This window comes from Phoxinus phoxinus (genome assembly GCF_949152265.1).
Source record: "Phoxinus phoxinus genome assembly, chromosome: 4".
Taxonomy (NCBI): Eukaryota; Metazoa; Chordata; class Actinopteri; order Cypriniformes; family Leuciscidae; genus Phoxinus; species Phoxinus phoxinus.
This window is the reverse complement of record NC_136879.1, coordinates 9,377,989-9,450,077: the sequence shown is the minus strand read 5'-3', so window position 1 is coordinate 9,450,077 and position 72,089 is coordinate 9,377,989. Positions and strand designations below refer to the sequence as shown.

Genomic DNA, 72,089 nt, shown 5'->3' with positions numbered 1-72,089 from the left:
ATGTTGGTGTGTGTGTGAGAATCACGGATTCACCAATCTGACCAGATGTCAATGTTGCTACACACTCATAAAAGTAAAGTTAGGAGGGGATGTTTCATTGAGGACAGTTGCTCTGCAGTTGTCTTCTAGCCAAGTTTCATTTAGAAACATAAAATCCAGGTTGTATGTGGTTATTAAGTCATTGACTAGAAGTGATTTATTTTTAAGTGAGCAGATGTTTAAGAGTGCTAACTTAACAGTCTTACTTTTTGTCCCCACAGCAGTCTTAGTTTGGCGTGTAATAGGCACCAGATTAGATGGGTTTGCTGTACGGCATTTGAAGGCCTTAGACTTTCTATCATGTAATCGAATAGCAATAGAGAAAGATACAGGCACACTGGGTTCCCGCTTGTTCTGTAAACATTTGAGAAAGTTACTGTTATCATAGCGGGGACCCGACACATATCACTGAGAGCTGGTATCAGTTGTTTTTAGTTCACCTCGAGCCGGAGGAGGAGGGTGTGAGCCCTGTCGTTGTGGCAGAGCCCGAAGAACTCTTGCAGGAGGAGGGGGAGGGCGAGCGGGGCCAGCAGGCTTTGGTCGATGTGGGGCCTGCCGTTTTTTGGTTGATATCTGGGGGCTTGCAAAAGAGTGGGATAGTTTGGTTCCAGCGTACACCAGTTTTTCCATTCTCTCTGAGAAGCACAGAAGTGGAGATGCTGGAGATAGAGATAGCGTGTCTGGTGAGAGGGTCTCTGGTGTTATCGGAGGCTGTAATATGCTGTCCTGGTTTCCCTGGCTGTTTTCCAGGAAGTCGTCCTTGGGTGCTGAATCTTGGAGCAGTTCTAGTATGTCACAGTCTGTCTGTGGTGAGCTCTGTGGGCAGGGCTCAGCTGAGATTGTGTCCGTGAGCAGAAGTTGTTGTGGCTGAGTGGTGTTATCATTGTCCTTGTGTGACGTGTCAACCGCATGTCCATTCAGGTGCTGGAGTGAAGTCCTGTGGTCATTCATACTGTGTCCAGGTGTGTGTGTGTCATTCAGGTTGAATGGATTGGCACACATTGCAGAAGGATGATTGAGGGAGAAGTAGATATTGTCCTTTAGCCCTCTTGAACCAAGTTTGTTTGGGTGGTGTCTGTCCTGTTGGAACAGTTGCCTCTGACTCCAGAGAAGATTGAAGTTGTCAATGAAGTTCACTCCTTTTATATTGCAGGTTTTTTGGAGCCATGTATTAAGCCCAAGCAACCGTGAAAACCTATTTGTTCCTCTTGCTGGTAGTGGTCCACTGATGAATGTTTGTACTTTCAGTCTTTTAAGTGTTTCAAAAAGTTCATTGAAATCCTTCTTAAGGAGTTCTGACTGCTCTTTATGAATATCATTTTCCCCCACATGAATGATGAGTCGATTTGCAGTCTTATGTTTCATCAGAATGTTCTCAAGTTCCCTGTTTACATCAGAAGTTGTTGCTTGTGGAAGGCAGCATGTAGCTGTATCCCTGCTACTAATGTTTCTGATAATGGAGTCACCCACTATCAGAGTCGTGTGCTCGGCTGCGCTCTGAGCTCTGTGCCGCTGTCTGCTCGACCTTGAGAGCATCAGTGTTAGTTACTGGCTTATCCAGTCTGTGTTCGATCACATTCATCACGTTTGGAGATTCCTCATTTACATTCATTAATACTTCAAATCTGTTCTCAAGATGTATAGGCGGTGGTAGGAGACCAGTGTTTGCAATCCTTGTCAGAGCCGTATCTGGGGTAGAGGATGCTATTGCGGCGATATGTGATACTCGTGACAATCTGATGTCTCGAGTGCCTTTTGGGTCTCGCTCCCTGTGTGTGCCATCGATTTTTAAGTCGATCGGCTTGTTTCTCTACACTAAGTATGGCCTGTGGAGGAGCAGTAGATTCATGGGGCTCACCTGCTGTATGCTGAGGGCGTCCATGACGGAGCTCTGTTGTGTGTTCCGTCTGGTTTGGTAGTCCCGCAAATAACTTTGTTTCAAGAACTGCAATCCTTTGTAAAAGTCTGTGGCAGTTACTGCAGCTAGTAGATTCCAGAAGAGGCATTTTCTCTTATCCTTATGCAGTTGTGTTTTCTCTTCCCCGGAATGTAAGCTTTCAGTGGGAGGCTGGTCGAATAAAATAATTCAGCTTTTTTGTAGTAATCCAAGCGTTTGAGCACTGTGCTGATTTGCTGAGGTTAAAAGTAGTTGATAAAAGAAGATAAAATATAAAAATATAAGAGCGATAGAGCAAAGCGCGGAGCAGTAAGCAAGAGCGTCCGAACAGTAGCTGAGCAGGAAGTGGAACCTGGGTGTGCTCTTTGATACCAATCTTTCATTTGAAAGTCATGTGTCTAGTATCTGTAAAACCGCTTTCTTACATCTTAAAAATATATCTAAATTACGTCATATGCTCTCAATGAATAATGCAGAACAATTAGTTCATGCGTTTATGACCTCAAGGCTAGATTATTGTAATGCTCTACTGGGTGGTTGCCCTGCACGCTTAATAAACAAACAACAGCTGGTCCAAAACGCAGCAGCTCGAGTTCTTACTAGAACCAGGAAGTATGACCATATTAGCCCTGTTCTGTCAACACTGCATTGGCTGCCTATTAAACATCGTATAAATTTTAAAATATTGCTGATCACTTACAAAGCACTAAATGGTTTAGCTCCGCAGTACTTGAGCGAGCTCTTAAAATTCCTGCGATCTCAAAATTCCGGCCAGTTAATAATACCTAGAATATCAAAATCGACTGCTGGCGGTAGATCCTTTTCCTACTTAGCACCAAAACTTTGGAACAGTCTTCCTACCATTGTCCGGGAAGCAGACACACTCTGTCAGTTCAAATCTAGACTAAAAACACATCTCTTCGGCCTAGCATACACATAACACATTATAGACTTTAGACCAGCCGGGACCGGGAACACTTCCCGTAATCCTGATGTACTTGGTACATCATAAGAAGGATGGCGTCTACGCTAATATTAGTCTCTCTGTCTATCCCGAGGTTCCGTATCCAGATCTGATGAAGGACCGACGACGCCGCTGACCTGAAGTGTCAATCAGTCTCTCCTCCTCTCCACTCCGACTTCAACCAACCGGAACTGGACCAATACTCTGATTCATTCTGACTTCTGACCTGTAATGCTCCTGAATCATAATCATACACTGTTCACTCATTGGCCAGAGGAGAACTGGCCCCCGACTGAGCCTGGGTTCTCCCAAGGTTTTTTTCTCCATTCTGTCACCTGATGGAGTTTTGGTTCCTTGCCGCTGTTGCCTTACCTTCTGGCTTGCTTAGTTGGGGACATTTAATATTCAACAAAATTGTATAGATCTGCCTTAAAGGTGGACGATGATGAAATAATTTTTTGTATTATTTTCATGTTATCACTGTGAAGCTGCTTTGATACAATCTGTATTGTAAAAAGCGCTATATAAATAAAGATGACTTGACTTAACTTGACTTCTTCTTCTTCTACTTCTCCGCTTTAATCTTCACCCACTCCACAGCCCAGCCTCAGTAAAAAGAACAACCCCGGACAAACACAGCATCACACGGGAGGAGAACCACACCTCAGTCTGCTTTCTCTCTGTTTTTAAAGCCCCATCTGAATATGTGTCCCTCTCACAGCGTTCCCTGTAATTGCCCCACACCTGCTGTCACTCAGGCAATTTGCCTCGCTGCCATGGCAACAGATTCGCAGTGCATAGGAACGGATGTTCACTGGAAAATCCTAAATAAACTGCATTCACCAGGATCTTGGTCCCGTTCTGGTTTTTGTCACCCCGTGACATGTACTTAATTGGGTAGTTTATTCGCGAGTTGACTTCGACCCATTTTCTTTCAGCAGCGTGGTTCTGTCTTGACTGACTTTGAATGAAAGGGGGTCTATTGACATTCGTGCGAAAGTCCCGAAGATTGTCTTGATACAGACATAAATAAAATTCACGTCCATGATCAACTCTTAGCTGAGCAAAAAGGCCATGTCTCAAGCAGATTTCTCTGTACACATCGTCATAAATTATCTGATTATTTTTGATCGGCATTACAGAAAATCCAAACGTTTTCCCACTGAAACCATCAGAGGCAACAACTTCAGTCACTCCAAAATCCACAAGCTTTTCGTTTTGGTCCATGTGTATTTTTTGACCGGCATACTCAGCGTAATAGATATGCGGATTAATTTGGCGAGCAGTTCCCTCTCTTCGCATCTGTGTGTACTGCGGGGTCATTTGTGCCAGTGCACGCCTTACAGCCTTTTCACCCAGCCTGTAGCCCGAAGCTCTCAACATCCCAGTCATCATCTTTCTACCGTACACAGGGCCGCAAACAGTAACTGCTGGTCGAATGACTGCATCCACACCATCTCTCCCTAGCCGTGCGTAATCGAAACGATGAATGTTCCTCGTTGCGCAGAATTTAGAAATGGAGGAAATACTGGAACCTCTCCCAAGTCCATATTGCTGCTGTAAGACCTCTTGAACACACTTGTGCATGTGTATCCCTGCTCCTCTACTAACCTACGAATTTCACTTTCATAATCATCAAGCGCACTCCACTCACACATCGTCCAGAAAATATGTTGTTAACCGCAGTCACACAGTTGGGTTCTGACATGTAGGCGATAAATTATTTCATGGTCAGACTCAAACATGCCATACACATACACATAACGCTACAGCGCTCTGGGTAAATGCATCCACATCCCCACCTCCCGCTACACCCCCCGGTGGAACTGGTATGGTCCAACCACGAGCAAAACACAGACAAATGGAAAATCAGAGCAATGAGTCATTTTTTATGTTTGTTCAAAAATCAGACTCGGACGCAACAACCCAAGCTTGTAGAATTGAAAATTGAACTGAGAAACAATTATCCGTTTGTGAATTATTCCAAAGAAATGGAAAATGAAAGTTTGAAGCCAATTTTTAATTTGGTTAATTTGATGGTGCAAATTGAACAAAGAACTGCAAAGTGTTAAACGGACCCGGGTCAATTATGTGTGCATTAAATAATTATCATCAAACCAAAGGAAACACTAAATTTATTGGTGATTTATTTGAGTCCTAATGGTTCATACTGGTGTCCAGTAGATATCAACATGTAACATATAAGTTGCCAAAGGTGTTCTATTGGTAATTAATGGTATCCAATAGAAAAAAACATGCCACCAATAGAAGAAAGCAAATTACCAATAGAGACCTACTAGGACCATTACAGTTTCCATTAAAACCAATACAGTTCCCATTATAACCAATAAAACCATTAGCAATTATGTAATGGTTTCTCTTTTTTTCAGCAGGGAAATAGGCTAGATGCAGTTTTTCTTTTTCTTTTTTACAATTATTACAACACAGCAAAATGGATTTAAAAAATGATTAAAAAAAACTAACTGTTTGCTTATTTTTCAGTTGTTTTCTAATATGATGCTATTATGCTGATCCTTATGTAATATAGGAATTATACTGTTAAATATATGTATTGTTTAGTGGAATACACACAAAATTGTTTATTCATATGGGTCATGGGTCAACATAACTTTCAGTTTTGTCTTTTTTTCCCCTTTTGCCTTGTAACCGTATGAGACATTAGCGTAACTTTGTTTTTAAAAAGTGGGTGGGACAGGAGTCGTGTGTGTGTGTGGCTGGGTAAATGTCCCCACAAAGATGGCAATAACTGAAATCAGTGCCGTCGCAGGTGGGGTGCGAGGCCCTGCTCTTTGATGTGGATGCTCAATTGCGCATGAATAACAGTCACGTGTAGCTGTTCTAGTTCTATTGCACGAATAATCATTTTAAGGCCCCCAAGGGCTGATCATTTAAACAATCAGAAATGTTAATATAAAGACGCAGCAAAATCTCTGCATCTCCCTTAAGGCTGATTTATACTTCTGCGTCGGACCTACGCCGGAGCCTCTATGCATTAGGCAACGCGTTGGTTTTCGTTTATACTTCTGCATCGTTGTCCGCGTTATAAATAAAAATATAATATGTAGCCTAATATAGTAGACATATTTAACAAAACTCTATAGCTAATTTTTCCAGCCTATAAATGGTCATTAAATTGCTTTCCTGATGTAAATGTAACGTATGTGACATTGTTCTAGCCAGTGATGCGCGGGTCAATGTATAAACAACCCGCACCCGACCGACGTTTTCAACTGACTCGCCCGCAACACGGACTGCAAAAAAAAAGAACGAAAATATTGTACCCGACCCGCATTTTTTAAAAGTAGCTAGTAATTGCTGATTACTTGCTGATTACTTGAAATGTATAGCTGATTACTATACATTGGGCCATAGACGTAGGAACTAGGTGCGGGCGCAGCATTTTTCTGAATGCTGTATGATATAGCCTAGTCAGTGTTATGTAATAAAGGCTTGATTTATTCATTTATTTCGTTTAATTTTCTTAACAATCAAGATGCTGCATGTGTTTATCCAGTCTAATCGAAGTGTGCGTCTCTCCCCAGACTTTCCCAACAAAAATCCCGCCCCCTCTCAGAAAATACATAAAACTGACATTACTGAGCTATATGCGTTTAAAAGTAGCCTATTAAAATGGCACAATGGCATTGCTCAGTTCAACGTGTTGGGAAATCGGGCATTTCGTCCCGCGTCAGCTTTAATTCAAAAGTTAATAACGCGCTCAACATTCAAAAGGTAAATAAGGATTTCCCAGTTGCATCTCTGTCTGCAGACTGAGCTCGTGCGTCATCTTCGCGCCAGTTATTCAGACAATAAAGCGTAGGCCTATGTATTTCATAGAAAATTGTGTCTACTATATAAATTACAAAGGTTTAATTGGCATCTTTATTTCAAACGACCCGACCGACTGCGACCCGAATATCATTAAAAATATTTTTGGATGACTCGTAACCGCAGGCACCCGCTCATTTTGGATCAACCCACGCATCACTGGTTCTAGCCTACTTGTTTTATTGACTTCTTACCGCGGTTTAAAAACACTGATTGATCCGAGGCATATACATTTCGGTAAGTTCGGGTTTATTTACTAATAGTAAAGAAGAGCAGAGCCGAGAAGAGTTAGAGATGATCGGTTCACGTGCCGCTTGAACTGAGGCGCTATAGAGATCTGTCACGTCATATTTACAAGCGCCAAACCGGTATTTATGGTTTGAATTGCGGAATAAAATTGACAGAATCTGAGCACTGATAAATTATTTTATATCAAAAGTAACCTGCTCTGTCTTGTCTGTCGTTGTCAGTGTCCTCTTTGCTTAGCGATTTTTTTCTGCGTGAGAAAATGGATGTGTGGCGTGAGAGCGTGTGGAAAGGGCCAATTGCGTGAGTCTCACGCTCAATGCGTAAGAGTTGGCAGCCCTGAAAGGAAGAGGCAAAAAGAGCAGCAGAAAAAAACAGTCCTTACCCGCTGTCCCCAAGCACGCCTAAAGAAAAGTGGAGCTGTTCAACTGACGAGGGCATTACACCGCCGCCTGCAGTCTTCAGACCATTTAGAACACCTGGTCCACAGCTGATCCTCACAGCATCGTACACTGTGTTGCAGTTGTTCCAGCTCTTCTTATCCACTTCAGTGCTGCAGACAATTGTGAAAAACACAAATGCCTATGGAGCACATCAGCAAAAATAACTAAAACAGTGGCAAGATATTTCTTTGAATGACTTATATGCTTATCTGTCACTTGTTATATTCATGGGTCTGGTGAAAGTGCCTTCACTGACCGATTACTTGTGGAAATCCAACATTTTCCACATACCCTTTCCTGCCCTAGTCATGTCTTCAAGGAAATGTTTCACCATCTCCTCTGCACTGCATCTCAGTGATCCTAAGGTGAATGCTGAAAACAACAACAAAAAAGGAACAGCTGCCTATGAGCATCTCTGTAAGATAAAGCCGATGTATCAGGAGCTGAGAGATGCATGTAACAACTTTTTCCATCCTTTCCAGAACATTGCAATTGACGAGAGGATGGTGGCATTAAAAGCTAGAAATGGACTAAAGCAATATATGAAGGCCAAGCCAACAAAGTGGGGATATAAACTGTTCGTGCTTGCTGACTCACTGTGTGCGTACATGTGGGACCTTTTTGTCTATGAGGGTAAATCACCTGCAGCACCCATTCCACAGAATAATAATAATAAATTGAATTTGTATAGCGCTTTTCTCAAACTCAAAGTCGCTTTACAGTTTATAAAAAAAATAAAAAATACGGCTACGAATAGGCAGAGGTGAAGAGATGGGTCTTGAGGCGGGACTGGAAGATGGTGAGGGACCCAGAGGTGCGGATCTCATGGGGGAGGGAGTTCCAGAGCCTGGGAGCTGCCCTGGAAAAGGCTCTGTCCCCAAAACTGTGGAGCTTAGATTTGTGGATGCGGAGGAGACCGGCTGAGGTGGATCTGAGGGACCGTGACGGTTGGTAGGGGGAGAGGAGGTCAGTGAGGTATGAGGGGGCCAGGTGGTGTATGGCTTTGTAGGTAAGGACCAGGGTTTTGTATGTGATCCGGTGGGAGATGGGAAGCCAGTGTAGTTGTTTTAGTACTGGAGTGATGTGGTGCCAAGATTTGGAGCGAGTGATGAGTCGGGCGGCTGCGTTCTGGACCAGTTGGAGTCTTTTTATGTAGGTCGAGCTGATACCAAGGAGTAGTGAGTTGCAGTAGTCCAGTAATGAGGAGATGAAGGCGTGAATGAGTCTTTCAGAAGCAGGGGGTGTGAGTGAGGGTCTGATTTTGGCGACGTTGCGGAGGTGAAAGAAGGAGGTTTTAATGACATTAAAGGGAGAGGGTTGAATCAAAAATCACGCCGAGGTTGCGGGCCTGGGGAGATGGGGAAACAATGGTGCCGTCGATGGTGAGAGTGGGGTTATTGGTATTTCTGAGTGTGGATTTGGAGCCTAAGAGGAGGAATTCTGTTTTATTGCAGTTAAGTTTGAGGAAGTTGTGTTGCATCCAGGTTTTAATAGCTGACAGACAGGACTTGATGTGGGAGAGGGGAGGATTGGAGGGGGATTTGGTGCTGAGATAGATCTGGATGTCATCGGCATAACAATGGAAGTTCAGGTTGTAGTGGCGGAGAATCTGACCAAGGGGGAGGATGTAGATGATGAAGAGGAGGGGGCCGAGTACGGAGCCTTGGGGAACGCCTTGGGTGACTGTGGCTGTGGCAGAGGTGTGGTTATGAAGAGAGATGAAGTGGGATCTGTTGGAGAGGTAGGAACGGAGCCAGCTGAGTGCAGTACCTTCGATTCCAAGGTCTTTGAGTCTGGTGAGCAGGATGTTATGGCTCACGGTATCGAAGGCTATAGGTTATGAGTCGGTCATGGCACTGGTTGATGAGAAGATTTTGGGAACAGGCTACAGACTGTTTGTTGACAACTTCTACACTAGTCCAGCACTGTTTAGTTGTTTAGCAGTTTTTTTTTCCTATAAAAAAAAAACATCTGGGCTTGTGGAACTATTTGGTCCATGTGTGACGGCCCGAGTGGTGGCCGCACACGAGCGGTAATATGGATGTATCCAAAACACGCACACACGACACACGCACACACACATGCATACATTTACATGAAGGACATTCATTTCAGAATAAGCTTTATTAAACTTATTTTATTCATTTTCATTTGTTTGGTATGATAGCATAGTAACCACATGAAACACAGCATCATATTTATTCATTGATTCATCATTTATTGTTAGGTTTGCATAAGTTTACATTTACAATACATTGTTACTGATTTGAAGTGCACACAAATTAGTTACGTTGTATCTGTTATTTATATTTGTTTCTATTTTGAGTTTAAGTGTACCGGTGATCAACTTCAGATCTGGTCCGCTACAGCCGCATCCTGGTGTGACAAAAAACTAAAGTCTGGCAGGAACACTGTATTTAAGCTTATTGGTTCCGCCCGGACGTACCATTCACTGGAGTTGCCCGGGGGGACGAAGGAACGTTGATATATTTATTAATTGATTTATTTAGTTGTACATTTATGATGTATTTGATTATATTTTGGCTTTCTTTATCTTTATTTACAATGTATCTCTGTTTGATTTGATTTTGATTTATGTAGGTTTATATGTTGTATGTAAAGTTAAATTGTTTCCCCTCTTAATTTGTAATGGGCCCATCCTTTCCTTTATAAACTGTTGCTTTGTTCATTTGAGCATGTCAGTTTTACTTTTTGTTTGGTTGGTTTTTGTCTAACTGTTTGAGCTCATTTTCTGTTTGTTTATTTTTGTTGTAAGTGTGTAAAGTTATTTTTTTCTTGGGTTCAAATAAAGACCCATTTTTTGTGTAAAGCTTGTGTTCCTTGTTCTTGGCTTCTCAGTCCCTCAATGTCCCACAGGATAGGCTACCCTAAAACCGGCATGAACAAGCCCAAAAAAGCTCCTCGTGGCACACAACGTTGGCTTAAAGGAGAACTCCGGTCAATTTTAACATTGAGCTCAATTTTTAGTAAATTTGGAGTGCTGTCAATACAGAGAACAACGACAAAAATCTGTGTTGCCTACACTGTGTTATCCTATTTAAAAAATGTGCACCCTGTTGACTTGAATGGGGCAAGTTTTAAAACTGCTTTTATTTCTCTTATCATCCTTGATGTGTCATACAAGTGCCCAGCCATGTTGAGTGATCCTTCAGAGTGAACACGAGTGAATCTGACTGCAGTAGATGTGAAAGATATGAATAAAAATTATGTTATATCAGCCAGCACACATACCTGTATTTAGTTCCTGTTTTCGGTCGAAGTCCAAAGTAGTCGATTGTCGAGTTCACGCGCATAGGTTTAGTTACATATGATCACGCATGTGAACTCGACAATCGACTACTTTGGACTTCGACCGAAAACAGGAACTAAATACAGGTGTGTGTGCTGGCTGATATAACATCATTTTTATTCATATCTTTCACATCTACTGCAGTCAGATTCACTCGTGTTCACTCTGAAGGAATCACTCAACATGGCTGGGCACTTGTATGACACATCAGGGATGATAAGAGAAATAAAAGCAGGTTTAAAACTTGCCCCATTCAAGTCAACAGGGTGCAAATTTTTTAAATAGGATAACACAGTGTAGGCAACACCGATTTTTGTCGTTGTTCTCTGTATTGACAGCACTCCAAATTTACTAAAAATTGAGCTCAATATTAAAATTGACCGGAGTTCTCCTTTAAGGCCATTGCACACTGAGTCCGAAATTCACATCCCAAATTTTTGCACGTTAAAAAATAAATACGACCTCACGTTATGTCAATCACGCTTGCACACTGCCTCCGAAACTTTTGTCCGTCAGAAAAAAAATCGAAACGGGTTCGATTTTATGCGTTTTTAGCATCTGTAACAACCAGTTTGAATGGTGCTTTGACAATTCAGAGCCACCGAATCACGAATACGAAAAAACGCATAAGAAAATTTCGGACTCAGTGTGCAATGGCCTTTAGAGAAGGGAACTTGCTGTTTGTGGAATGGAAGGACACAAAAGAGGTACAGATGTGCTCCACCATTCCCAGAGGCACCGGGAGTGTTGTGAAGAAGAAAGTGAAAGCTAGAAATGGACAGTGGGAAACCTTGGATGTACCTGTTCCAGATTGTTGCAGAATATGACAGGTTTGTAAAATGTATTCCGTAGTGTCAAATGTTGTTTATATTTCATCTACCGGTATATTGGATATCAAGTACATTTCTGAAAATGTATTCTAAAATATGACCTATTCTATTTCAATTCAGGTGCATGGGTGGAGTAGATGTCTCAGATGCACTCATTGGCCCTCATTTATCAATCTTGCGTAGAAACGGGCGTATATGTTGGCGTAACATTATGCTTACACTCCTCTCACCGCCTGATTTATGAAGCTGTGCGTACCTTTGAAATCCAGGTGTACGCAATACCTGCCCTTGATAAATGCCGCGGCTGAAAACGATCGTCATTAGAATAACACGCCCCTATATATTCAAGTCTCAGCTTCCCCCACGCCCTCATTTTACGCCATGGACACACGGAAGACGGCAAAGAAGAGAAACTTCTCCGACGTGGAGATCGAGACCATCACCAGGGAAGTGGAAATAAACAAAATTGTTTTATTTGGGAGTTTAAAGAGTGGGATTAAAGGCGCCCACAAAAACAAAATATGGACCCAAATTAAGAGTTCTGTTAATAGTGTGGGGGTTGAGAAGCGCACTCCAGCAGAGGTAAGAATGTTTTATTGCTTAATATAGACCAATAGTGATCAAGTTAAGCATGAGTTTTCTTTATTGCTTAATATAGACCAATAGTGATCAAGTTAAGTATGAGTTTTCTTTATTGCTTAATATAGACCAATAGTGATCAAGTTAAGCATGAGTTTTCTTGTTTATTGTAGGTGAAAAAAAAGTGGTCTGATATAAAGATCGCCACAAAGAGGCGCGTCTCGGCACTGAAGAGGAGCCAGAGTCAGACTGGGGGAGGCCCACCGGATCCAAGCCTCCAGCTGACACCGAACGAGGAGCGGGTGGCAGCCCTCATCGGAACGGCGTCTTTAGAAGGTATCACCGGTGGGGGAGATACCGACGACATTCATGGTAAGTAAACTTAAATTTGATAGACCAATAAAAAAACACAAGTCCATAGTTAACTAACTTTATTTAAATTTTGCTCTATTGTTTTGTAGATGATGGCACTGCAGGCCCCAGCGCCCTCGAGGCATCTCCCCCTCAGCCCATCCAGGAGCCTGAGCCTATGCTTGCGCCCCACCCAGAGCCTGAGCAGGTGGAAGCGGGGGAAGCCGAGGCTCGTCCACCAGCCTGCCGTGCACCACGGCCAAGGGTCCTGACGGATGAGGTCCTGGAAAGACAGACAGAAATACTGTAGACTACTGGTCGAAATTAACCATTCATTAGTGGCAATAAATACGACATTAAAGCAAATAAATGAAAACTAAAAAAAAAAAAAAAACTATGAAAACAAAGTCTGTGTTATTTTAACTTACCCTTAACACCGCCGAACAAGGTCCCGTCTGAGCTGAACAGCTCCCAAAGCCGGTGGTGCTGCCCACTGCTCCACTGGCACTTCTGGGTCTGGGGCCAGTGCGTCAAATGGCACACGGTTTATCTCAGCCATGTTGTGCAAGACGGCACATGCCAAAATGATGTTGCACACCTTCTCTGGCGAATAGAGCAACGTGCCCCCCGCGTGTGCCAGGCAGAGCCATCTACCTTTTAGGAGCCCCACGCAGCGCTCCACAGTGGTTCGTGTGTGCGCGTGGTTGAAGTTGCGCTCCTGATGTGTCACAGGGTTTGGCACAGGGGTGATCAAAAAGTCCAAAAGAGGATAACCCCTGTCACCTAAAGGGGAAAAGAGAGGTTAGGAAACTAATATATTTAGCAAAATAAATTTGCTCTTAGTACTCACCTAAAAGATAACCATGACCCCTCAATGCGCCTTCCTGCAGCCATCTGCGCACGCTGCGGCGCTCAAAAATTAAGGCATCGTGGGTGCCTCCAGGCCATCGTGCCACAACATTTAATAGGCAGAGTCTGGCATCACAAATAATTTGCACATTGACTGAATGATAATTTTTGCGGTTGATGTATGCGTAATCATTAACCGATGGTGGTTTCAGACGCACGTGGGTACAGTCAATTGCACCTATGACATTTGGAATCCCAGCAATCTCATAAAAACCCCTCTTAAACTCTTTTTTTGCTGGGCATTGTCGTATGGGAATTCGATTTAGTGTGGGATGAGAGTCCTGATGGCAGCCAGCACGGATGACAGCATGCGGCTCATGGTGGGTTGGGATATGCCAGACCTGTCAGCAATCTCCCGTTGAAAGGTTCCAGTGGCCAAGAACCCCAGTGTGGAGAGAACCTGGACTGGAACAGGTAAGGCCCTTGACCGCCGGGTCTCACGTTGGAGGTAGGGCTCCAGGTTATTGCACAGCTCCAGGAGAAGATGCCTTGGAAGACGGAATCTGCTCATCAGCCATTCATCTGATTCATTCCTTCGGATGAGACGTTAAACTGAGGTCCTGACTCTCTGTGGTCATTAAAAATCCCAGGATGTCCTTCGAAAGAGTAGGGGTGTAACCCCCGGCATCCTAGCCAAATTTGCCCAGTGGCCTCTGTCCATCATGGCCTCCTAATCATCCTCCTATATATACTAATTGGCCTTATCACTGTCTCCTCTCCACCAGTAAGCTGGTGTGTGGTGGGCGTTCTGGCGCAATATGGCTGCCGTCGCATCATCCAGGTGGATGCTGCACATTGGTGGTGGTTGAGGAGATTCCACCCTTCTATGTAAAGCGCTTTGAGTGTCCAGAAAAGCGCTATATAAATGTAATGAATTATTATTATTATTATTCAGAAGATCTCGCCTATCCTGAAATACTCTTTCCCTTCTCAAGGGCGCATATGCGTCTTCTAAAAGCGCCATGTCAGCCATCATTGAGAATTGGTGTACGGTGGAAATCCAGTTTAAATAGCTGTTTGGATGAGCAAATGACCTATCACAATGCATTATTTTACACCACATGTTTTGAAACAATTAGCATTTAATTTTGTATCACGTCACATGTATTGGGGTGTACAATAGTGATTATGATGTGATGTGGAGTACAATTCATTCACAATAATTGCATGACAATTTGTTATATTCTTATTATTATTATGATTTTTATTATTAATGATGCTTATTGTTATTTAGAAGAAGAATGTCGTTATTATTATTATTATTTAAAAGAAGAAGAACGTAATTTTTATTATTTTGTCAGTCTGAATTATTTTTTGGTCATTGAAAGCCTTTCATTACTGAACCCAGTCCGTGCGCACCTGCCGGGCTTAACTCACAAAAATAAACACTGAAGTTTATAATTTCTATGTTGTTGTTTTTTTACAGTGGGTCATAATATATCATATCTTTAGTTTGTCAGTGCGTTTTGTGGTGTTAGGAATAGTTTTTCTGCGCATTTCAGCACTAACTCAAAACGTGCGTACATGTACACCACCTCCTGAGCTGTCGTAGGATTTGAGCGTGCCGTACGCCAACGTCCATATTGATAAATCGCAAAGTCACCGTGGTTTTGGGTGTACGCTGGAAATTTGGTGTACGCACTTTTTATAAATGAGGGCCATTGGCACTCAGTCTCACAAAAAAACACAAGAAAGTGGTATCGTACCTTCTTCTACGACTTCGTGGACATAGCCATTGTCAATGCCTTTATACTCCAACGTCAAATGGCATGTATGAAGAACCAGAAGCCACTGACACAGAAACAATTCAGAGAACGGCTCGTTGGGGAACTTACTGTGTTGGTCCATGCTGATGTTCCTTCATCTCCTCCATCCCACAAAGATGAGACTCGCCATTTACCAGGGAACTTTGCTTCAGACAGCACCAAAGGAAGGCGTGAGTGCAGTATTTGTTTAAAAAAAAAAAAACTTGACTTGTTCAACGCCATTCGCTATTTGGCATGACCAGCACTGACTAAACAGGACTTAGCGGTTTGCCAGAGACAACAGCATTGTTTATTTTTTTTTACTTTGTGTGTTTTTATACAGTATTTATATCACTTGTTGTATTTTCTGATCAAAGAAGTTCAGGTTATATTTATATATATATTTCATAATATTTCACTTTTTACTGTTTTTATTTTATTTTACTGTTTTGTTGTGCAAATAAATCCCTGAAGAAGACCCAGTAGGGTCGAAACGTTGCCTTTTTTATTAAATATGGGAGCTAAAAGCAGTGTTGCAGACATCACATTTTTTTCACGTTATTAGTTTATTTTGTCCTGCAGCTGCCAGAAGGTGGGATGTGCACACAATTACTTTTTTAAATTATATGTGTGTATTATTTTATAATTGAAAAAGCATGGAGCAGTGTATATGATGACTAAAATAGCACAGGTGACTCCGCGTGGTGGGAGGGGCCCCCCAAATCAAATTCTGCTTAGGGTCCCCAAAAGGCTCGGGCCGGCACAGACCATAACTGATGTGTGCATTGATCAATGTTTATATGTGAATAAAAGCCTAAATTAATTCTGTTCATCATATAAAGTCTCTTCAGACAATTTGGAATACTGTAAACCGCTCGATTCATATGGATTTATTTTACAATCTCTTTATGAACTTTTTGAAGCATCAAGGTGGTAGTTGCATGGACTGTCAATGGAGATACAGAAAACTCAGATTTCATTAAAAACATCATAGTTTGTGTTCTTAAGTAAATGTAAATGACATACTTGTCATTTTTGGGTGAACTAACCATTGATTTTTATTTTATTTTTAATTGACTTTATATTAATTATTTATGTAATTCAAACATACACACAATTGTTTGTAATGTTTATTTTTCATATGAAACATTTTTATTTAGTGATGTTGTTGATAAAAAACAATCAGAATCTCAGCAATGTTACTGTTCATGTTAGGATAAATTAGTTAGGACAAATGTGCCCCCTTTGAAACTCTAAATGCCCTTTCTAGTAATTCATCCTGGTGTTGCTGTTGACTGCTGAGCTTTACTAATGGCGAATTTGACTGACACCCAGGAGCAAGTAACACACATAAGAATCAGAAACTGATTTGAGAAAAAATACTTTTCCTCAATCTCTTCTGTAGATTCTGAAATAAGAATGAGAACATTGCTCACAGCATTTCATAATTTCACAGTTCATTATCATAGCATTTTTCATTAATACCAATTTTTCAGTTTCCACTGTAATTATTTCTCTGAAAATAATGGTGTTTTTCTAAATTTGTTAAATAAAAGATCTAAACAAATTATATACACATATTCTCTAAACTGACCCAGCTTTAAATAACTTGTACTTTGTATGAATTATGGTCCCCCACTAAATATATGTCCGGAATCTTTTAAAATAAGAATAAAATAAGATGCAATACCATGTCGCTCAGCGGGGGGAGGCAATGAGCTCATATAATCGAGGCATGTTGGCAAAGCTGCTGAGTTCAGGACTGATGTCTATGCCATCTGGACCCTTTGGACTACTGAAGCTGAACTTCTGAAGCAGAGACACGATGAACAGAAAGAGCTCCATACGAGCCAGAGACTCACCCACACAAGAGCGTTTACCTGCAGAGATAGAATGCAGAAGAGATGAACTAGTCACATGTCACAAAATCCTTTTCTAACAGGCAGTTGTGCTAAACAAGAAATAGCTCGAAATACATTTTATTTATTTATAAATTATTTATAATTTATTTATATATAAATATTTAGCATATTGTTAAATATTTATATATAAATATTTAGCATATTGTTAAGTGTATAGCGTCAGTCAGGCAGGACACATCAGTTAAGCTTCACTAGTTGATACTCAGTATCCGATCTTAGGAATACAATGCCTATGATATCGCTCCAATTTATTAAGTTACTAGTTATTAGTAAGTTTAATAAGTTACAATTCCTGTTATCCTTCAGCTGGTTTCACTTTCATTGCATTGCTCAAGAAATACTGTCTAGAGTTTTGCGTGACGCATTTGTTCCCTGTGTGGATGTTTGTGACGGTCACGGATTGACCGCACATTTAACATGGACTTGAGTTAATAAATGCTCACTCACTCACTCACTCACGTGTAAAATGTGTAAAGTGTTGTATGTGAGTTTGTCCCTCCCCGTGCTGGCCGCCGGTATAAATCTACTCGTCTGTGATTAATGGAGTTAGTGTGTATTGGTTGCTGCAGTGGTGAGTGTGGCCTGAGTGCTGCAGGTATTTTGTACTTTGTTCATTTGTCTTTTTTGGTGTTCTTTTTGATGAAGTTCTTTTTTGGAAAATTTGCATTTGGCAATATTGCTTTTGAGTCTAATTTGTATGTTTTGGGATAAGATATTCCCCTTTTTTGTTTAATTTTTCCATTAATGTTATATTTTTGGGTTAGGATTTGTCATGAGTTTGCACATGAATAAATAATAATTTATACTTCAAACTTGTTGTATTCACTCTGCCTCTGTTTAATTGGGCGACACATTTTTTGGTGCCCATTACTGGGTTCCTATTGCAATGTCACATCGGATTCAAGCTTGTTGAACTTGAACAAGTGTTGAACAAGAATTAGCTACGTAGACTTAAGTAATTTTCTGAACAAGCAGTTTGAATTAGAGTTACTTAATATAAAGTTAAATTGCGTGAAGAAGTTTTGTGTACATCTGGAGCTATTATATATTGCTATGATTGGGTTAAACATTATTTGACTCATGCTTCATTTTAAGGACTGATTATCAAAATGATTATCAAAAAATTATAATAATGCCTTTTTTTGTATGAATTAAAAATACATTGAACCATTTTCACAATATGTAATTTTATTTTTTAAATTAACAACTTTAAATGTTTTGTTTGATGTGAGATTGTAGAATTGCCAGAGTTTACCTGCAGAAAATGGGATAAAGGCTGGATTCTTTTTAAAGTTGCCATTGGCATCCAGAAAGTGCTCTGGGTTAAATATCCAAGGGGTTTCCCACTGTACCTCATCCCTTAGGACAGAGTGCAGCATGGGAATAATCACTGTATCCTGAAAGAATGAAAGCTTTTTTACAATTATGTGAATATTTCCAAACTCAACCATACTCAACAGCTATACAATAAAATAAACATTTGCAGAGTATTGTGTGGTTAATTGTTACCTTTGGAATTACATAACCTCTGAATGTGATGTCTTTCATGGCATAATGGGGAAGATTTAGTGGGACAATATCCAGAAACCGTTGTACTTCATGAATCACAGCATCAGTAAAAGGGAGGGACTTCCTGTCTTCCATTGTAGGGACCCTGTTCCTTCCAATAACTCTGTCAATCTCACTTTGCATTTGCCCTTAAGCAACACAATAAAACAATTTTTTTGTAAAGATCAAACACAAAAAGTTTTTTTCTCTTAATTGTGAAAAATGCAATGCAATTAATGGAAGAAAGAGAAAAATAATAGAAAAGTAACGTATACATACAAAACGTACACTAAGTGAGCAAGCTACCTTTATGCAAAACAATATTTTTTTTTTTTTATAGAGAATTATTTTGGAGGTTGTCTCACATCGCAGAGGTAGGAAGTCTGTGGGCTGGGAATTGTGCTTGGTCACTTAGTCAATATGACAGTCTTTTCCTTTCTAAGTGTCCGGTTCTTGACCAGAATAAGCTGTGAAAAGGACCAGGGGCCAGTTGCACCAACTATACACAAGTTATGGCTTAAAGGTAGGGTTGGTAATCCTGTTCAGAAACATTTTTTTTTATACTGGGTGAAATGGTCCTTCCATTCTGATAGTAGTCAATACATTATGTGTTCAGAAAAAGGAATAAAAACAAATCTGACCTCTGTAGCAGCTGTAGGACAGTAAAAACTCTGACCAATCACTGCCATTCGGTGCGAATGTAAAGAACCAATCAGATGCCTTCATGTCTCGTGCCCCAGCACCACTGCGTGCACAGCAGTGATGCGCGGGTCAATGTATAAACAACCCGCACCCGACCGACGTTTTCAACTAACCCGCTCGCAACTCGGACCGCAAAAAAAAAGAAAGAAAATATTGTACCCGACCCGCGTTTTTTAAAGTAGCGAGGAGGAACTAGGGGTGCGCATTTTTCAGAATGCTGTATGATATAGGCTAGTGTTTTGTAATAAAGGCTTGATTTATTCATTTATTTCGTTTCATTTTCTTAACAATTAAGATGCTGCATGTGTTTATCCAGTCTAATCGAAGTGTGCATCTCTCCCCGGACTTTCCCAACAAAAATCCCGCCCCCTCTCAGCAAATAGGCTACATAAAACAGACATTACTGAGCTATATGCGTTTAAAAGTAGCCTATTAAAATGGCACAATGGCATTGCTCAGTTCAACGCGTTGGGAAATCGGGCATTTTGTCCCGCGTCAGCTTTTATTCAAAAGTTAATAACGCGCTCAACATTCAAAAGGTAAATAAGGATTTCCCACTTTCATCTGGAGACTGCTCGTGCGTCATCCTCGCGCATTCAGACAATAAAGTGTAGACCTATGTATTTCATAGAACATTGTGTCTAGTACTATATAAATTACAAAGGTAAACGACCCGACCGACCGCGACCCGAATATCATTAAAAATATTTTTGGATGACTCGTAACCGCGGGCGCAGGCACCCGCTCATTTTGGATCAACCCGCGCATCACTGGTAGGTACATGCAGCTGACTCCAAATGTGGATGCGCGTTCATGTTTCTGGGGGGGCGTAGCTTTGGACGGAGCACTGACAGGAGGGGGCGGAGCTTAGAAGAGCAGCACAGGCGGTCAGCATCTTTTTTTTAATCCATTCCATCCATGTGTTTCTCGATCGACCAGAAGGATGCTTACTTTCATATCTCAATTCTCCCTTCGACAAAGTCCCTTTCTTCGCTTTGCGTTTGAGGGTCGAGCATATCAGTACAAGGTCATCCTCTTCGGGCTGTCCCTGTCTCCCCAGGTCTTTGCCAAAGTCAAGCATGAACTAGTCCGGACGGACAACACTTCAACCATCAGGGTGGTCTATGCTCCCGTCACATGTCGCAACTCGCCCGACATCTCCTCCTCTGGAGTCAAGGGCGGCGGCCCTTTATATTCCGGGCGAACTCAATCCTGCAGCCGACAGCTCACTCTCCCGGGAGAATGGAGACTCCATCCCCAGACGGTCCAGCTGATTTGGATCCGATTCGGGGATGCGCAGGTAGACTTTGTTTGCCTCCCAGGAGTTTGTCCACTGCCAGTTGTGTAATTCCCTGAACAACGGGACCCTCAGCATGGATGTACTGGCACACAGCTGGCTCTGGGGTCAACGCAAATATGCGTGTCCCCCAGTGAGCCTTATAGGACGGTAGTTGCGCCGCACTGGCCCAATCGGACCTGGTTCCCAGAACTGGTGCTCCTCGCAACAGCCCCTCCCAGTGTCTGGTGGTTCCCTGGGTTTAACACTAGAGGTCTCAGTTTTCACGGTGTCTAGGCATTTTCACTACATTTCCCATAATCCTGTCTGTCACTGATTGTTCATTTCCTTCAGCTGTTTCTCGTCACCTTGTTTGCACTTGTGTATATATACCCTGTCTGTTTCAGTGTTTGTCACGGAGTCCTTGTATTTTGTATTTAGCCCTTGTTATTTTTTTCCTACTATGGAAGTCAATGGGAACCAGAAACTGTTTGGTTACTGACATTCTTCTAAATATCTTCCTTTGTGTTCAGCAGAGGAAAGAAATTCATACAGGTTTGAAACAACTTAAGGGTGAGTATATGATGACAATGACTAATCCTTTAACTTATGAGTGGCTTGTAGCTTGTCAAACTACAGTTTCAAAATAGCTTCTCCAACACTGTCTGTTATTATAGTGACATTTGCCCCCCACCAAACTTGATGTTAAACAAGACAAACTAACAAATCGCTTTACATGTCAATCAGAATACCTCTTTCTACCTAAGTGGGTGGTCCTTGGCCAATTGAAGCAGCTAAATTGCCCAGACCATGCTATCACTCAAAGTTCTGGCTATTTTAGACTACAAAGTGTGGAATTTACATTAAAAGTTCATACTTTTAATGTAATGTAAAATGTAAAGTAGCAACCATACCCTGACTTTTTGTCATTATTCATGATGGTCATCTCTAGGCTTGATTACTGCAATGCTCTTCTGGCTGGTCTTCCATCATGTGCAACTAAATCTCTACAAATGATCCAGAATGCTGCAGCCCGTCTTGTCTTCAACGAGCCCAAAAGGGCCCATGTCACTCCTCTGTTCATCTCTCTGCACTGGCTACCATTTACTGCTCACATCAAGTTCAAGGCATTGACGCTTGCTTACAGATCGACCACAGGCTCAACTCCCTCCTACTTTCACTCGCTCCTACGAGTCTACATCCCCACCAGAAGCCTACAATCGGTCAATGAGCGACGGCTCGTGGTACCATCACAGAGAGCCACAAAATCACTCTCCATAACATTCTCATTCACGATCCCATGCTGGTGGAATGATCTCCCTACCCTCGTCCGGAATGCAAAATCCCTGACTACATTCAAAAGACAACTGAAAACTCATCTCTTCTGTGAGCACTTGAAAAAACTAAAATAAAAACCTTTTCCTTTAATCCTCCCTTGTCTGGCTTATGCTACTCTGAGCAATGCCTGAACTTTGTATTTTGAGCACTTCTTGCTTTGTTTTTGTCCTCAGTTGTAAGTCGCTTTGGATTAAAGCGTCTGCTAAATGACTAAATGTAAATTCAAAGATATGTCTACATGAGACTATGTAGACCCCAACAAATAACAGCATCACACTAGGTTTGACATTAATTTTGTAACCTTTGTCTTACCCTGTATGTGGGGGTGTTTGATCAACAGCATCAGGGCGTATCTGAGAGTTGTACTGGTGGTCTCCGTACCAGCTACAAACAGATTTAAAACAGTCGCCATCAAGTTATTTTTGTGGAATTCTGTGTCATGATTGTCTTTTTCCTGTTGTACCACACAAAGAAACAGTAGAACAGAAATTATATTTAGGCTACAGTCCTTCAATGTACTGTTAACTTGTGCTGTAGGCTACAGTTCTTCAATTTATTGTTCACACACACACAATTTGAGAGAGCCTTTCCAGCCATACGATACTCTACCAGTAACACCTATTTAGCCATTTGTATCACTCCACTTGCAGCATTTCTCTCAGCGAGTGTCATGGTGGATGAGCAAACTCCCCATCATTTTACAAATACTACTGTTGCTGTGTCTTGAAATGTAGTTTTAAAACATTGTGTTTTCAAAACATCCTTTTTCATAACAATGTGTTTTCAAGTAGCCAAAACACTGTTGTTGTGTAACCGAACAGCTAAAACGCATACAAGTTTTCACGTTTTTAGCGTAAACATACCCTAAAATTAACCGAATTAAACAAAATCATTAAAACTACAAACATCAAATTAACTTAAATATCTCACAAACAACTGTTTGCTAACAACAGGACACATGCACATGTAACTTGAATTAGCTAAGAGATTTTTGCTACATCAGCAACTACAGTCACCGCCTTTTATATAAAGCAGCATGCAGCATAACATCAATGTTTCTTGGTCTTTTCCTGGACTTAAGCAAAGGCTCTAATCTTCAGCACAGTGGTGACTCACAAAACTCACACAACAGAAACCCTTTAAATCCCAACAGAACACTAACAGATCTCCACTATATCATTATGTGCAAAAACACAAAATAACATTTCAGTTCAGCATATACTCTTCTTTACTCTCCTCTTATTGAGCATTTACTCTCCTTTTTTTAATAATAAATGCAAGGGTCTTTAACCCGTTTAACCCCACAGGAACGTCCTGTGGTGTCCAGGTCTGGGGAAGAGTTTACACTACAAAGAGTAAAACTAACATTGATGCATTGAGAATTAATAGAATATGTAAGTGATGATTGAGCATTAGTGATGAACACCTGCTGTTAACAAGCAAAATCACTGAAGGAAAGAGGAATAACAAGAACAGAAAAAAAGAGAAGAGACAAGATGAGATGAGACGAGACGAAACTACCTCACAGCACAGCACAGTCAAACACTTGCCATAGCAATGTGCCTTGTGTAAACAGTTAAATCAGCCAGAGAAAAAAGTCAAGGGTCTAGTTCAACTAAAGTGATCACTGATCACCATAATGACGACATCAAACTAAACATTTTCAGTTAAACATCAATATATAAACATCTGTTGAGCTTCGGGAAGGGGTGTGACAGGGAAAAAAAAAGTCAAACTGGTTAGTAATACGTGTAATAATAAGGTGTACTGGCTGGAAGTCAGTTGTTATTCTTGTTTCTGCTCATCTCTTTTTTTCTGTTCTTGTTGTTCCTATTTGGTACATGCTTTGGTACGATGCTTCGTTGTTGACAGCAGGTGTTCATCACTAACTATTATACTATAACTATAGTTATAGTGCAATAACTATAACTATGACAAAATTAATGGTGGCATGTGTGTGTATCTCTAATAAAGAGATATTTTTATGTTTTAATTATTTATTGATATTGATTTACTGATGCACTAACTGTTTGGCACTTTTAAAATTTTGTTGTACAGGTTACAATGACAATAAAAGACTACTACTACTACTACTACCGCTCATCATCACTTACATATTCACATTATTATCTCACTGCAATGAGTCAATAGATATCTGAAATTACAGGGAAAGAATTGTCCCTGGAACTTTTTTCTCCCCAGACCTTTTGCTGTCTGTGTTTCCTTTGCAGTCTAAAGTACTGTGAAGATTAGGCAAATTAGTCAGGTGACGTAGGACTGCGTGTGACTCTCCAGTTCCCACTGGATTTCGTCCTCCGCATATGAGCTTAATAAACCTGAACCTTGTCGTCTGTCTATCGATCGTATTTTTTTGAGCACTTGCTCCAACAACCATTGTTGATTTGAATAGCAAACAACTCTTAATGCACGCACCACAACAGACTTTTAAAAATGGTGGTTGAAATAAAATGCTGCTTGGAGACAACAAATCAAAATTCTATGTGAACTCCAACTAGAATCCAATTAGCATGTTCAGCTGTCAACTTGAGATTTTAATCTGTGGCAGAAGGAAGTAGTTCCGCAAAAGAGGGGTTTTAAAGACACTCCATTATTGTTACTTATTTATTTACACACTTGTGCTGTTGAACTGTAATATAAATGCTATATTACACTCGTAGCTGTGCGATATGGTTCTATATCAGCATGGCTGTGATTTGACCTTAGGCAACATGGCTACACTTGTGATATTGCTGATTATATATATATATATATATATATATATATATATATATATATATATATATATATATATATATATACATAATCAGCAAATGATTATGAATATATATATATATATATATATACACATAATCAGCAAATGATTATGAATATATATATATATATATATATATATATATATACACATAATCAGCAAATGATTATGAATATATATATATACACTGTGTGCACAATTATTAGGCAAGTGAGTATTTTGACCATATCATCATTTTTATGCATTTGTTCTAACTCCAAGCTGTAAAAACTTGAATGCTAATTGGATTTAAGCATTTCAGGTGATGTGTTTTTGTGTAATGAGGGAGGGTGTGGCCTAAGGAGATCAATACCCTATATCAAGGTGTGCATAATTATTAGGCAGCTTCTTTTCCTCAGGCAAAATGGGACGAAACAGAGATTTAACTGACTCTGAAAAGTCAAAAATTGTAAGAAGTCTTTCAGAGGGATGCAGCACTCTTGAAATTGCTAAGATATTGGGGCGTGATCACAGAACCATCAAACGTTTTGTAGCAAATACTCAACAGAGTCGCAAGAAACGTGTTGAGAGAAAAAAAACGAAAATTAACTGCCAAAGATTTTAGAAGAATCAAACGTGAAGCTGTCATATTCCAGAACTGCAACCTACCTGGAGTGCCCAGAAGTACAAGGTGTTCAGTGCTCAGAGACATGGCCAAGGTAAGGAAGGCTGAAATCCGACCACCACTGAACAAGAAACATAAGTTGAAACGTCAAGACTGGGCCAGGAAATATCTAAAGACAGATTTTTCAAAGGTTTTATGGACTGATGAGACGAGAGTGACTCTTGACGGACCAGATGGATGGGCCCGTGGCTGGATAAGCAATGGGCACAGAGCTCCACTTCGACTCAGACGACAGCAAGGTGGAGGTGGGGTAATGGTATGGGCTGGTATTATTAAAGACGAGCTAGTTGGACCTTTTCGGGTTGAAGATGGACTCAAAATGAACTCCCAAACCTACTGCCAGTTTTTAGAAGATACTTTCTTCAAGCAGTGGTACAGGAAAAAGTCTGCATCTTTCAAGAAGACCATGATTTTTATGCAGGACAATGCTCCATCGCATGCATCGAAGTACTCCAGTGCCTGGCTAGCCAGTAAAGGCCTTAAAGATGAAAGAATAATGACATGGCCCCCTTCCTCACCTGATCTAAACCCTATTGAGAACTTGTGGGCCCTTCTTAAACGGGAGATTTACAGTGAAGGAAAACCGTACACCTCTCTGAACAGTGTATGGGAGGCTGTGGTGTCTTCTGCACAAAAAGTTGATCATCAACAGATCAAGAAACTGACAGACTCCATGAATGGAAGGCTTATAACTGTTATTGAAAAGAAGGGTGGCTATATTGGTCACTGAATTTTTTTTTTTTATGTCAGAAATGTTTATTTGTAAATTTAGTTGTTTGTTTTTTATTCTCACTTTAACAGATGAAAATAAACAAGTGAGATGGGAAAATGTTAATTTTTCATTTTGCTGCATAATAGTTCTGCACACCAAAAGTTGCCTAATAATTGTGCACACATAGATATTGTCATATAAGCCAAAACATAATTTTTATTTCCTAAAATATTCAGGTTTGAGGTTGATTAACAATTTGGATTGACTGAGAGAACTGTGGTTGTTCAATAATAAAAGTTCTCCTCAAAAATACAACTTGCCAAATAATTTTGCACACAGTGTATATATATATACATAATCAGCAAATGATTATGAATAATATATATATATATTATATATTCACACACCAAAAAGATAATGACAACTGATATAAAATCATTGTAAACAGATACCTGATTTAATCTGTTAAGGAAGCAGTCAATAAAATCCTTTGGGTCATTGAAGTCTAAATTCTGCTCATGCTCCTTAACCTTATTCATAATGAAGGATCTGATGTCGTCTATCTCTCTTAAGATGGTGTTATGTCTCCCTGGCAAGTGCTCCATTAGTCGTGGGAAGATGTTGCACAGCTGTTGAGAATGAGAAAATTTAGTTGTAATACATTTTTTCAAATGTATTTACACTACAGTCTGTGGCTCTTATTTGACTCTCCTTTTTTTAGGAGAGTCGAATAACACACTTATCAGGTGTGTTAGATAAGAGAGACAAAATGTGCAGGGATGGGACTGTTCCAGGACCTGGATTGGGAAACACTGGTTTAGAGAATAGCTTTAGTAATGCCAGGTTATGGGTTTGATGGTCTGGATATGCACATGATAGTAACAAAAATTGTATCTTGAATGAATTGCAAATCACTTTAGATAAAAGTCTCTGTCTAATGGACAAAAGTACATGTACAGTTCAAACCTGCCGCAACAACATATATATATATATATATATATATATATATATATATATATATATATATATACATATACATACAGCGGGGAAAATAAGTATTTGACACATCAGCATTTTTATCAGTAAGGGGATTTCTAAGTGGGCTATTATTGACACAAAATTTCCACCAGATGTAGTCATCAAGCCAAATATTTAATTCTTACAAAGAAATCAGAACATTTAAGTCTACAAGTTGAGTCATAATAAACAAAGTGAAATGACACAGGGAATAAGTATTGAATACACTTTATTTAATACTTTGTAGAAAAGCCTTTGTTGGTGATTACAGCTTCTAGACTCTTGTATGGAGAGACAAGTCGTCCCATTGCTCAGGAGTGATTCTGGCCCATTCTTCCACACAAATGGTCTTTAAATCTTGAAGGTTCCTTGGGCCTCTTTTATGAACTTTGATCTTCAGTTCTCTCCATTGATTATCTATGGGATTTAGGTCAGGTGATTGACTGGGCCATTCAAGCAGCTTGATTTTCTTTCTTTGAAACCACTTCATTGTGTCCTTGGCCTTGTGTTTGGGATCATTGTCTTTTTTAAATGTCCATATATGTATATATATATATATATATAATCCATATTGTCCAAGCTAAGAGGTTTGAGGCTTAGGGTGTACTCACACTAGGCACGGTTGCCATGAACCGGGCCCGAGTACGATTGTCCCCCCTCCCCACTCCCCCTCTGGCCCGCACTCCCATAGGGTTTCAGCATTCGTGCCGGAGCACGCTTACGTCATTATGATGAGACGGTTTCGGGATAAACAGAGCGGCGCTCTCTGAACACAATGGAGTCCATCGCTATGTTTTCTTTGTGGATAATTTTGTGTCGTTTGGTCCACGGTGGTCCACAGCCCTCTCACAGCCTGTTGTTAAACAGATGTGTCGCCTTAGTGGCGCGAAAATTTTCACGTAATCGTGCTGCTCGTATGAGGAGGTTTGCAAGGTACCAGCTGAAGTGCAGCACGGACTTTGCAGCTTTGATTACGGACTACAGTTCCCGTACACGCGTCCTGTTCCGTGCTCCAGCACGGTTAGCCCTCACACTGCATGCGAACCGCGCCCGAGTCCAACTGAACCGTGCTCTGGCCCACCTCTTCCAAGCGGGCCAGGGCCGGCTAATCGAGCCGCGCCCGGGCACGGTTCGGAGCACTCACACTAGTCAAACGAACCGTGCTTTGGTGGTCAAACGCACTCGGGCACGGTTCAAACTGGCTAGTGTGAGTACACCCTTAGTGTTTAACTTGTAGTTCGGTTCGCTTGGTCCAGTTTTGTAGACATCTAACACAAATGAAGTCAGTCTGATTAGTAATAAGTGAAGGTAATGCTGTTTGTGGAGTTGTTTAATCCTTCTCTGCTGAGATCTTGAGAGATTTAATATTTTCTTTTATCTTTAGTTGATTTCATCTAAGGCTATGGCTGGAAGTCAGTTTTAGCACTAAGTGTTTTTACTAGTCTCTTTTTCTTTTCTCTTCTTTCTTTCAGTGATTCTGCTGGTTAACAGGCTCATTAAGACTCAATATTTAATATACACTGATTTTGTGGCTCAGATAAGGTCCAGTTGTGGTTTATTTCTTTGCTCTTGCTGACATGTGGCATTGCTATGGTCTGCTTGTGGCCCAGATCTGGCAAACAGGAGTGAGCCATCACAATGTTGCTATGGGGTGGAGTGCTAGTAAGTGCTAATGTGGATTTCTGTCTAGATATGTAATAAACATTTTGCAAAATAAAACCTCAAAAAGGTTAATTATAGATACACTAAGACAGAAACTCACCTGCTTATCGCTCATTTTCAGCTGTAAGCAAAGGCAAGCGTATTTTAAATCAGTGCTTCTCCCGGGAGACTAGCGTTAAATTGAACGATCCCCTAGCTTAGCGCCATCTGCTTTTTTGGGAGAGGAAGTTGCTCAATTGCTCAATTATCACTGCATTTGTGAGAAAATCGAGCCGAGAGATCTCATAAAAAGCCAAGTGCCCCATAATCGTAAAAGACAGATACAGTCATGGCCAAAATTGTTGGCACCCCTGGTAAATATGATCAAAACTGGCTGTAAAAAATAAATCTGCATTGTTTATCCCTGATCTTTCATTCAAAAAATTGCCAAAATTCTAACCTTTCATTGAAGCAAGAGAATTGAAAGTGGGGCTAAATCACATTATGAAATAAATGTTTTTCTCCAAAACACGTTGGCCACAATTATTGGCACCCTTTTATTAAATACTTTTTGCAACCTCCTTTTGCCAAGATAACAGCTCTGAGTTTTCTCCTATAATGCCTGATGAGTTTGGAGAACACCTGACAAGAGATCAGAGACCATTCCTCCACACAGAATCTCTCCAGATCCTGCAGATTCCCAGATCCATGTTGGTGCTTCTTCTCTTCAGTTCAGCCCACTCATCTTCTATAGGGTTCAGGCCAGGGACTGGGATGGCCATTGCAGATCTTGGTTTTGTGCTCAGTGACCCATTTTTGTTTTGATTTTGATATTTGTTTTTGGATCACTGTGCTGTTGGAAGATCCAAACATGGCCCGTTATAAGATTTCTAGCCCCGGCTGTTAGGTTTCGATTTTTTATCTGTTGGTATTTGATCCAATCCATGATGCCATGTATCTGAACAAGATGTCCAGGACCTCTGGCAGAAAATTAGGCCCACAGCAGTAAAGATACAGCAGAGTATTTCATTTTACACATGGGGTACTTTTTTATCCCTGTGTGCACCAAACCCATCTGTTTGCTGCCAAAAAAGCTATTTCTTTGTTTGACTTTCTCTGTTAAAAGGCACACTATGCAATATTTGTACCTTAATATAACAGCTTCAAAGTCATTTTGATGGTAAACGAACACGTAGTAGGGCGAATCATCCCGATAGCAAAGCAGGGGGGGACGCTGCTTGGAAAACCAGCAATGCAGGTTTGAGAGTTGGCGCCTCGACAAATCTCGCGAGAATCACAACTTGCTTTACGGCATGATGTCACATACATCAACAGCATATGAAGCAGCCTCTATGGAAGACACTAGCACGCATTTCAGACGTGAATCATGGCAGAGACGAAGAAAGCGCGGTCAGGGGATCAGGCCGTGAGTGCAGAGACGGCTCTGCGTGAGTGGTACGACAGTAACGTTAAATATAAGTACTCCACAGCAACTTGGATGTTGTTGCGCCTGTGAGAATTCGGACTGTTTCCTTTGGTCATACTGCTCCCTGGTTTACTTCTGATCTGCGTCTGCTAGATACAAAAGGCCGACAACTGGAACGTTGTCGACAACATGCAAGATTTGGTTTAACTGTACACAAGGAAATGTATGATCATCATATCAGAGACTATAAGGAAGCACTTTCTATGGCTAAATCAAATTATTATGCCAATTTAATAAATTCTGGTGGTGGGAATACACAATTATTATTCTCTACAATGAATAATATTTTGAGACCACCTGATACTTTTTCATTAAATTCACACTCTACTACTTTATATGATACTTTTATGATAGACTTATTTTAACTATAAAATCGAAATTATTCATAAAAACTTGAAAACTAACAACAATGTGGCAATGTACCAGCTTCTCTTTTCAAGTCGACTTCTCTTTAACAGCTTTTTCTAGTTTCTATTTGCCTATGGCTGATGAAATAGCTGAATGTATGCAAAAATTTAAATCAACAAGTTTTCAATCTGATCCTATTCCTACATATCTAGTTAAGGCTTGTCAACCTTATTTGTTACTTCTGATAACTCAAATCATACATTCTTCCCTTATTACTGGTATTGTACCTTCATCTCTTTAAGTAGCAGCTATAAATCCTATACCTAAGAAACCAGTCGACCCATTTCTTTTCTTTCTAAATTATTGGAAAAAATAGTTGCTTGACAGGTACATGATCATTTAATAGAGAATAACCTGTTTCAGCAATTTCAGTCTGCCTATTGCTCATTTCATAGCACAGAGACCGCACTAATTAAAGTCATTAATGATTTGTTGATGGCTGCGGATTCTGGACTTTTATCAATACTAATTCTTCTTGACTTAAAGGGGTCATGACATGAGAAACCAAATTTGCCTTGATCTTTTGGTATATAAGAGGTCTTTGTACCATTAAAACGTCCTGCAAGTTTCATAGCTTAAGACGTCCTCCCCATTATAAACAAATCATTTATTTAATCAAGCTCTAAATACAGCTCGTTCTGGATCCATGGTAAGAAGTGACGTCACGGTACGAAGTGACGTACCAGCGTTTGCATATGACCGCCTCCAGCGCAAGGCAACTACGCTTAAAGCGCAAGACAACTACGCTCATTTCGTATAAATGTCGCGCCCGCGCGCTGCGCGCCTCACAAGTGTTCAGTCGACGGACAGCGAGTGGGTCTGTGTACAGGGAAATTACGATGCCGCAGATGTGCTGTTCCTGGCTGTGGACAAACAACATCTTTGAATACGCTGTCGATAGATCCAGTCATCAGGGAAAAATGGATGCACTTTATTTTTTGCGGACGTCTCAGTCACGGCAGTGTTAGTTTAAGCATTTGTTCTATACATTTGAAGGATGACTGTTTTGAGAACAAATCCCAATATGATGCTGGCTTTGCCAGAAAACTGTTGCTCAAAGATAAGTCCGTGCCGACTATTCTGGGCTCAACAACGACGACGCAAACTGTAAGTAATGTATTTAAAACTTTAATGTATTTAAAACTTTAAACTACTTTTTAAATACGCGGAATACGCAAATGTTCTGGCTGGGGGCGTTAATAATTGATGCATAAGCACTGACGTTAGCCAATCATAACAGTGGGCGTTAACACTGAACTCTTAAAGGGGAAACACCCCCAAAACAGACTGTTTGAATCAGAGGATGAGAAACAGGGTGGGAAAAGGTCATAAATCACTACATTTTAAAAAAAAATTGTAAAAAAAACTATAGTAATACTATATTTGCACCTAAGGGAACATAATAATAAAATAAAAAAAACCATGTCATGACCCCTTTAAGTGCAGCTTTCAACACCATTTCTCATGGTATTTTAGTTGAGAGGTTGCTTTCCATTGGAATTACTGGTATTTCTCTTTGTAATGACTGAGAAAAATCAGACACAATTATTTGGTACATACCAAACAATCTTTAAAACTCTGAGATCTGGGGTCGCATCCCCCAACTAGGACAAGAAGGTCTTGGTTACCATGACTACACTCTAAAAAATGCTGGGTTGTTTCAACCCAATTTTGGGTAAAATATGGACAAACCCAAACTTTGGGTTAAAAATGTAATGTAAAAATTTAACCCAACGGCTGGGTTTGTCCATATTTTACCCAAAATTGGGTTGAAACAACCCAGCATTTTTTAGAGTGTACGATCAGATAGGTTGGTTTTATTGCTGGTAAAGAATGTGGTCACTAGAAGAAAGAGAGGCCATAACAGACTTTTGCTGCATTCATTTCTGGACGAACTGATCTGTAAAGGAACCTGCACCCCTACTGTATGAATGATTTACTGTCTTGTGTAGTGTCTGTTGATACTATTGTCTCTGATACTATGTATTTTATGATAGAACCAACGGTCAGTGTAACCCCACCTGTATTGTGTCTCCAATCTAATTAATCCTCATGTATTGACACACACTTTAGTGTACATCACCTTCGCATAGAATGCAGTGTGAGTTATATCTATAACTATAAATGGACACAAACAGCAAGGGCCATGTCTGACCACCCTTAAAACAAAAGGTCATAAATCGTACCAACGAGGAACCTCCCGTTTGGAAATCCCCCTTTCTTATTGGTTGAGTCAACCCTTAGGGGCTGAACCTTTCTCAGACTTCAAATAGCACTACACAAGCCCTTCCCTCTCTCTTGGTCCTTCCTGATGAGAAGATGATGCTGTGATCCCATCCCCCAGTGAGTGCAAGAAGGTCTTGGTTACCATGACCACGATCAGATAAGTTGGTTTTATGGCTGTTAAAAAATGTGGTCACATGCTCAAGACAGAGACAATGAGGGAGACAGAAACAATATTTAATACAGACTTTGCTGCATTAATCATTTATCTGGTCTATAAATTAACATACATTCCAGAACATTGTGTGTGATATGCCAAGTGTGAACACAGCCTTGCAATCAAAAGTAGTGTGTGTTTACACTTTCCATGTTTGGTTCGATTAAACGAATCATGTTGCGATTGTTCTGTTAGTGCCGTTCAGTTGAACATGTGTGATCGCTGCCATCCGTACCAGACCCAGACCGCTGAAAGGATTTATTTTTTTTTGGTCTGGACCAAGCAGACCAAGCGAACCGAACTACAAGTGTGAACACACCCTTACAAACAGTTTGTCCAACAATTTTGTGTTATTCATGTGAGAGTGAATATTGATTAAGCTGCTCCTTATGAAGGGACTTTTCAAATCAATCATACAGGGTTTCAATTTTGGTTAGGGTGCTGTCTGTCAAAATGTTAAAATTTTGACAATTGACCTGTGCTAGGAAAAAAGTATAAGAGGTTTAGATAATTTACTCAACCTAACCTAATACTGATTCAATCTTTCCCCCTTGTTCTTTATATTTTTATTTATGTTTCTTAAACATAAAGTTCTTTGTTCCAGGGCACAGCTGCAATGGTTCTAAACAGAATTTGAAATAATACTTTTCTGTTCTTTTACCACACTGTCTCATCTGCTTACCTGGCCCCAAGGGCTGCTGACAAAGCGCACAATTCTGGAGATGATCTGGAGCAAGTGCAGGAAGCTTTTGTCATCATAATCAAAGCGCTGCCCAAACACCAGGGAACAGATCACGTTGGACACAGCCCGGCTCAGGAAAAAGACTGGGTCGACTGGTTTAGCTGAAGGAGAAAACCTTACCATTATAATTTTTAGCGCAGAACTGTCAACATATACAAATCCTAGTACATAATAAATGGAGCGTGTTTGTCAGTTCCTCACATCTGGTTTCTTCAAAACTCTTCAGCAAATGCTCACTCTCTTCTTGAATCCACTGTTCCATTCTTTTACGGCCCATTCCAAAATCCCTCAGTGTGGTGATAGTGAACCGCCTCAGTTGACGCCAGCGTTCACCATTACTGACGATCAGACCTACAAATATTTAATCTAGACTAAATTACTTCGAACTGATAGTATCTGTTTATAAAACAAAATTAAACCAGCATCACTTGTACCATAGCCTTTCATAACTCTGTTTAGAAAGGGAATGGGGGCTCTGGGAGCAAAGTCATCTGCCTGGTCCACTAGAGCCTCTTTCACTGTATCAAAACCGACCAGAACCACCATTCTTTGAGGCCCGAGATACACCGTCATCACAGGCCCATAGGTTTTGCTCCACTGTTGAGAAAACAGACTTTGCTATCACACATCAGTGCAAGGTTGGATAATTCATTACATTTACATTTATACATTTACTTTTCTGGGTACTCAAAGCACTTTTACATATAATCTCATCATCCACCACCAATGTGCAGCATCCACCTGGATGATGCGACGGCAGCCATATTGCGTCAGAACGCACAGCTTACTGGTGGTGCTACTGGTGTTGTGTCATGTTGTCATTGGTTCATTGTTTAATTGTTCACAGGTGTCCCTTGTCTAGTCATTAGTCTTGTGTATTTAAGCCCTCATGTTTGCCCTGTGTCTTTGTAATGTTTTGTGTAACCAGTGTTTTTAAGCCTCATGTCAAGTCTGTGTTCTTGTTTCTAGTTTCATGCCGTACCATGATTTTGTTTTATGTTTGATCTTGTTTTTGGATTGTTTTGTTAATAAACTGCACTTGGGTTTTCAACAAGCTTGCCTCTAGTGGACTATAAACGTTACAGATGGAGAGGAGACAGAGTGATTCCAGTTTTGTTACAAGAACGTTGTCGAAATATCCAGTGTTGGTTATGGGAACGTAAAAAATGACTAGTTTTCTTGACGTTAGTGGAACGTGTTTTTGAAGGTATGATGTTCCTCAAACATTCATTCAACTTAATTTTGATTAACAATTAAAAATTCTAGAAACGTTGATTTTTAACATTCCAAGAACATAAAAATGTCCAGTTTCCTGAATGTTAATAGAATGTTATTGAAAGGTTAGAATGATGTTCCTGAAACATTCTTTCAATCATTCAAACACCTACTGTGAACAAGCACTGAAAGAAAGACTCAGAACAGCGTGAGCGGCTGGCGTACTGTTTCTCCAGGATGGGGGTGAATGGGCACCTGCACACAACTATACACACAGACGAGTGTTAGGGTGCTCCCCACATCGGGAAGGCTGGATGCCCCCAGGAAGGATTCGGAGTGACAGGGTATATCAACCTTTATCACACTCGTGCATACCTTAATGACTCAACACTCCCACACGTGAACACTTCAATTGTAAGCACTGCAATTCCACAAATACTCCATTTTACTCCATTCCGCCTGGGTCAATCCATCAGCCTCGCGTATTCAGACAGGAGGAGGGGTGTGACGTAGTTCGGGCTGCGTGAGAATTCGTTCGAGAACGTGTCTTCATACCATCAACTTCAAACACTCACAAGAGAGGAACAGCAAACAGACACGAGCCTTCCAGTATTTCATAATGACCCCATGAACACAGACGAAGTATTTCTGTAGCAATTAGGAAATAGATACTTATCTTCACAGTGGTTTTACAGATACTGGTCTTCACACTCGCAATGGCAATCCTCTTTACCGATACTGGTCTTCACACTCGCAATGACAATCCTCTTTATAGATACTGGTCCTCACACTCGCAAAGACGATCCTCTTCCCAGCTAGCTTCCCACCCAGCCTCTTCCCCATTTTGTCCATTTAAATGGGGAAAAATCAAAGATAACGTCAGTAAATTATGGAGTGCCGCAGGGATCTGTATTAGGCCCCCTGCTATTCTCAATTTATATGCTGCCACTTGGTAATATTATAAGAAAACATGGAATAAGTTTCCACTGTTATGCTGATGACACTCAATTATATATTTCATCAAGACCAGATGATAACACTAAATTATCTAAAATGACAGAGTGTGTTAAAGATATAAAATATTGGATGACGTGTAATTTTCTTCTATTTTTTCAGATAAAAAAAAAGAGGTATTACTGATTGGTCCAAAAAACTGGCCACAAAACCTCTTACAATACAACCTTAATCTAGATGGACGTCCTGTTACTTTATCCTCTACAGTAAAAGACCTGGGTGTTATACTAGACCGCAACTTGTCTTTTGAAAATCATATTTCAAATGTCACAAGAACAGCCTTTTTCCACCTTAGAAACATTGCTAAGCTACGTAATATGCTATCAGTTTCTGATGCAGAAAAGTTAGTTCATGCATTCATGACCTCGAGACTAGATTACTGTAATGCTTTATTAGCTGGTTGTCCTGCATCCTCCGTAAACAAGCTACAGTTAGTCCAAAATGCAGCTGCTAGAGTTCTTACTAGGTCAAGAAAATATGATCATATAACACCAATTTTATCATCTCTACACTGGTTACTGTAGCACCATTTGCCAGATGTTGATAGATAAAGCATACATGTTCTATTTTGTTGACTTATTGCATGACTAAGAGGTTTCTTGACATTTTGCTAAACTTGGACAAACACAGACTTTGTGATTTAATGCATTCCAAAGTGCCTTCTCCCTTTTTCAGAGACATTAAGTGTGTGCTGAAAGCTTTTAGCTGATTCTGTGCTTAGATAAGGTGAGGTATCCTGGGGTTTTAATTTAATTTATCATCGGGTGAGGATGTACACCCCGCATCTGGGTTCTTTCTCAGGGACCCCTGTAGTGAAAGTTCCCTTCATGTATTGTTATAAGCCGCACGCACATACACACACAAACACGTTTTACACCCATGAGGTCAAAACAGGTCACACACGTATCTCGCACGTCCCACACACACACACGGTGGGGGCGAATCACAGACACATACACGCACAGAATTCTAAAAGTGAGAAAAACGTTGTTTTGTGAGAATGCAACATTCTGTTTGAAACGGCGATTAACAAGCATGCAGAATCTGACGTAGAATGCGCGTTCACCGGATGAAAACAACCAGTAGAAACGCTTAATACCCAAAAATCAATATAGCTCTCTTTAACCTAGTCTAAACTCTATAGAATTTGGTATGGTTGCAAACCCTAAAATTAGACGAATTCGAATCTGTTTTGAGAAGCAAACTATTATGCATTATTAAACATTTACCGATGTGTAGAATAATGTCAGAATAAACTCTGAACTCTCATCATGCGTGGAATAGGCGTGCCATACAGACAAAGGGAGTCTTGGCGCCACAGAATCCCCACTCGTGATTGGCTCCCAGACTCAGAATGGGCGTGCTCCGATTTCATTCATATTTTGGAGACGAGCCAAGAAGCTCGGTTCTTTCTCTTCGTCTTCCGCTCTTCAATTCTAGTTTACCACTCTAGTCTCTGATTCTAGTCTGACGGCTAGTCTCTCTAACTCTTAGCTTTAACCCCGCTTCAAGAGAGCCTTGCTCTCCGTTTACTTTCCGTTTCTAAGACTAAGTCTTTATTTTTATACAAGTTTTAAAGCTACTTCCTTGATCCAGCGTTTTAACGAGCGAAAGCTTAGCGTCTCCACTCTGCGCAAAACCAACCACGTGACGCATCCCGGAAACCCTCGAGGCTCCAAAAGAAACAACACGAGCACCAGACGACTTTCCAACGACAACACAGTAGGCTAATTCTGAATCTGATCTTGAAACAAAGCTAGTTAAGGTTGTCTGAGAAATCCTCCGGTCTCTTGATTAATGAAAGTATTCCTTAAACTGTGTAATTTCTCTCTCTCACCTCTCTCATATCTCTCTCTCTCTCTCTCCATCTCTTTGGTTAATATCGTGTTATTATATATACACGCTACGTAATCGTTTTATAATCATTTGTTTTGTTTATGCATATTGTTATACTCTTGATCGTGTAACCTACGTACTTTTAAAGTGTCTTTTATTAAACTTCATTTTAATCTTCGTCTGAATTTCTGTTTTATGAATCCATAATCTGAAATCCCTGAAAATCAGATTTTCTATGCTACCATTTAAAAACGCTCTACCACACTTTTAAACATTGCATAGTTTACATATTCCAGATCTGATCTCTTGAAGAGTAAGTTGTATCCATTATGGCCATATGGATGTAATCTTGCTTGCCAAGAGCTAGACGGATCGAAGTGTTGAGGTAAATATTATATGTATACGCATTAGTGGTTAAAGTTGTATTTCCAAGTACGACTGATTAAAATCATTCCCCTTCCCTGTATGAATTAGTATCACGAGTAAATCGGATACATATTCATATCGGTTCAAGGCGGTACAAGCCCATATTTAGAACCATTTTAGAGCGTATGCAAATAATATTCATCAAAACCATGATTATTTAATTTCCCATTTGAGTGCTAATTTCCCCAAGTTATACTCAAAGTCAGTATTGCTACAGATTAATGGTGGAGAATGCGGGCAATTTTCAAATTTCAGTGTGGATTCATATGCATATTGTATTCAGATGTGATTTATGAATATTAATAACTGTACAACCGTTGAATTGTGTATTACGTCGACACCAAGCAGAAGCTTGTGAAACGCAGCACGACTGGCAGAGAATCTAAAAACATTCTCCCCAGCCCTCCTGTGTGTTACAGTATTAAAAAACTGTCCAGTTAAATGTGCAGAAAAAAAAAACTCTGACATAACTGTGTACACTTTTTATACTGTTTAATTACGTTTGTAAGAACGACGAAATCTTCTTAGTAAACGTTTAAACCGGTAAAGATAAGACCTTCAGAAGCGAGGCTCCTTCTGTAAAGGCACTATAAGCTAGCTAACGTGGACTCGAGTGAAAGCGTACGGACTAGCTACCCGTGATAAGCTCTTATTTCGTTTCCCGTTGATTCCGTGCGAAAATACGCGCAAAAGACCGATCGTGGTGTTTTCTAGGGTAAATAGGAACTCCTCGTATTGATTTGACTGTGAAGAAAACCAGTAAATGCTTGTAATTTATGCACGCTGTAAATTGTTTTGGTAAAAAAGCATACTACTGTAAACCGTGTACAGAGCTCGAGCGCGCCATCGCGTGGCATAAAACAGCTCATGCAAGTTTATAGCGTCTCTCTCTGAACTTCGATCCCACTTGTCTGTGACGTAATTCTGTGAGCAGAATTGCGCCATCGCGTGGTTGAAACAGTGAAGTGCATGCTTTCAAATCATTGTCCCCTCTGAACTTTAACCCCACGTGTCTGTGACGTAATTCTGTGAGCAGAATTGCGCCATCGCGTGGTTGAAACAGTGAAGTGCATGCTTTCAAATTATTGTCTTCTGAACTTTGATCCCACTAGTCGGTGACGTCATTCTGTGAGCAGAAGGGCGCCATCACGTGGAGGTAACTCGCAAGTGCAAGCTAGTCAGTTTTTCCTTTGAAACTCTAACAACAGTTTCTAACTGTTAGCGAAATTGCGCCATCGCGTGGACGATAGAGGTTAAGACAATTTTTGCTCTTCCAAATTAAACTTAGAGGTTTAATGAATGAACTGTTTAAATACAGATTCGAACTTAAAGCTGTTTATTTTGAAAAATAAACTTTTCTGTTTTGGATTGAGGCAGTTTATGTGAGTTTATTTCAACAAAGTGAATTAAATTTCAGCCATAAACCCCTTAAGCCAAACATTTTCTCAGAACTTTCTCTTTGCAATCTCATCTCTGAACCTTCTGAGTTTATCTGTCTCAGCTAATAACTTCTAATAACTTCAGGTTGTGATGATTATTGTCTGAAACTATTATAACTCTTTGAAATATTTTTATTTCACTGTTTTGGTTGGTTTTGTTTTGGTTTGTTTGTTTTCTCCAAGTGCATTTAGACTTGAGGTGAAAGACAGGAAAGGTGACCCCTCCCCAGTCCGTCAAAAGCCCACCTGAAAGAGAAGCGCCCCCTGGTGTTGACATCATTCCCAGGTCTGGCTAGCAGCCTTCTACCAACTCCATGCTGTGTTAATCCAACCTATACCTCTTCCCTTTCAGGATTTTATAATCATTTCATTAAGGAATATTATAAAACCAATATAATTTCTGTGAAATTTCCCAGGCTTACTTAGTTTTGATTTAAACCAGTTGTTCAATTGTGTTAAACAAACTAGGTGAACCACTGGAGAAGAGAAGTAACCCTTAGTGGCCCCCGCAGTCCACTACCGCAGCTTAAAAACGCCGACCACTCCTTGTTTCAACGACCTCGGTTATTGTCCAATTTGGGTCAGACTAAGTTTCAATTTTTGTTTGTTGATTTTACCCCTGTTATTGTTTCTTTTCAGGTTGGATTAATTTTCTCAAATTAATTTTAAAATCTGAGTGTTTTCTTTATTTATTCCATTTCTAGTTATTTCCCCCGCAGAAATTTCTCAGTCTGGTCAAGCAAAAAAAAAAAAAACCTTTTAGCCTTGAAGCTTATTATCTCTCCTGTGTATGTTCATAGGTACGATCCCAGTATCTGTGGTGAACCGAGGGAGCCGGGCCGATCTCCGTGAGTGTGATTCCTGACTGGTGCTAATAGCATTTCGGCCGTGGTGGGACTCGTGAGTCTTTTCAATCTCTAACCTACTGCTGCGGCACGCAAGAGCTAACCTTGAACCCACACTCTGAAGGGTCAGTCACGCCAAACCGTTTCAATTTTGGGAGTTAATCCATCCGGGGCCCAAAGGGGCCACTCCGGCTTCGCTGGAGGGTTCGGAAAGACACCCAAGTTTTGTTGCATAAGGCTGGCTGATACCTCAGAGGCGCCGGGGGCTTCAAGGCAGAGTATCTTGTTTGAGAGGGCGCAGCAGGGGAAATAGAGTAACGAAAAAGATCCAGGGCTCACTGCGGAGGAGTGTCTGGAGGCACTGGAAAAGGTTGACTCGCTCCGGAGGCCGGCTGGTGTGACCTCAAACTCTCCACAGGTAAACTGACATTGAGTAAAATACACCCATTTATTATAGGCCCGAATACTAGGTATTCGCCCGTAGCATATTTTAAGTGTCTATTTCACTCTTTTTCCCTACGATATACACCCCTCTTAGGTTTCCTGCCCCAAAAGCTGCGAACCTGACACCTCTATCACCATCTCTAACAGAGAAGTGTAGCTGAAGGCCCCTTTAAATCCAATAACACCCACTGTGACACTAGTTGCCACCCTTTAGAACAGACCAACCAAGTTCAGGTTCTTTTAGTGCACTGAGATTTTGTTCTGTTTTGTTTTGTTCTGTTGATTTTGTTTCCTTTCAGTTACCAAGAGACCTGAGGAACTAAATAGTCAACCAGCTAAGCCAGACTACTGCCTGGCGACTCTATTGGGGGCCCTAGCCTATCCGTGCATTGGCCCCTCCTAACTGTCTGAAAGTCAGTTAGCCAAATTTACTATAGACGGCCCCGCCGTACTATAACCTAGTAGCCTGCCTACAAGTGTGCGATTGGTCTTGTCTGTGTGTGTGTTTGTTGTGTTTCTCTCGCCGCAGTGAGCCATAATGTCGCGTACCAGCAGCCCAGCAGCCCATTGGCGGGACCTGGACGCGTGGTTACGAGCCATGACAGCCAGCTCCCTGCCCCAAGCAGCGGACCTGTCGACTCTCACCAGAGAACAGCTGGACAACGACCTGGACCTGCTCGTGACCCACGACCCCACACACCCCTATGGCTCTAAAGAATGGTCCTGACTCGTCGGAAGCGTGGCCCGTAATCTCCTAAGTCAAGCCCAACTTGCAGAGAAGGACAACATCCTTCTTCAGGAGGACAACGCCAAGCTAAAGGAGGAAGCTGCACAGTTGAAACTGCAGCTGGAGGACGCTCGTCGGCAAAAGGACCAAGTGCAAAGTCGTCTGGAGGAGCTACAGGAGGAGCTCAACGAGGAGGACGACACCAGCGCCGATCAGCACCAGGATCTACAGCAACTTCAAGAGGCCATGGAAAACCTGCGCCTAGAGACCAAAGAGCAAGTGGACGCCGAAAAACGCATCTCGGCTGAACTGAATGATCAAGTGCAGCATGGAGCGACTCTTCTGGAAAGAGCAGAGGCGGCCCTGAGAGACAGAAACGCAAAATTCAGAGCGTGTGAAAAGCATTTACACACTGCCAAAGCTGAAATTTCCGAACTTTTGAAACACAAGCTTCAAGGTGAGCCGGGGGGAGACACACACTACACTCCGTCTCCCCTCCACAGCCACGCCCCACCTCTCAGCCACACACCCAAAGCTGAAGGGGGCGACGATGGGAACAGTCAGGTCCCCACCCAGACGGGACGGGCTGTTTCCCATAACTCCTACTCCAAGAACCTTGACAAGCTGGCAAGGAACATTCCACAGTTCTCGCCACAGCCAACAGGTGGTAGTGACATTCATTTGTACTTGCAAGATGTGGAGTTTCATCTACAAACAATTCCCGACGTCACAGATTGGGACAAACTGTACCTCCTCAGGATTACGTCTAGCCGTGACGTACGGAGCTTCCTGGATCGACAACCAGACACTGTCAAAATGGATTACAAACAGCTACGCCAAGCTCTGGTCCGTGAGTTTTCTGATCCAGACACTGACCAGGGGTTCATCAAAGCACTGGACGTCAAGCAAGCCAGGCTGGAAACCCCACAAGCCTACTACAACAGACTCAGACAGTCCTACTTCGGAGCCCTGAATGAGTCTCACATGGAGGAAGATATGAATTTCAGAACTTTGTTCCTAAGAAACTTGCATCCAACCATTAGCCATCACCTGGGTGTGCTAGCGTGCCCTAAGACTATGAACACACAGCAACTCCGTGACTTAGCCCACAAGGCTTATATTAAGCAGAAAACTGCTTCTGAAAAGACCAAAAATCCCACTGTTTATGCTGTCTCTCAGCCCTTTCCAGAACTTCCACTAGAGGGCGCCAAACAGCACACCTACAAGTCTGCCAACAGAGAGTCAAGACCGTTTCAAGCCAGCAGAGGGCAGCGTGGTCGTGGAGGGGGTCACACCAGACAACGCCAAGAGCGTGTTGATGAATTCTGTGACCGGCCCAGGCCTGCTCACCACCACCCAGGTGAGAACACCTGGGATCAAAGCCGGCGACCCAAGAAACGCCAACCAGCCTCTCCCCGAACCACAAGCCCTGAGAATCGTCCACAGAGTCCCGCTCAACGACGTGGTGGTAAGCCCAAGCCAGAGCCCACCTCCAAAGGAAACAACCCCGCTGCAGCTGACTCAGCTGAACTTCTAGACATGCTGAGAGATGTAACAACATTTACTATGTATAATACGTTTGTAAGGGTCAATTTAGCTCAAAGGAATTATGAATTAACTTATAGGGAATCTTCAAAAGAATCATTCATACGGCCGAGCAAATGACTCGTTCAGCGTTCATTTGAACGGGCCGTAACTGCAGCTCTGCAGCGGATGTAAATATCCAAACTATAGTGAAAACACTATTTATTAGCAAGGTAACTTAGATCAGCAGTTTAAGACATTAAATTCGTAAGCACATAACACAAGAACAATTATCTTTCAAATATAAGCAAGACTTTATTGATTATTCTAACACATAAAACTAATATCTAACACAAACACACGCACACACACATTCATACGAGTTGCAGAAAGAGAGAGTGAGGAAAGAATGAGTTTTAAGAGCAAGGTGATGAAATCCCAAGTTTCTATATGTACTTATAAGACATGACCTGAACGAACCATCAATACTTAATTTAACCCTTCTATCGTTTCTTAGGCGGGTTATTCAATTTATATTAATGCACCAGTTCAGTTAAGAGTCTGGAGGTTACTTGCTTGTTTTTGCGTTCCTTTGGGGATTCCTTTTGTTGGCGTAAAAGGGGGTTTCCCGGGTTCGTTGATTGGCTGGCAGTCTTCTCGTGGCTGGATAGATGTCTTGGGCGGCCAATCACGTGGTGTGTTGGCGGATGGATGGAAAGTCTTTGAAGTTGGAAGCGGGCTTCACAGTCGAATCGTTTAAACGAAACTTTGCAGCAAAACTTAACTTAGAACCGAGACTTTCAACGGGAAAGAAAAGAAAACTAAGAGAAATAAAGAAAAGTGAGGCGAGTTTAGATGGCTTGACTGAAGCTGTTTAACCCATGTTCTTCTGATCTTGATTTGGGTTCTTTCGTCCGCTCGTCTAACGTTACATGGTTACTTGTCTGGAGGGAGTAAATCCGCTCTTCCGCTAACGGTCTTTTTCCTTCTACTCCTCCTTCCTTCTTTCTAAACTTCTTTCTTCCCCTAACTTCTGAATCTTTGTTCGGGTTTTAAGCTCAAATGTTTGTCCAGCCTCCTGGATGAGTTCTGACCAATTAGGCACTGTCTTTATTTGAGAGGTGGCATTTTCTTCACCTCACGTCGTAAATCAGGCGTTATCTGTGATCTCTTTACTCTACAGAGTACAGAGGCCACAGTTTAGACATCATTACTATTATAAGAATACGTAACATTTTACACAGATTTCAATCAAACCATCTTTTGAATTACGAACATATGATCGTACTGATAGGAAGCACGACACACTTTCATTCAAACATCTAATAGTTATAACCATTACATGACTTATATGATCTAAGCATAATAGACACACATATAGAGGTTGTAAACACAATATATAATTATGTAGTTGGATTATGTTTGGTAAGAAGTTCATCAAGAATTGTTTTGGGATGATTTTATATGTAAAGTCTTAGTCTCTGTGGGTTTTGAGGAGGTCGTTCAAAGGTCCTCAAAGAAAAGGAGGTCTGTTTTACATCCTTTGTCATTAATCTTGGTGGGTGCCTGAGCCGGGCCATCTCTGAACCAATCAGTCTTTCCCAAACTATTTAACTTGACAACGTTCTTCGTTGTTGGGCTCATCTCTTAAGGCCATAAATTCCTTACTGGGGGGTTTTCGTTGGCTATGGTAGACTGGCTGGAGCCGGGGTCTGGAGTGTTGAGTTCTGGGTGGAATTATGTTTGAACGAATCACCTGGAAGATTCATTTGTGTTTGGTTCGCCCTTGACGCTACAGAGAATTCCTCAAAAAGAATTCTCAGAAGGATGACAAACGGAAGCCGGACTCTGCATGACTACCTCCAAGGCCTGAAACCAACACTGCTAACCTCTTTCCTCCTGTTGACCCAGAACTGCAGAACACAGTTCACCACTCACAGACTTTTGAACCCACTGTTTCCCCACAAATTGACACTTCCAGTGCCAACCAACAGCTGATAGAGCCTCAAGAAACTGTTTGCTGTCAAAAGACTCTGACACACACTGTTGTCCCACTCAATGACAGCACCAGTGACACCAAACTGACAGCTGTCATGTTCCTGCCAACATACCAGACAGTGCTGTTTTGCTCATCTGCACCCACTACGAGCAACACAAGTCACACCCTCACTGCCTAGCGATCGATACCCACACACCAAGGCTCCTGGGTAATCTGATCGAAAAGGGAGTGGCCCGTAAGCTGTATCTCACCATCACCCTGGAACGAGAGATGCGACTCGAAGCCCTGGTTGACACAGGCTCCGACCTCACGCTGATTTCGGCTCAGCTGTTTGAAAAACTAAAATCTGAAGCCCGAAGACAAAATCGAACTCTCAATTCCCACACCTGTGAGATGAATGTGCAATCGTACAGCCAAAATTACATTCAGCTACGAAACATCGCTCCCATTCACCTGACCATAGGTCCGATGAGTCTGGTGCATCCCATATATGTGTCTCCCATGAACACTCACCCACTTCTCATTGGCAAAGATCTGCTGGATCGATTCGAACCTTTACTGGACTTCAAGCAACTGAAGGTATGGGCTCAAGTGCGTGAACCTCTGCCACTCCAGCCACACCAGTCTGGTGACCCAGACAGTGAGGTCAACGAGGTCACAGAGACTGCCACAGCGACGGACTGTCAGTCCTCAGAGTTCCCGGGAACTTCCCAAACTTCCCAGCACAGCTCAAGTTCAGAACTCTGCACTTTCAAAGCCAACCTCAACTCTGACATCTACTGTCCCAAGGTCAAGTCCAGCCTGCAGTTACAAGATGTCACCACAACAGACATTGTCCTTGCCCTGCATGCTGACAACTCAGCCATCAGCCTGTCACTTTTCAATACCATCATTGAAAACACACCAGACTTGCCATTTGCCAGTAAACGCACACGCTTTCCCCTGAACTCTCAGTCATTATCCATGACAACAGCAAAAGGGATATGCGCCTTGCATCTGAAATGGAACCACCGGTGTCTGACACACTACTTCCTGATGTGTACATCGGAGCAGACCTTTTGGTGCGCCTAAGGGCTCAAATAGACATTGTGAATGAAGTAATATGGGCCCCATTGACTTTGCAAACACCCAAGCCCATTGTCTATGACAATCTCCTGTCAGGGCAAACCATTCCTGAAGTGTGCACCCTGATTAATGAACAGGAAGCCGCAGTACCCGCTTACACCAAAGGGGTCGCTGTCCGACTTAACTTGCGTTGTGGTCAAACTCTCAACCACACGCTGGGTTACTTCCAGCCATCCCCTGAATGTGTGGAACTCGGACTCACACTTGAAGCAACATCACTCACTGAAGTGTCTTCCCGTGTACTCTACATCCTGTTCAACAACTGCACAGCTACTGACATTTGCATTCCCAGAGCCTTTCGGCTGGGATGAACAAGACTTTCATGACTTTGAACTTGTGTTACCTGTCATTGGGCTTATTCCACAGGCGCTGCTGACGGAAAGGCATCCACACGACACACTACTCACTGCACCCTTTCAATTCATTGCTATCACATCTGTCATGTCAATACCAAAAGAACAGGTATGCAGAACCGAGCTCACAGAGGATCAACATCTCTCTGTGTACACAGTCTCCCACCAGCAGGCCACTGAGACTGATGCACCGGCACCGCTTGACACTACTGACTGCTTTGAAACTCAAGTGCAGCAAATTCTACAGAACGCCAACGCGCTCCAGAATGACACGGACCGTCAAAACCTCCGACAAGTCCTTTACAAGTTCAAAGACAAGACTCTTTAGATTGCGGGCTCACCACCCTGCACACGGTGCGTATACCCACACCCCCTGAGGCTCCTCCCACCTTTGTCAAGCAGTACAAAATTCCCATAGCCTCACACGAGCCAGTACAAGAGATCATCGACTCCATGCTGGAAAAGGGTGTTATTCGTCACTGCAACTCTACTTATAGTGCCCCCATCTGGCCCGTGTTGAAACCTAACGGCAAATGGAGACCCACCATTGACTATAGACAATTGAACAAACAGGTGCCATTGTCAAGATGGCCCATGACCCAGCTTGAACAGGAAATTCCCAGAATCAGAGGAGCTAACATCTTTTCTACACTCGATGTGGCCTCTGGATTCTGGACCATTCCGGTGCATCCGGACGACCAACACAAGCTGGCATTCACTTTTGGCAACAGACAGTTCACCTTCAACAGGTGCCCGTTTGGTTACGCCAACTCACCTGCTGAGTTCAACATCTTCCTGAACAAAGCCTGCCCCGACGCTAGAGTGAGAGGTAACTTGATTTACGTCGATGACGTGCTTATGAAAAGCGCAACGGTGGCCGACCACTTGAACGAGATTGACCATGTTTTGAACCAGCTAACCACCGCCGGAGCCAAAATCGCTCTGCACAAAGGTCAGTGGTGTCAAACTAAAGTCAATTACGTCGGTCTCCTTATTGGAAAAAACGGCATAGAACCACAATCCAGTCGGATTCAGGCCGTCCAAAGCATCAAGCCTCCCACCAACGTCTCGGAGCTGAGAAGCTTCCTGGGGGTATGCAATTATTCCCGGCAGTTCATTGAACATTACTCAGACATTGCCAGACCTCTAACAGCTTTGCTGAAAAAAGACACCCCTTTCATCTGGTCTACAGCTCAAGAACATGCTATGACCGAACTGAAAAGACATTTGTGCTCAGCCCCATGCCTCGCCTACCCTGACCCGCAAAAGGAATTCTTCCTGGAGGCTGGATTCTCTACCCAATGTCTAAGTGCTGGCCTTTACCAACGCCATGACCAAGACAAGAAGGTGGTCGCATATGCCAGTAAGACACTTCTTCCCCCAGAATGCAAATTCTCAGACTGTGAAAAAGCTCTGCTCTGCACCGTGTGGGCCATCCAGCGTTTTTCCAACTACATTGGTGCCCAGAAAGTTATCATAGAGACTTGCCACCAGCCTGTTATGTTCCTCAACAGCCAACGCATCCGTGATGGCGTGGTGACCAACTCACGCATCGCCACCTGGTTAATGTCTCTTCAAGGAAGAAATGTTGAGGCTCGCTATGCACAGAAACACAAGTCTGCGCTGGGCGATGGCCTGGCAGCCTGCCAAAACTGCTCTGATAACTCGCCTGCTGCTATGGTGGACACACCTGAGCCCACACAGCCCCCACTGACCTGCCACAGGTACTTTGATGAGAATGCGTGTCAAGGCATGACCACAGCTTACGTCGATGGGTGCTCCTACAACCATCAGGGCACCCTGCAAGCAGGTGCAGGAGTTCTTTTTGTCAACGACCAGCCGTGTCCCCCGCAAAGTTTCCAACTAGGCCCTCAGTCGTCTCAGTACGCCGAAGTGGCCGCCGTCCTCATCACTTTGCAAATCGCATCAGCCCATGACATCAAAGAACTTCTCATTTGCACAGACTCTAATTATACCAGACTCAGTTTTGTGTGCCATCTCCCAACCTGGCAACAAAATGGGTTCAAGACAGCTAACAACAAACCTGTGAAACACCAACACCTGTTTCAAGCATGTGACAACATCACGACCACACACAATGTGACAGTCTACTGGAAGAAGGTGAAAGGTCATTCCAAGCTGCCTGGTAAAGACAAAGACTTTAATGACCGCACTGACGCTTTAGCAAAAGCAGGTGCTCTGCACGGCGACCCATGGTCTCCTCCTGCCACCACACCTCTCCCAGATGTGGCAGTGATAACTCGCAGCCAGCGGCTCACACCTAATCCAGCTCCAGCCTCACAACTGCTGTCGCTAACTCCGCAAGTCTCCAACAATGACATTGCTGACATGCAGGCCTCTGACACGGCCGTAAAGACAATTCTTGACCTCCTCTCTGACCCCGCCAGCCCCCCTATCGCTGATTCAGCCCTCACTGCTGACTCTGACTTGAGACACTTGTACAACTCTAGACACATGCTGCGTGTGCGTGACAACATCTTGTGGTTTGCACCCGACGACACCACTACGCCACGGCTCGTGGTCCCGCGTTGCAACCAGGGGGTAATGCTGATGTACGCACACAACAATCCATGTGCGGGCCATCATGGCACCAGAGCCACGTATGACACGTTGAAAACAGTGGCATACTGGCCAGGCATGCAGCAAGATGTGGCAGAGTATGTCAGAGAGTGTCTGGTTTGCTGTCAGTTCCAACCATCAAACCCAAATCACAGGGCCCCACTACAGCGTAGAGGTGTCACGTTCCCGTGGTCAGACCTCCAAATCGACTGGGTAGGTCCCTTACCCAGATCAACAAGGGGGAACAAGTATTTTCTCACTGTCATCTGCCAGTTTACCAAGTGGGTAGAGTGCCTTCCCGCACCGAACGACACAGCCCAAACCACGGCATTCCTCCTCATGAACCACATCTTCTCACGGTTCGGGTTGCCACTGAGAGTCAACTCCGACAGGGGTACCCACTTCACTGCTGAGATCATGCAAAAGATCTGGAGATGCCTGGGGGTACAAGCCAAACTGCATATTTCTCGACATCCAATCGCTTCCGGCCAGGTTGAAAATTCGAACCGGACGGTGGTCAACATGTTGAAAAAGTATGTGTCCACTAACCAAAAAGACTGGGACTTGAAACTTCCCCTTGTATTAATGGCCATCCGGGCAACCCCACAAGAATCAACACGGGTGTCCCCGTTTGAACTCATGACTGGAAGGCTAATGACCCTGCCATTACATCTGCTGTACCAGCCGGGGGACTCCAACCTCGTCACAGCCTACACCACCTTCCAGTACCTGGAAGACTTGCACAAACATTTGAAAAAGACTTTTGCTTTTGCCCAACAACATCTGCAACACAGTGCTGAGGGCCAGAAAGCTTATTATGACAGGAAGGCATCACACCAGGAACTCGAGGTGGGCAACAAGGTCCTGTATTACAACTTCGCTCTTCCAACTCAAAGACTGTCAAAAAAGTTCTTGCCACGCTGGACAGGACCCCATGAAATTGTGAACAAACTTTCCCCTGTTGCTTACCAGATCAAGCTGAATCGGGGACAGAAAGAACCTGTTCTCAAATGGGTCCACCGCAATCAGATCAAAAGATATGCGGCCACTAGCAGAATCAGACAGGGAGGGGCCAATGCCAACTGAAACAGCTGCCACCTTCGAAGAAATGAAAAACTGTCCCTCCATCCTGGGACAGCCCCGCTGACATCTGCCTTCTCTCTCTCTCCCCCTTTCCTCCACACCTCTCCTACTCTCTCTGCCTGTAACAGAAATGCTGCTGCTGCTGATCGCAATCCTGTGGGTCCAGTCAACCGAAGGCCAGCCGCCTTCCGACGTCATCTCTCCAGGACCGGCTTCTGGAATCGTGTTGAGGGAGCAACCTGGGCTTCTGATCACCAACTGCCGTACCCACACACAGAAGGTGTACGTGCGACTTGACCCCCGAAACGTCTACCGTGCACATTCCCCCAGCGGAGTGAGCCAATACAGTTTCGCCGGGGCCCGATGGACCGAGACTGCCCTCCACCACGCCGAAGCCGACGTCGAACACATGCTAAGCTAGCTTGAGAAGATGACTGTCACCCAAGCAGAGCTAAGTGGCCACGGCCGCCGTTCCAAACGGTTCCTCGGAGCGCTGCTCGGAGCCGCCGCTGCGGTTGGGACACTGTTCAACATCGGAATGTCAAGTGTCAACACCGTCAACATCGCCACTGTGAAATGCCAGGTGGCCGAGATCCGGACGGAACTCCCACAGTTGAAAGAACAGCTCACCATCCAAAGCGCATCCTAACAGACCATAGGGAAGACCCTGAGAGGAACAGTGACCATCCTTAACACCCACAGCGTCCTGCTGAACCAGACGGTGAACTCCATGAAGCAGCTGTTCACTGTTTTTCAAAATGACTTTTCCCAAACGCAGTTAGTCACAGCACTCATGAATGACATGCTCCGGGAGGTAAGCTCCTCCATAGACAATTTGGCCATGGGTAGGATTCCACCATACCTGGTACCCTTAAGCCTTGTTCAAACCGTGTTGGCATCCGCCATCACCACACCTGCAGATCCCTTACAAGTCCACCTTGCCTACTCTCTGGGTAGTGCCATTTCACTCTACATCGACCCAGCACAACGAGAGATGGGTTTCTTACTGAACCTGCCGATCATCGAGTCAAGCCGGATTTACAGACTCAAAGACATTGTAAATGTGGGCTTTTGGCAGAGCAACACCCGGTTCCGGGTGCAGACTCCCGAGGTGGTGGCGTACCACGATAGCAACCCACAGCTCTACCTCGCTCCTAATCTCCACATGTGTACGCTCACCAAAGACATTCACTACCTCTGCCCTAGCAAACCTTTCCTACGAGACAACACTGATGGAATCTGTGGCCTTCAACAGTTGGCGGGAGATACCCGCTGCCCAGCCGATGCCACGCATCGCAGCCAGGTCACCGAGACGCAAGCCGAAATCGTCGGTGACCGCTGGCTCGTCAACACGCCAGCTCGGACTGCAACCTTGACCTACGATCAACATGACACCGCCACACGGGTTGCCCTGCTAAACCAGAGCATGTGGATTCAAGTCCCTCGAGGAGCCATCCTCCACCTCGATGATCTGGCCTTATACCATCTCCCAAGTGAAGAATACCAGTCGGAACTTGAACTCCCATCCTTCTTCAAGGACCAAAACTTCACCCTCGATCCCGCACTGGAACAGTGGATTGAACAAAAGGGGGGACAACTTATTGACATTGCTCCACTGGATTCCGCCCTTCAAGCTTTGTCCCAAATGCCCATCCTGGACACTTCACCTGTCGTCCAAACCTGGACCGCGGCTGACACCGCAATCTGCCTCTCTGCCGTCATAGGCCAAACCATCTCCATGATCGTGGCCTTTTTTCTGTACAGACGCCTCAACCAGATGCAAAGCACCACTGCTCGACTCTGCCAAGCGGTGGCCGTAAGGTTCCGTCGCACTCCTCAGAAAGACGACAACCCGGCAGAGACTGCCTCCAACCTCATCGAGCTGATTACTCAGCCTTAAACGCCACCTGCATCAGTCAACCCCAAAAGTTTCCACCTGACATCTGACCATTGTGATAATCGTTGTTCGACAAACGTCCATCCGGTGAACATTCCCGAACAAAGGGGGGACTGTAGCACCATTTGCCAGATGTTGATAGATAAAGCATACATGTTCTATTTTGTTGACTTATTGCATGACTAAGAGGTTTCTTGACATTTTGCTAAACTTGGACAAACACAGACTTTGTGATTTAATGCATTCCAAAGTGCCTTCTCCCTTTTTCAGAGACATTAAGTGCGTGCTGAAAGCTTTTAGCTGATTCTGTGCTTAGATAAGGTGAGGTATCCTGGGGTTTTAATTTAATTTATCATCAGGTGAGGACGTACACCCCGCATCTGGGTTCTTTCTCAGGGACCCCCGTAGTGAAAGTTCCCTTCATGTATTGTTATAAGCCGCACGCACATACACACACAAACACGTTTTACACCCATGAGGTCAAAACAGGTCACACACGTATCTCGCACGTCCCACACACACACACGGTGGGGGCGAATCACAGACACATACACGCACAGAATTCTAAAAGTGAGAAAAACGTTGTTTTGTGAGAATGCAACATTCTGTTTGAAACGGCGATTAACAAGCATGCAGAATCTGACGTAGAATGCGCGTTCACCGGATGAAAACAACCAGTAGAAACGCTTAATACCCAAAAATCAATATAGCTCTCTTTAACCTAGTCTAAACTCTATAGAATTTGGTATGGTTGCAAACCCTAAAATTAGACGAATTCGAATCTGTTTTGAGAAGCAAACTATTATGCATTATTAAACATTTACCGATGTGTAGAATAATGTCAGAATAAACTCTGAACTGTCATCACGCGTGGAATAGGCGTGCCATACAGACAAAGGGAGTCTTGGCGCCACAGAATCCCCACTCGTGATTGGCTCCCAGACTCAGAATGGGCGTGCTCCGGTTTCATTCATATTTTGGAGACGAGCCAAGAAGCTCGGTTCTTTCTCTTCGTCTTCCGCTCTTCAATTCTAGTTTACCACTCTAGTCTCTGATTCTAGTCTGACGGCTAGTCTCTCTAACTCTTAGCTTTAACCCCGCTTCAAGAGAGCCTTGCTCTCCGTTTACTTTCCGTTTCTAAGACTAAGTCTTTATTTTTATACAAGTTTTAAAGCTACTTCCTTGATCCAGCGTTTTAACGAGCGAAAGCTTAGCGTCTCCACTCTGCGCAAAACCAACCACGTGACGCATCCCGGAAACCCTCGAGGCTCCAAAAGAAACAACACGAGCACCAGACGACTTTCCAACGACAACACAGTAGGCTAATTCTGAATCTGATCTTGAAACAAAGCTAGTTAAGGTTGTCTGAGAAATCCTCCGGTCTCTTGATTAATGAAAGTATTCCTTAAACTGTGTAATCTCTCTCTCTCACCTCTCTCATATCTCTCTCTCTCTCTCCATCTCTTTGGTTAATATCGTGTTATTATATATACACGCTACGTAATCGTTTTATAATCATTTGTTTTGTTTATGCATATTGTTATACTCTTGATCGTGTAACCTACGTACTTTTAAAGTGTCTTTTATTAAACTTCATTTTAATCTTCGTCTGAATTTCTGTTTTATGAATCCATAATCTGAAATCCCTGAAAATCAGATTTTCTATGCTACCATTTAAAAACGCTCTACCACACTTTTAAACATTGCATAGTTTACATATTCCAGATCTGATCTCTTGAAGAGTAAGTTGTATCCATTATGGCCATATGGATGTAATCTTGCTTGCCAAGAGCTAGACGGATCGAAGTGTGGAGGTAAATATTATATGTATACGCATTAGTGGTTAAAGTTGTATTTCCAAGTACGACTGATTAAAATCATTCCCCTTCCCTGTATGAATTAGTATCACGAGTAAATCGGATACATATTCATATCGGTTCAAGGCGGTACAAGCCCATATTTAGAACCATTTTAGAGCGTATGCAAATAATATTCATCAAAACCATGATTATTTAATTTCCCATTTGAGTGCTAATTTCCCCAAGTTATACTCAAAGTCAGTATTGCTACATTACCTATTAAGTTCCGTATCAATTACAAAGTATTGTTACTGACCTATAAAGCCCTAAATGGTTTAGCTCCTGTGTATTTAAGAGATCTTCTATCGCCATATAATCCATCGCGCTCTTTAAGATCGCTAAATTCGAGGCTTCTGGTCGTACCTAGGATATCTAAGTCCACTAAAGGAGGGAGGGCGTTTTCACATCTAGCTCCTAAACTCTGGAATATTGTCCGAGGCTCAGACTCGCTCTCCCAGTTTAAAACTAGATTAAAGACGCATCTCTTTAGCCAAGCATTCACATGATGCATCTCATACCTTTTATACTACAGTTAAATCAGATCAAATGCATTCATATTATGAACAGCAGCTATGCTAATTATTTCCCATCTGCCTTTTTTGTTGTTATCTCGGGACGCCTGTCCCGAGATAACTCAAATAGAGTTCGTCAGCTCCAGTTATGTATCCAGCCTCTCATGGAGACTTCAGATGCCCCAACGCCTGTGATGAGACAACTCGACGCCTGTGAAGAGACGACCCAACGCCGGCGATATGTTAGGCAACCTCCTATAAGAGCATTCATGGACGACCTCACAGTGACAACAACTGCGGTACCAGGAGCCAGGTGGATCCTCCAGGGGTTGGAGAGACTCATGTCATGGGCACGCATGAGCTTCAAACCTGCAAAGTCCAGGTCTCTGGTCCTAAAGAAGGGGAAGGTTACAGACAGATTCCGCTTCAGGCTGGGAGAACACCAGATCCCGTCAGTCACTGAGAGACCAGTGAAGAGCCTTGGGAAGGTCTTCAACTGTAGCCTGAACGACAGAGACTCCATCAAGGCAACCGGTGCTGACCTGGAGGGATGGTTGAGAACAGTGGATAAGTCTGGGCTCCCTGGAAGATTCAAGGCCTGGGTCTACCAGCATGGAATCCTCCCAAGAATCCTCTGGCCTCTGCTTATCTATGAGGTCCCCATGACAGTGGTGGAAGGCTTTGAGCAAAAGGTGAGCAGCTATCTGCGCAGATGGTTGGGCCTGCCACGTAGCCTAAGTAACATCGGGCTATATGGGAACACCAACAAGCTCAGGCTTCCTTTTAGCTCAGTCAGGGAGGAGTTCATCGTTGCACGGACACGGGAACACCTGCAGTACTCTGGATCTAGAGATGCCAAAGTGTCCGGTGCAGGGATTGTTGTGAGGACAGGGAGGAAGTGGAGGGCAGCCGAGGCAGTCCAGCAGGCAGAGACGCGGCTCAAGCACAAGGCCATCCTTGGAACAGTGGCGCAAGGCAGAGCCGGACTTGGGAGTCTAACAGCAACACGATATGACTCTGCCAGCGGAAAGGAGAGGCAGAGACTGGTACAGGAGGAGGTGCGAGCTTCAGTCGAGGAAGAGCGAACCAGCAGAACAGTGGCCATGCGTCAGCAAGGCGCCTGGATGAAGTGGGAGCAGGCGATGGAGAGGAGTGTCACCTGGAAGGAAATCTGGAAGTGGAACCCCCAGAGAATCAAGTTCTTGATTCAGGGGGTCTATGATGTACTCCCAAGTCCATCCAACCTGTGCACATGGGGCAAAATAGAAACACCTGCATGCCCTCTTTGTTCCAAAATAGGGACATTAGAACACATCCTGAGCAGCTGCTCCAAGGCGCTGGGCGAGGGCCGGTATCGATGGAGGCACGACCAGGTCCTCAAATCCATCGCTGAGGCAATCAGCAAGGGGATCAAGGACAGCCGATACACCCAAGCTACAGCCAAGGCCATTCACTTCATCAAGGAAGGACAAAAGCCAGAGAAAAAATCTAAAAACTGCTCTGTAGGTTTGCTCTCCACGGCCCGAGACTGGGTGATGACAGTCGACCTGGAAAGGCAACTGAAAATCCCAACACGCATCACCCAGTCCAAATTGAGACCTGACATCATCTTGGTCTCTGAGGCCACAAAACACCTGATCTTGTTAGAGCTGACAGTGCCCTGGGAGGAGAGGATGGAGGAAGCTCAAGAGAGAAAAAGGGAGAAATACCAAGAACTGGTGGAGGATTGTCGGAGAAACGGATGGAGGACCAGGTGTATGCCAGTAGAGGTCGGCAGTAGGGGATTCGCCAGTTACTCCCTCAACAAGGCCTACGGTGCGCTGGGCATAACAGGTGCTAACCGAAGAAGAGCCATAGGCAACAACGTGGAGGCAGCGGAAAAAGCATCCAGATGGCTCTGGTTAAAGAGGGGAGAGCAGTGGGGGCAGTAGAATGCCACTTGGACACAGGCCGGGGTCTGATCAGCCTCGGTCGGGTCGCCTGGACGAGGGTGTCTGTTGTAAGACCCGAAACACCCAGTGACTCCTGGAAACAACACTGATGATGTGTCCAAGGTTGTGCATCAGAGGATGTTTCTGTAAACTGCCCTAAATTTTATGATTAACTAACTGTATTTTTGTATGTATATTTTTGAAATGCATTTTCTGTAAAGCTGCTTTGAAACAATATGTATTGTGAAAAGCGCTATACAAATAAACTTGAATTGAATTGAATTGAATAGCTCCGATAGTCGCGCTCACTCGCTCTCTTCAGGCTTGCCCTTCGCGTTCTATCTCGTTTCCCGAACCACCTCCTCTTTTAGATCCTCCAAGCTCTGCTTTTATATCCACTCTGACATGCCTGTCATAATCACCCCCATAATCACCGCCGATTTGCTGCAGCTGCCGCTAATTTCCCTTGTTTACGTTTCAGATCGGCCATGACGGCGAACGGAAACCGGCCTGGTGTTACCCCGGAGACATGCGTTGGTATTTTTGGTCCCGTCTTCGTCACCCGGTGACACATACGTCTACAGAAGTTATTATTGAGAACTAACAGAGGTTTAGATGTTGATGAATGATTGGTTTATTTTACATTACCACCATGGGAACGTTCTGTTAACAAAAATCTGTTAGCTGGGATAGAGCCAATCAGTATTTATATGGAGATGATTAGGAGGCCATGATGGACAGAGGCCAATGGGTAAATTTGGCTAGGATGCCAGGGTTAAACCCCTACTCTTTTTCCAAAGGACATCCTGGGATTTTTAATCACCACAGAGAGTCAGAACCTCAGTTTAATGTCTCATCTGAAGGACTGGGACAGGTTCATGTTTGTAAATAGACTACTCTCTGATCTCAACAAATACAATATTGTTTCTCCTCATTGTCCGCTTAGGGGTGGGGCTAATGTGGATTTTGGTTCAGCAGACTTATACGTTGCAGACATTAGAAGCATTTATGAGGACTTGCTCTGTAGCATTGCTAAATAACATGGAGCCCTAGATGAGATCAGACAAGACCCCGGACCAGTGTATTTTGGCACACCTTTCTGCCTTGCTAGGAAAAAAATTATAAAATATACAGAAAATATGCAATTCAATTAAACTATAAATCTATCAGTGATGTCATATACAGATGGTACTCAACCAGAATGCCTATTACCGCCGCGGTGGCTGGCGCGGCAAAACTACCGCGGCAAAAATAATCCAGTCGCATTTCAAAGTCATTCGCGAAATGACCGCCAGGTGGCGCAGAGGGACATTGTGCAAAACAGCAGCTATTGCCGTATTTTGAAATGTAAGCGGGGTTAATGTCAATTAACAGATGAAATAGGCTACTATAGAACATTGTTTAGGACAGAAAAATAGAATCATAATTTAAAAATAGAGACAAGAACAATGTAGCCTTTATTTCATATTGTAGCCTACGCCTTGACGTTAGTGGGCGACATAAGCCTATTGCCCGTTGGGAGCAGCGTGATAAAATAATAAAATAATAACAAAAATAACAAACAAAAATAAATTGGGTGCAATGAAGCTGATTATTTGTTTACTATTCTATTGAGGAATGAGACGAATGATGAGCGCTTCTCTGGAGAAACTGTGAGTAAATTCATGGCCAAGTGGTAGAACTACGTATCGATCATTTGGATGACACGGGTTCAAATCCCGAACAAACATAGACTATTGTACATTTTATATTAGCCTATTAATGCATGTCATAGCCTATTAATAATGCAGACAATCAAACAAACAAAACATTTTTTTTATACAGGATAGCCTTTTTTTTTTGGTTCCTAGCCTATTAAGAGTTTGTAAAAACATGTTTTTTTAAGCAAGGTGCGATTTGCCAGGGGGACGGGGATTTCCTTCTGGTCTAAACATCCCTGCTTCTGCTGAATTATTTGAATCCTCCCTCCACAGTAATCAATGCTATAAATTACTTCACCAATAGACCATTTAAAATATATAAAATAAAGATATGCAACAGGCACGTTTAAACGACAAACAATAAAATCAGAACCAGTTTCAGTTACGTTCATGGTAACATTCCCTTAATGCATGCACGGCTTTCAAAATGTCACAAAGCGTTTTGAGATTATTTTGAATGAAATATTGAAGTTTATAATTAAGTATTTTGGCACACCACGCCGAGTGGCGCTATCCATTGTTCTAAAGTCGGGTTTTATTCTGGCATGTTGAATAGTGTTCGGCAGACGTGGCGGCGCGTTCGTTTGGATTTATTTTTCTCATAACAGACAGCTAAAATAACTTAGGCTCTAATAGGCTACTCCGTAGTTTTTTAGTCATACAGATCAGAGTAGAGTAGCCTACATCGTTCAAAACTGTAAACTTTTATTCATATTAGGCTAACGACAAAAGTTTATCTGCATGTCGTCTCTGTCTCCGGGAACGGCGCATCACAAAAATGAACCGAAAGCCACTTGCCTCCGCTCAGTCACGATAAGAAATCGACTATGTCTAAAGCCTTTAAATGTCTAAATATTTAATAAATGTTATCCTATTAGGTAATCCGTATGAAACCGAGAGGTGCAGAGGATCTACTCAAACTAGCTATTATGTGAGCGCTTCCCAATGAGGAACGGACAAGGGTGAAAATCTCGCTATAATTAAATGTAGTCTAGGCTAAATCGCCTTGAATTAAATTGTAAAAACAGATCGGATCATTTATTTTTTGAAATGTTGCGATATTGTTTCATTTAAGTTCCCTTTCAAGGGAACTCGAGCTGCGTTGAGACGCGGTGGGAACGCCTTGCGTGATTGCGTCGTGAAGCACATCTAAAATCAGTCCAATGGAAACGGGAGACGTCATGGGCGGGTGACGTCACCGACCAGGAAGCTATAAAGCACTCCCGCGATCAGAGAACACTAGCTTTGTTGCCTTCAGCAAGCGCTCTCTGTCTGTCCATGTCTATTTATTGTTGTCTGTCTCAGTATCTAGATATATATTATGAAGAAACAAGAATTCAAAACGTTGTGTTGTTCCCTACCCTCGTGTTATCTCGGTTGGGGACGCGCATCAGCTTTGCGTTGCTTGTTTGGGAGTAGAGCATACCCAGTCAGTTCTCGAGGGGGCTGACTGAGTTGCGAGAGGTTGTCTGTTAATCACCTCGCTCCCGCCGGGCGTTCTTCGAGGAGAACGATTCGGTGCGCGCTTCCCGAGGCGCGAGTCCCGCTGCTGCCGAGGCACAACGGCGACGCGCATCTTGGGGAGCGCAAATGGATCTAACAGCGAGGTTTGAGACGGGCGCGCCTATCTCTGCCTTCACGTGTTAAATCCAGTGGCTTATCTCGGGGAGAAGCACGCGCTGCGTTTTCTTTTCCCCGCGATGAGACTCTCGTGCTGCGATCTCCAGTTCCGAGGAATTGGTGATCGTTAGTGTTTAAAAACAATATATGTGTAGGCTATAGCCTATCTATATATAGCCTATATATATGAATAAAGCAGATGTGTGTGAGTTTTCAATGAATAAATAAATAAGTCAGCTCATAACTCTGTTGTATAAAGAGGAGCTTATAAAAGGAGGTTTTATTTTGTGCTGATTGCCAAGTTAAATGTTTTCTGGCCAACTGAACATTATGAGTGTGAGAATATAATTAAATCTCTATATCTCAGCCTCCTCGTCGGGGATTGCCGTTTTTTCCTATCTCTACACTGAGGAGTTGAGATCGTGGAATAAACCGGTTTCTATTTTATGTGTTTATCCCCAAAACTTCTACTAAAGTAATGTTTTGAGTATTAAATGTCATAGTATGACAGTGCCTCGGGTTAAAGAGACGCTTACTAGCTATCTCTCTCCCGAGTCGGCGTCATCATTTCCCCGACGTTTTCCACCAGCCATCATAAATAATAGATAAATATTATTAGGCAGCATTGGTGGGTAAACTATATAAGGACATGGATGTATGTGAGGGGCGAATCTCTGAGGAGGGTCGCAGCGCTGCCAGTTCGGTTGTTTTCCTGCTGGTGGCCACGGAGTGATATATATATATATATATATAAGTTTTTCTGATGTTAAGAAAAATAAAGGAAAAAATAAAATAATAATAATATATATATGTCTGTTCTCTGAACGCTTCGCTTTCAACAAAATGAAGATATATTCTATCCAGCGGCGTTCCAGAGGTGTCTTCCTCACCGATCTAATGTTCCTGAGACTGCTGGGCGGGAGCAGTCTCAGCCTAAAGCTCCTCGCAGCTTAAAGTGCTGCAAATTAGAGCGTCGCCATTCGGGCTCATCCACAATCGAGAGGGACCTGGGTGGCGGTCGCTGTCTAGCCAGTTAGAGATATGCAAGATCTGAGAACTGTTTTATCTCTAATATAGCTTGGAAGAAGAAGCCCTGACGCTGAGGCTGCAGGCTTCTGAGGGTGGTCCCCTCCGGGGTAGGGACGGTTTTGAGAAATCGTTTCTCCTCGGCGCCCTCTGGGGTGCGACTCTCTGAGGAGGGTCGCAACGCTGCCAGTTCGGTTCTCCTGCCGGTTCACCGTTTCAGGACACCGAGGTGTCAGCGTCCCCAAACGATCCTCCGAGGAGGGTCGTAGAGCAGTCAGTTCGGTTTCCCGGCCGGTTCGCCGTTTCAGGGCACCGAGGTGCCTGCTCTTTCCAACGATCCTCCGAGGAGGGTCGTTGGAGCTAAGATAGTTAGAGGTAGGCAAGATCTGAGGACTGTCGTTATCTCTAATGAAACTTAGAAGAGAAGTCCTGACGCTGAGGCTATCAGGCTTCTGAGGGTTCCTCCGGGGCAGGAACGGTTTTGAGAAATCGTTTCTCCCCGGCGCCCTCTGGGGTGCGACTCTCTGAGGAGGGTCGCAGCGCTGCCAGTTCGGTTGTTCCCTGCCGGTCCTCCGTTCAGGGCACCGAGGTGTCAGCGTCCCCAAACGATCCTCCGAGGTGGGTCGTAGAGCAGTCAGTTCGGTTTCCCTGCCGGTTCGCCGTTTCAGGGCACCGAGGTGCCTGCTCTTTCCAACGATCCTCCGAGGAGGGTCGTTGGAGCTAAGATAGTTAGAGGTAGGCAAGATCTGAGGACTGTCGTTATCTCTAATAAAACTTAGACAAGAAGTCCTGACGCTGAGGCTATCAGGCTTCTGAAGGTTCCTCCGGGGCAGGGACGGTTTTGAGAAATCGCTTCTCCTCGGCGACCTCTGGGGTGCGACTCTTTGAGGAGGGTCGCAGCGCTGCCAGTTCGGTTGTTCCCTGCCGGTCCTCCGTTCAGGGCACCGAGGTGTCAGCGTCCCCAAACGATCCTCCGAGGAGGGTCGTAGAACGGTCAGTTCGGTTGTTCCCTGCCGGTTCGCCGCTTCAGGGCACTGAAGTGACTGTTCAACCAAATCCAGAGGCCAGTCTCGAGAGACTGGTGCCCTTAGCAGAATTTCTGGCAGCGTGGAAACTACTGCCACATATTTCTCAGTGGGTCCTGCACACTATAGAAAAGGGTTCAGAATTCAGTTCGGTTCTCGTCCGCCCAGATTTCTAGGGGTCCTCCCCACAGTGTTGGACCTCGAGCAGGCTCTGGTTATGGAGCAGGAAGTGCTGACACTTTTGCAAAAAGGAGCTATAGAAGGGGTTCCTCCTCCCAGCAGACAGTCACGGTTTTACAGCCGCTTCTTCATTGTTCCGAATGAGGATGAGGGGTTGCGTCCTATTCTAGACCTGCGTCAATTAAACGGCAGGTTTCAGAATCTCATGTTCATAGTATGCTTACGCTAATATGATTGTGTCACAGATTCAGCCCGAGGACTGGTCTGTCACAATAGACGTGAAGGACGCTTATCTATCCATCCTCATCACAGGAGGTTCCTGAGGTTTGCTTTCGGGGGCGAAGCATACCAATATCGGGTTCTTCCGTTCGGCCTAGGTTTATCACCCCACACCTTTACAATATGCGTGGATGCAGCTCTGGCTCCTCTGAGACTCCAGCGCATTTGCGTATTATACTATCGACGATTGGTTGATCCTAGCTCAATTTGAGCAGATAGCAGTTCGGCATCGAGATGTCGTTCTGTCTCATTTAAGATGTTGGGGTTGCGACTCAACGCCAAGAAGAGTGTGCTCCTCCCAGCTCAGAGGACCACTTTTCCAGGTGTTATAAATGATTCGCCGTAAATGGGGTAAAACTAGGCCAGTCACTCACTGTGGAACAGTTTCAGACTGTTGGGTCTTGTGGCAGCTGCGTCCAACGTAATTACTTTTGGCCTTCTGTACATGAGACCCCTGCAGTGGTGGCTCAGGACCAAGGGGTTTTCTCCGAGGGGAAATCCGTTTTCGCATGATCAAGGTCACGCGGCTATGCCTACGTGCCTCGGTCATGTGAAAGAACCTTGGTTTCTCGCCCAGGCCCAGTGTCGGGGGCTTCTTGTTGACGCTTATGCTATCGACGGATGCTTCCCTCACAAGTGGGGGGTGATCATGAGTGGTCACTCGGCGAAGGGTCTTTGGCAGGACCATCTCCTTTTGGCACATAATTGGCTAGAAGTGATGGCGGTATTCCGAGAATCTCAATACTTCCTGTCAGAACCGAGAGGTCACCATGTGCCTGTCCTTCCGGACAACACACTGATGGTCTCGTATATCAGAGCAGATATCCTGTTGAGGCAGGGGCTGAGGACTTCACCCCGAGGTGGTGGAGCTTCTTTGGGAGAACTTCGGTTAAAACTTTGCCTTTGTGGTTATCCCTGTCGCATCCAGCTCCGCTTGATCTGGATGCGATGTATTAGGTGTGGTCGAGGCTACACCTGTACGCATTTCCCGATATCTCTGCTCCCGGGAGTTACCCTCATCTGGAGTCATGGATACTGTGGGCTCGGCCTCTGAGGGGGCCCAGCTCACAGATTCAGGTCTCTCGACTGAGGTCGTGGAGACCTTACTCCAGTCTAGAGCTCCCTCCACGAGAAGACTGAAAATTGAAATGTAAACTGTTCTCTGCCTGGTGTGCAGAACACCTTCTGAATCTTGCTATCTGCCCTATGGTACAGTACTTGATTTCTGCAATGTATGTTTCTTTGCTGGGTTATCTCTGAGGAGAGATCCTTATTTCATCTTCTCCGTGGTACATGAGGCTGAGGCCTGCACGTACTTGGATTTGCACCTGGTATGGTGGTAGTCTTTCTTCACCCTAGGCCGGGTTGTATTCCTAGGTCCCTACTCAATTTGCGGGTCATTTGTGCTGCAGGCCTTCTGTCCTCCACCTTAATCAGGAAAAGCTAAAGACAGATATTGAGCAAGCGAGTAGTTGAGGCTATCTCACTTGCTTATGTAGCGGCTGGACAGCCTTCACCTTTGGCTGTCCGGGCCCACTCTACTAGGAGTATGGCTTTAAATTCAGGAGTTTCTCTCCACGACATCTGTAATGCGGCAGGATGTCCTTACCGCATACAGTTGTCTATTTTTTATGACTTGGACCTAGACTCCACTCCAGGGTCTAGGGGGCTTGTTTCTAGTGTGCGCATGGTCTTCATACAGTACAGGCATTTGTCATATGGCGTCGTGGGTATAGGGTTCCCACCGCGTCTCAACGCAGCTCGAGTTCCCTTGAAAGGGAACGTCTCAGGTTACGTATGTAACCCTGGTTCCCTGAGAGGGAACGAGACGCTGCGTTGCTTTGCCATACTCCCTGCATACCTGTGATCATCTTGCTTCAGGCTTTTTCAAAGCTAGTGTTCTCTGATCGCGGGAGTGCTTTATAGCTTCCTGGTCGGTGACGTCACCCGCCCATGACGTCTCCCGTTTCCATTGGACTGATTTTAGATGTGCTTCACGACGCAATCACGCAAGGCGTTCCCACCGCGTCTCAACGCAGCGTCTCGTTCCCTCTCAGGGAACCAGGGTTACATACGTAACCTGAGACGTTCATCATTATTCTATAAATGTTATTTAGTTTAGCAGCAGCACGAAGCACTGTGCTTCGAGATTTATATATAAAAAATAATAATAATTCACAAATCGCGCACCCTGGTTGTAAGGATCCAAAGATCCCCGTGGAATTCAACATTGAGTTGAACATTGTATTCATGACAACAAATGAACATGCGTTTGAACAAATGAACATGCGTTTGTATTTAGGTTTGCTTGGAAAAAGCTGGCCCAAACCGAGGTAGCGTTGTATTTCTTCAATTATTTAAATAATTAAATGTTTAGTTATAAACTTTTGACAGAAATATTAGCCTACATGTAGCCTAAATAATTAAATTCTTTCATTATCAACACTTTATTACTATAGCCTAATGCTAATGTCTAGAATTAAGTGTGAATTGCGACTTCTCTTTGTTTTAAGTCGGTCTCAAACTCGGATTGCCTGTGGGGGGTTGGGGGTTCAGGAGGTGTTGAATGTTCTGTCTTTCATATGCAGAGTGAGCCTGATGACCAGGCAAAGGCAAAATACTTTTAAAGATAAATCTCTCGATGTGTCCAAATGTAGGCCCTTAAATTATAAATAGGCTATTGTAGTATTGTAGCCTATTTAAAGGGGTTTTACACACACTTTCAGTTGAAGTTCAATCCATTTGTTTCAACTAGTTTTGTAGAATTTTAACATGTTTGAGCAGTGTGTTTGTCAATAATCTGGCATTATCTAAACATGAACTATTGACAAAACGCGTTCTTGCCAACTAAACGAATGCATGTGAGCAGCAGATGCAGAGCGCTTTTATTCTCGATCCACCTCGTTTTATTGTACGGTGAATTTAACCAGGCATTCTGTGTCTTTGAAGCAACAAAGACTCAATCATTTGTTACAGTTTTTTTTTCGTGATTTGTATGGATGACACACAGCGACATACAGTAGGCTATTATCAGCTGTATGATGGGTCGAGAGAGACCCGGCGCGCGCAGTGCAGGGAGACTAAATAAACTAAAATAAAAGAGATCCAGCGTGAGAGAGAAGCAAAGAAAAACGCATGATCTTAATTTATGTTGCTTTGATCTATTTTCGTTTTGTAGACTAGCCTACTGTTTTAATTGTTTATTTAGCTGCAATTTATTTGGTAATACAGATTTAAAATGTCGCAAGAATAAGATTCTGTTTCTTACTTCGAAAATAAACTCTAACTCGATGCAACCCTGTTTTAAATAAATAAACTGCACTTTATTTAAACCTTGAAATGCCCAGGATCTGTTTTTAAAAATTTCTTCCTTTGCTATTGCGGGTATCAATGTCAGTCATCTAAATTTCGTGAATGATTCACAAAACAATAATTTAGCAGATTAAAGATAGCTTCATCGTTTTCATATTCTGACGCGATCGGCTGAATTGATAATCTTCCTTCATCAGTTTTCTCGTCTGTGCAGCGGCTCAACTCGAATGTAGCAAATTTATGTTGTAATGTGCCATTGATAATTAAACAAAATGCTTGACTTCAATAAACAGTTACCTATCTAAGCATCAAGAATGGTAAAACGTTTAACGCTGTCAGCTAAGGCTAGTGAGATTCGATCTCGCATCACTTGAAGCTCCGTGAAGTTTGTGCTGTTGCGTTGTCCACTGAGCTATCATCGGACCGCTGTCCAGATCACGTCTTATGGTCTCCCAAAGCCTCATTGATGGCAAAGGCAGCAAATACACAACCGCAATTTTAGTCGTATTCTGGTTGAGTACCATCTGTACGTTAATGGTATATCGGCATGATTGTCTCCATGATCGATAAATATTACCAGTGTGTATATAAGAATTTGGAGAACATTTCCCTGATCAGACCCCACATTATAAAAATTATAGTAATAATAAAAAAAAAACTATTGAGTGTAATAATAATATAATAGTATAATATAATAATATGAACTTTATATCTTCACTGTGCGACTTTACATCTATATACTTTTATGGTGCAGACAAAAGCCACCAAAGTTAGATGGAGCGGCACAATTAATTTTCAAAGACAGGGTTGATTAGAATGCAGATCCTATATTGAAGTACGTTTGATGTGTGCAGGGGCAGTGCCTACTTCGCTACCATTTTTCAGTGTTTGTACCCTGGTCATAGAGCAGCACCAACAGTACACATTACAGTATGTCTCTCTTGTGTGATTCCCCCCATGTAGAACACATTCTAATGAATCATACAGTACAGTAAAAGCAACAGGTATAAATTGCTAAGCATCTAGAGGTGTAAAAGAATTAGGGGTGGGACGATACAGGTACCTCACGATTCAATTCTGTGGCGATATGTGGTCCACGATATGATAATATCACGATTCGCGATATCTACGATATTCAATATATTGGAAGAAATTTCATCAACGATATATCACGATATATGTGACTGAAAAGAAAAAGAAGGAAATAAGGACATTTTATGCATTTATTAATGCCAACATTTCCAACATTGTGCAAAGAAATATTCATTTGCATAATAACTCACTGCCTACTGGTCTTTGTCCAGTGCCTTTATGTCGACTGTCTCGTAAAACCCGAAGTGTCTCCACACTTTATAGTGGAAACTAGCGGGTGGGTCTTCTTTGCGTACAGCGTGCGCATACACTGTCACACACTAGGGCTGTCGGAACGAATTCCGAAATTCGAATATAATTTGAATATTTAAAAAATCAATACTATTCGAATGCTGAAGTTACTATTCGAATATTGCTTTTTTTATAATTTTTTTTAAAAATAATATGCAATCTTGCCTTTCTCGCCAACTTGGCTTACACACGCATGTGAAAATGAAATGCTTTTGCTTCGTCTGATAAACAATACATTTTTTAATCGTAACACAATTGTGCGCGTTATCCACTCTGCATCGTCATAACAATACTGTCAATAATGGCGGCGAGGAATGTCTCCACGGAAACGGAGATCACCACTCCTGACAATTTGAGAAGCGATGTGTGGAAGGTGTTTGGATTTCAAATCATAAATGGGAAAATCACAAATAAAGAAGACTGGCAATTAGCAGAATATGCTAAATCTGAATGAAATATCACTCCTCAACTTGCAACCTTACTGTGCGTTCACACCGGACGCGAATATCGCGGCAAATTCTAGCCTGCCGCGTCTAGTTATACGCTTGACCACTGTCCATTCGCGCGTCTTTGCATTGACTTAACATTGAAATCACTCGCGCCTGACGCGCTATTCGCGTCCGGTGTGAACGCACCATTAGGGTACATCTGACAACGCTACACCCTGACAAACTAGGCGATCAGTCCAAGGAACCGCTGCTAAAACAGGCAAGAATGACTTATTTTCTGCCTCTCTCTTCATCATGGGGCTTACCAGATGTCTGCCAAAATGCGATTACAGACAAACTGACACGGTTTATCTGTAAATATATGAGACCGATCAACATCACGCAGGGGTCTGGATTTAAAGATTTTATTCACGAGCTTGAGCCAATGGTAGCCTACACGATTCCTAGCCGCGCAACAATCACTGACAAAGTTGTGAAACTCTGACACAACAGCAGACAACTGATCAGTGGAAAAATGTCCATTAAAGTTGCCAAATTAAAGTCATTAATTTTTTTCCGCTGTTTTATTGTTAATAAAAAAATCGCGATCACCCGTTTTTAAATGTTTATTGTAATGTTAGCTGTCCCTCCAGTGGACAGAACGTGTAACAACAACCAAATCAAGCCTGTGTAATGTCGCAAATATTAATAATAGGATGAATTTGAGCATTTAATATTTGAATATTATTCGAATATTAAATAAAATAAGGAATGAAATTCGAATAGTATTATAGAGGAAGATTGACAGCCCTATCACACACACACACACACACTCTCTCTCTCTCGTTTTTTATGTTGAACGGAATGGCTACTGTTCTCTGCTTTTCAACAAATCATTTGCACACACATTCTGTCATTTTTCTATCTGAAGCTATTGCCTGCAACATTGAAAGCTCCGGTCTCTGTGTTTAGCGCGAATGCTCACGTGATTGCCGCCGGCTCGGGATAAAATTTGTGCAAGACAGTCGTGCCGTGTACCAGCTGCTTTGACATGATTATCAGTTTAACTGACTCGTAATGTGTGCAATATCTCACGACCTCCTGAGTGTCCGAACTCGCACCGTGTACTGTGTTCTTCACCGGCCGCTGTTTGCGCCACTTTACCCCTATTTACTCGAACAGCGCCCCCCGCAAACAGAATGGTAGATATTGGGTAGTGACAACGGGTAAATTGATAATTTTGTGTTGTAATAAAATATCGATATTGGGCGTTAGTGTATCGATTATTTATTGCGACAGAGACCACAACAATATATTGCAATATCGATTTTTTTTCCCACCCCTAAAAAGAATGTTAGCAAATTTAAAATGCTCAAAATTTCAAGTTAATTCATTAGTGCAGATGATTGCACTTTGGATAACATAATACTGCAACGATCCTTATGATACTTCTAACATAATTGTATTTAAAACATACAATTCAGACACAAAGTCCTAGCCTTCACAGCAAAATCCCCAGTGTTAAATTAACACTGCTCAGTGTTCATATAATCCACACTCACTCAGTGTTATAAGTAACAGTGAAACAGTGTTGAAGTTAATGAGATAATTAAATTATAAATTGAGTGATTATTGAGCATTATTGAAGACACCTGATGTTAACCAGCAGAATCACAGAAGGAGAAAATCACAAATTTTAAGTCGCCATTATGGAGATCAGTGTTGTGGGCTGTTGACCCTTACATTTTTAATTTTGTAAGGAATTACAATGAATTAATGAATCAATCAATGAATGAATTACAATGTGTGTGAATATTTATCCTCTGGAAGGCAGGCTACACATTAGAAAACAACTAAAAAGTCACATAAAAACAGCAGAAATAAAATAAAATAGTAAGAATAAAGGACATTAACAAGAAAATTAACCTAATTATTTATTCATGCAGCAATGCATGATGGGAACCATGAATGAGTTTTGATTGGTGGAACCCAGAATGCACTGCAACATGCTTTATATTTGTCACCATTGTTGCGCTTCACAGGCTGATTCTTGATGTCTATGTGTCTACATAAAAACACTTTTGGTTTCAGATAAACTCAGGTTACATGGAAACGATCTGAAGAGAAAACCCAAAAGTGGCGTTGCGTTATCACTTATTATTCTGCGTTTAGACGAGTGTTATGGGGGGGAAATCTGCGTGCATATGGTGACGCAAAAGTGTGTGATATTCAATGTAGTATGCACTCCAGGCAGCTAGGTGGCAATGTGAAGCACTGAAAGTGAAAGAGACGCTGACACAGTTTTTCACAGTTTGGGGCTTAAAAACACAAAAAAGTGAAACCACCCTCCAGAGTGGAAATCTTAAAGGGTTAGTTCACCCAAAAATGAAAATAATGTCATTAATGACTCACCCTCATGTCGTTCTAAGCCCGTATTCGGAACACAGTTTAAGATATTTTAGATTTAGTCCGAGAGATTTCTGTCCCTCCATTGAAAATGTATATACAGTATACTGTCCATGTCCAGAAAGGTAATAAAAACATCATCAAAGTAGTCCATGTGACATCAGTGGGTTAGTTAGAAGTTTTTGAAGCATCGAAAATACTTTTTGGTCCAAAAATAACACAAAATAAGACTTTATTCAGCATTGTATTCTCTCCCGGGTCTGTTGTGAATCTCCGCAGTGACGCTGCTGACGTAAGACGCTGATGACGTGTTATCTGGTGCGCCCGAGCTTCGTTTACAGTCTGAGGGAGACGCACGCTATATTCAAGCTATTCTACATTGTTTGCGTGGATATCATTTTTTTAATGGTGCATAAATGTGCATGTCGCGGATGAGACACTTTTACAGGGTGCGTTTCCCTCAGTCTATAAATGAAGCTCGGGCGCACCAGATAACACGTCATCAGCATCTTACGCCATCAGCGTAACTGTGAAGGATTGACAACAGACCCGAGAGAGAATACAATGCTAAATAAAGTCTTATTTTGTGTTATTTTTGGACCAAAAAGTATTTTCGATGCTTCAAAAACTTCTAACTAACCCACTGATGTCACATGGACTACTGTGATGATGTTTTTATTACCTTTATGGACATGGACAGTATACTGTATATACATTTTCAATGGAGGGACAGAATGCTCTCGGACTAAATCTAAAATATCTTAAACTGTGTTCCGAAGATGAACGGAGGTCTTACGGGCTTAGAACGACATGAGGGTGAGTCATTAATGACATTATTTTCATTTTTGGGTGAACTAACCCTTTAAAAACGCTCCATCATCGCGTTCCCGTCTAAAGGGTAAAAACTGTAAAAACGCAAAAGTCTGCTAGACAGTGAAGACGTCGCGTATGCGTTTACGTCACAGGCATGCGCCAGTACAGGAAAATAACAAAACATTATCAAACTAAAATATAGCATTAATTTCATTGACAATTGTATTTTTTAAAATTCTGTTCTTTTTGAGCGACACGCGAAGAGCACCGATGGTTAAAGCAGCAGCTTTACCGTATTAAACATGAAAAACAGTGTCAGCGTTTCAGTGCACTTTCAGTGCTTCACATTGCCATTGGATTTTGCTGTGTTCTCTCTTACCTGCATGAAGCTTTTAAAGGGTGCACGCTTGTCAATTATTGGCAAGTTTCCAATCAGTGGCAGTGCCAGCGGCCCCGGGGGCAAAGAACGTCCACTTGGCTTTCTTTTCCATCTGACCAATACCAACACAGCCAAGACTAAAACCAGTACCAATGAGCTAGATAGTTCCATCCCTCTTCTCTAAAATGTTACGTTTAGTTCAGGTTTTTCTTTTCATCTGTTTTTGCCAGTGTCTTTAAAGGTTTTTATATGCACAGTTGGAGTAGAACAAGAAGGAGGGGGCAGGTTCAAGCCGGAATGGGACAGAGGTGAGGAATGTGAAATGCTGATACACATTAACCCTTAAAGACCTATACAGGCGTCAGGGGCTAAAAATAACTATTGTTCTTTAAATGTTTAATAACGTTTGAACCAATAATCAAATCTGTACGCTTTAAAAAGTCCCGTAAAGAGGAGATTCGCGGCTTTCATGTGGTATCATATATTAATGTTTAATCTCGTTTGGACATTCAGAGGCTCCGTAGTGAATGTGATTGCGTCATCAGGTTTTGATCAGTATTTATTCGTCATAGAAACCCATGAGGTTTGTTCCTCTGAGCCAAACAGGAATGATTGTTGATGCTTAGTCCCACCCTCATGCCCAGATTTTATATATACATCAGTGATGCGCGGGTTGATCCAAAATGAGCGGGTGCCTGCGGTCACCCGCGGTTACGAGTCATCCAAAAATATTGTTAATAATATTCGGGTCGCGGTCGGTCGGGTCGTTTGAAATAAAGATGCCAATTAAACCTTTGTAATTTATATAGTACTAGACATTCTTGCAAGAATAAATACTTCTCTTTTTATAATTTTACTCTGAGTGTCTCTTACGCAGTGATTGTTTGTTTAATGAATT

General features: G+C 42.7%; 1 protein-coding gene across 2 annotated transcripts; it reads right to left on the bottom strand.

Annotated features, from left to right (window-relative positions):
* Positions 1–15,934: 15,934 nt before the first annotated feature.
* On the bottom strand, positions 15,935–71,454 carry LOC306997276 (cytochrome P450 2G1-like). 2 transcript variants are annotated; one of them, XM_079610502.1, is made up of 10 exons: positions 71,192–71,450; positions 34,266–34,428; positions 34,033–34,182; positions 33,772–33,932; positions 26,550–26,726; positions 22,261–22,402; positions 18,594–18,781; positions 18,340–18,481; positions 16,853–17,042; positions 15,935–16,570 (listed from the first exon to the last, which is right to left on the bottom strand). In XM_079610502.1, the coding sequence occupies exons 1-9, from the start codon at positions 71,360–71,362 to the stop codon at positions 16,861–16,863; spliced, it is 1,476 nt and encodes a 491-aa protein (XP_079466628.1). In that variant the 5' UTR covers positions 71,363–71,450; the 3' UTR covers positions 15,935–16,570; positions 16,853–16,860. The 2 variants fall into 2 exon arrangements, with proteins under 2 accessions (XP_079466628.1, XP_079466629.1); XM_079610503.1 differs by lacking the exons at positions 15,935–16,570; positions 16,853–17,042 and adding an exon at positions 17,559–17,967 and having other exon boundaries at positions 18,274–18,481; positions 71,192–71,454.
* Positions 71,455–72,089: the final 635 nt, after the last annotated feature.

What these genes read in the sequence shown, in the direction of transcription:
- LOC306997276 (XM_079610502.1), bottom strand. Translation starts at nt 71,362, where the DNA reads ATGGAACTATCTAGCTCATTGGTACTGGTTTTAGTCTTGGCTGTGTTG. An exon ending in CCTTTAAAAGCTTCATGCAG is followed by an intron (nt 34,429 to 71,191) that starts GTAAGAGAGAAC and finishes TTTTCTCAACAG; the next exon opens with TGGAGCAAAACCTATGGGCC. An exon ending in GAGTTTTGAAGAAACCAGAT is followed by an intron (nt 33,933 to 34,032) that starts GTGAGGAACTGA and finishes TTTCTCCTTCAG; the next exon opens with CTAAACCAGTCGACCCAGTC.